We start from the raw sequence: 56,473 nt of genomic DNA on the forward strand, positions 1-56,473 counted from the left end.
CTTTGTATGATGTTTTTTGAAGATGTTACATGCCTCAATTCAAATTTAATAATGTACTGAAAGACATTTTTACGTATAAAGTGTTTGATAAATGAAAAATTACCAACCTAATAGTTTTATTTACCAATAGGTATGTGACCACTATTATTATGAACAATTACTTCTAGAGCTACCATGATAAGGTATATATAAGTGTAGCGTAAAATGTATCATTTAGGCTTTTTCCAATTGCCAAAGCGACATTTAAATTATTTAATTTCTCTGCAATGCTTTCTCCTCATTGTATATTAATATGAGACTTTCTGGAGTTATCTCCCCATTTTACAGTAACAGATTTATTTACAGGCTATCCTCCTTAAGTGCACTGCTAATGAATGTACTAGATATCTAATTAGAGAACACTTTAGGCACTGCTGCATGTCATGAAATGTTTTAGGGAATAACAATTATAAGGCAACATTTGAGGACATGATAACATTGGTTGAAAGTCCTTCTTTGAAAAAGCTCCACCTGAAAGAACTTACTTGCATCTTCTGACTTCCCTACTTAAAAGTATAAATTTAGTCACGGAAATAGAAATAGTTGATAAAAACAAATCCTTAAAAATTGTATATTTTCTAATTGACTGCGCATTACTTTGTTCACTGAAACTTTTTTTTTTTTCAGGATCCCAAATCTTCGTGAGGAATTGGTCACTCTTAAATCAAAGTTGCATGTAGCAGATGATGGCAACAAAATTACCAAATTCAACATTAACAGACATGACGTAATGGATGGAGCCAGGAGGGCCATAAACAGAAAATCTTTCTGTCCATGGAGAAAGATGTCAGTGAAGTTCACAGACGACATAGGAAGTCCTGAGGGGGCAGTCGATGAAGGAGGTCCAAAACGTGAACTTTTGAGATTACTGCTGAAAAATATTCAGTTTTCAAATATATTTGAAGGTCAAGAAACACATAGACTTTTAAGTCTTAATCCAAACGGTATGAAACATAATGATAACTTGCAGTAGTATGACCCAAGTGGTCGATCTTGAAGTATAACCTAGTGGTGTACAAGAAAGAAAATGTCTCGTGTGGGTGTCCTTTTGTAATTGTCCTGTCAGTCTGTCTGTCTATCTGTATGTTCACAATTGGTTTCCGCCAATTATGTCACAAACTGTTTTAAAAGCCGAATTTAAAAAAAAAGTACATACATTGCTGATGGTATTTATTTTAAAGCTAGTGCATTATCCATTTAAATTTGTTCTCCAAAATCTAGGATGGCCGTCAGAGCCACACTTCCAGTTCACCGTCCAAAGGGCCCTTTCTTAAGGACATTATTTTTAGTTACAAGCAATTATGTATAGTCTTGTTATCAAATTTAGTAGTATATAGTTGTTCTTGGGACTTAGTTATGTATGATCCTACTGGAGATCTCTTGTTCTACTTTTAGCACTAAGCTCGGGAGCATATAAAGATGCTGGAACAATTATATCCATGTCAATAGTCCACGGAGGACCAGCTCCAAAATTCTTCAACCAGTTGCTGTTTGACATGATGGTTGGACGAAAAGTGCATCTCACGCTGGAGGATGTTCAAGACATAGATATGAAGGGAAAGATAAAAAAGGTGATTTTGAAAATATGAATACATTATGTAGCGAAGCTTTAAATATATTTAACCTAGGCATTCTGTCCGTCCGTCCTTCCGTCTGTTAACAATTCTTGTTATTGCTATTTCTCAGAAAGTGCTGAAGAGATCTTTCTCAAATTTCATATGTAGGTTTCCCTAGGGCCCTAGTTGTGCATATTGCATTTTGGGACCAATCGGTTAACAAGATAGCCGCCAGGCAGCCATCTTGGATTTTGATATTAAACGTTTGTTATCGATATTTTTTAGAAAGTGCTGAAGGGATCATTCTCAAATTTAATATGTAGGTTCCCCTGGGACCCTATGTTATGCATATTGCATTTTGGGACCAATCGGGTACAAGATGGCCACCATTTCAGCCATTTTTGGATTTTGATAGTTAAAGTTTGTTTTACACATTTATATATCTTAGAAAGTACTGAAAGTGATCGTTCTCAAATTTCATATGTAGTAATTTATGTTTCAGTGTAAATAGTTTGAACCGAGCAGAGAAAAGATCCCTCTGACAGGTATATCTTGGATTTTGATTATGGTGCCAAGATTTCTTAGATTTTATATATCTTTCATAGAAAGTAACAGAGGATTCCGCTTATTTGCATAGTCATTTTGAAAAAATATGCAACATCCACCGGAGTATATTCGCCAATGAGGTGGAGATGACATTTTGCACCTCCGTTTGACCCACACACATATGTATGTGAATAGGCAAATAGATATCGTTTCGTTTACTTGATAAATACGTAAATTATTTACACTTAAAACGAACCACAAGTAATTATTTTCGAAGTTGTAAATCGATTTTAATTGTTTAATAACAAAAAACAATATTCCAATATTAGATTCTTGTTTACCCGTTAGATGTCGACACGTGAATATTTGAGAAACAAGCTAAACGATCGATATCAAATGCAATTAGATTCTACTAAACAGGATTGGATTTGTGTCTACAATTCTAAACCTAAAATAATAAACAAATTTACGTACATTTGCCTGGCAAAATGAACTAACGATCGTGATTAAACTTCAAAGTGCCGATCAACTAGTAGTGTTGCTTTTACACATGTGCATATGAATTCGAAAATGGCGGCAGGTGATGGAGCCATGCGTTCACTCGACCTAAATGTATTTTGAGAATTCTCCCTGTATTGTTGATCTATACGGCGAATAGCTTGATAACATTTCAGAAATTAATGCATATTCAAGTAGCAATGAAACCAATTAAACGTAGTAGCAAGTATCTTTTGTATCCTAAGCTTACATACTGTACGAAAACTTGCGGTAGTCAATTGCACGCCGACTTTGCATGCTTTTTATGTCTCGTTCAACGAGGAACGCTTGATACGCACACATGTCTGTCGTAGTCATAACAAGAAGGTTGAACGAGGGATACTCATGAATGGCGATTGTTGTAAGGAAGCATGGTTTCTCCAACCGATCGCGATAATAAGGTACGTTACGTTAATAAATAAACATATTTCAAAGTGCAAATGCTTTAATTAGATGTTTGAGTCAGTGATTGATACTAAAGTTATATGATCAACCGCTGCCTGATGTTAATCGTAAAACAGCGTCGAATACCTTTGCAGATTCATGCATAAAATAACAAGCCATGCTGTTATAACGTTACTCTGTTACCAGGATGATTCCTTAGTAAAAGCGAAGTATTTTTTGAAACATATATATCGGCTTTCGCTAAAAATATATTGCAAAATTGAAAAATATTCCATTATATTTTTAGAATTTCCCAAATATTTTATTCAAATAACCGGAGGTCATGTAAAAGTCTATGCAAATACACAGATTTTGTATTTGAAAAACAAAGATAAAGAAGGAAAAAATCGGGACCGCAGAATTTTATGCAAATAACCGAAATATTCAAATAACCGTTATTCGATTATGTGGAGTCCTCTGTACTGAAAAGATCATTCTCATATTTCATATGTAGTAATATGTTGTACACAGAAGTAAAAGTTTGAAAAGCAGAGAAAAGATCCTCTTTCCATTGTCAGAAGTAGATCATTCTTTGGTGGGCGCCAAGATCCCTCTGGGATCTCTTGTTGCTACTTTTCTTGTCATTCAATGCTATTTCCATCTAACCAGCTGAAGGATTGTACCAACCTGGAGGATATTGACTTGAATCTGTCCAGTGCTGGATTATCCACGATAATGAACATCAGTGGGTCTGGGCGGCCAGTGAGGAATTTAGAGGACAGGGACTTTCTTGTTCAGGACCTGCTACATTTTGTGGTTGTGGGGAGAGTCACAGAAGCCCTTTCACAGTATGTTGTCCTAAATCTAATATATTGCATGTATGTTGCAACCTTAAATTTACTATGGTTATCTACCTTGAGGGCCCTTGCTGACGAGTCATTATTCTAGGTTTATGCAGATCATATGCCTTTTTAAGCCTCTGTTGTATAGTAAACTGGAAATAATAATTATTTTCTTCTCATATCATTAGGGTTTTTGTATGACTGATTTTATCCATGGAAGATGGCCTTGAATAATGGAGTTTAACTCCCTTACTTGAAATAGATTAATACTGAAAGTCTCATCAATTTATTTTAAAACTTTTTGTTTCACTTTGGATCAGCGTTTTACATTTTTGGAAAATCTAAAGGACGCAGATTTTGGTATTTGTTCACTCAGTTTTAATGTAGAGCAGCACAAAATGCTTGGATGACTGTACAGGATTTAGATAGTGAAGAAATAAAAGTTTTTCTATAAAGGCAAAAAATAAATAATAAACTTGATTTTCCAGGGACTGTTCTCTCAACTGTGGTTAGAGCCCACTCATTTTTTCTATCCCCTCTCACTTGGGGAATTATAGGCAACGCAAATGAGGGCTCCGTGTGTTCGTGTTTCCAAATAAAAATGGGTTTTTGTGGTCACAACTATTAATCCAGATGAGAAACTGTTTTCCATGGATCTATCGTGCAAACTCTTAATATTATGATTGAAGGTCGTTCCCAAGGTCATCTGTCAAGGTCAAACTTCAGTCCAATAATCATCTCTTTAATATCAGCTAATTAAATATTCATACTGTACTGTTGTGGCCAATATAATATGCATGAGCAATGGCATCAGCTGCTCTGTCTACATTAGCCGGCTCATAATAAGTCTCTTCTCACGGACCCGAAACCGTTGTACATTCTTTATGTATGGATAGGCTCTGTTTCTATTTAAAACCATATTACAAACGTGTTAGAGTGTCTTAAAAGTGGTCTTACTGGCACTTCCTGGTCTGGGTCGCCAAATTGGGATTATATATATTTAAATCATCGTGACTATAATTCTCCAGATCCCTGGTGGTCATAAACTATACTAAAGTATTTTTCGTAGTGAAATTAGTATAGTTTTGATTAGAAAATGCAGATTTATAAATGTTTAATTGAGAAGAGCATAGACTATCGGTTAATCCTGTTTTTCAAGGAGTAATAACATTTCAACAATTTACTCGGAGTAGATTTGACTTTGGCTGTGAGTGAAAAATTCAAAATCAAAATGTCAATTCTGATTGGTTGACAAATAGAATAAAGAATTTAATTAAAAAACACCCTCCCTTATCCTTTTGTATGAATAACCCTGGGCCTGAGAACATAGTAATTTCAAGTTTTATGACCGAGAAGAGTGTATTTTTATTTCTGTTTATAATTGAAATCTTTTAATTTCAGGATTGACTTTGGGGTTAAATGACTATTGGGCTCTATGACAGAAATATGAAGGAATGAGTTTCCAGCTGTTTTCGATGAGGGGTATTCCTCAATAACTCAAATGCGGAAAATCGCAAGCTAGCTACGATGGAGGCCATTTTTGGTTGACATCACTCCTTTTCTTTCTGGCCGGTCAGATAACCGGAGAAGATAAAACGAGATGATAAAAAAGTGATAGTTGGGTTGCGATGTGGCGGGGGACTTCCTACTTGATATAGAAGGTTTATCAGTAGGAATTTTATTCTGAGATCCTGAGAGAAATCAACTAGCTATATTAAAAGGTCAGTGTATACCCTCTTTGCAACAATTTTGCGAACTGGTGATACTTACCACTACAGAAATTTTTCAATCTTTCTGTGTGGTTGGAATTAACACTCCGTCAACTGTTTTCTCTCTGTGCCGATAAAGTATCAATCTGTCACTCATTTCATATGAAAGGTATTTATTTCCATTTATATTCCATTACTAATAACTTATAAAAAAAGATCATATTACATGAATTAAAATAATGTACTTTTGCGGAGGAAACAACATTCATGATGTTAATGAAACACGAGTTTGACAGGTTATTGGTTTAATACAGTGTTTTTGTTTTATTTTTCTGTTGTGGAATAGTATAGTTATTCCTTTTCTGAAAATATGTTACTGAAACATTGAACTAAATCTAAGTGAGGTGCTTGCTTTTGCTGACTTCTGGCAGATAGTGTTTCCTTTTGTTGGGGTTGGAATCCATCGCACGATCGATTATCAATTACGGTAAGTGGAGCGTTTTCCCACGGGTCCCAACAAACTTGTGCTGTTTGGGGAAATTGACTCTACTGTTAAATGTGACCCACCCTTTGTTGGTATACAAAGGGATCGAGTGAACTTTGGAATAATAAAAAAGAACTCACCAAGGATTTGGAAAAGCTTGAGGAGTGGATTTATCCTTGGCCTTTTCATGTAAAATCGAACCAGTAACCCACAAAATATGCAACACAGGGAGTATTTATAAAACTTCCTCCATTGACTCTTTGCCCCGGTGTGTCCTTGTGTGATATTGTTGTTAAAGCATAGGAACAACCAACATTTGGGTGATGATATAAAGTAAATATATTTTCTTGTGAAACTATTTATATATTTTATTTAGATTTAATTATTTTCGAATTTATAATTGCTGATTGCAATAGTTTTTTTGTGTTTCACTTTGGACTTTGATTCTGAAACAAACACTATGTCTTTTTTGAATAACCTCCTCCACTAGTTAGACTAGAATTTCCACTGTTTATATTTGTCCATGAGCCGATTATGATTTAGAATTATGCACGATAGATAGCTTACTGTATTTAGATGTGCAATTGGGGTTATAATGAAATGTATTTTTTGTGTAGAATACATTTACATTATGTCTTTGTAGACTATGTCATTGTTCAATATGCAGAAAAACACAGAATCTTATTACTTACAAAAGCAAATAGGTATACCAATTTGATTTGGTTATGGGTTTAAATTTGTAACTGTTGTATACCAAATCGTTCAATACATGTTTTTATATCATAGTACAGGTTCTTGCTTTATACCGTGCCATCCACATTGTGTACGGTACTTTCCTATGGAACCATAACTGTTTTTCGCGTGTACGCTTTTCAACCAGGAGGGAGGTCTAGTTTTACCTTGGCAGCCCATCTTATTAATCGTTTAGGATTTGTTATGCATACATTTTATGTTTTGATAGAGGACACTAGTTTTCTAAGTTTTGGAATACATATGAATGTAATATAATATGAACGTTAAAATTCATACCTTTTAGTTTACTTTCATGTACCTACTTTTTCATGATTTTAAAAGGTTTCAGTAGAATCAACATTAAGATTCAGTTAATATGGTAAGGGAAATTAAAAAATGGGTCATCCGACAAAACCTTAAAAATAAGGTTTTCTTATTTCTTGACATATTTGCTATTTAATTACCTGGGTATTATGTAGAATAGAAAGCCTGTGCTTTCAGTATGAAACCCTGTATTTTACAACACAGAAAAAAATTCTTTCAATTTCCTGCAATTATAATGTTATTATGGGTCAATAGGGAAAATCTAGGGATGGTATCAGGTTACCGTTAAAACGAGATTCTAATTTTTGTTTGGCCTAGAATTCCAAGCAGTAGCCACCTAAGCGCTTGCTCATGAGAGTTTGGATCCAATTGAAATGTATCTTTTTTGATGGCAGTACGTATTAGATTTTAATAACCAAAATATTTCTCATGTTCCTGTTTGTTCATTGTTATTGTCTGTGAATGGACGTTATCGGGTCCGAAGGTCACCTATCACATTTCAAAAATTGTCCTGTGGGTTGATGGACCCATGGTCACGAGGTATGAGGCCTACTGATAGGTCGCATGGTTCACAAGGTGAATCTTTAAGCTTATAAAATTACAGCTTTTGACATGGACCTTTCAATAGGCATCATCACCTTGACTCTTGGTCCCAGCAACCCCACCTACGGTTATTGGAATTCCATTTGACTCGTTGCTGCTTTATGGATTATACTGACCATTTGGCATTGCGACTTCGATTTTATTTTCCACCTTTTGAATGAAGCGGTATTAATAATATCTAAAAGTGCCATTTTTCTTTCAGTATTTTGTGTTCTGGTTGGGTTGCTTGGGTAGGATGTGCAAAAACATGGCGCTCGTTGATGTTATGTTTCTTTTTAAACACAAAAATTTTGAATTTCCTATTGTCCGAAAAGACACATACAAGATCGTTTATATATAATGAAGACCTGACTGCATTTATTATACACCTCTACTAACAACACGATTTATTGTCAATTGGTATGGATCGTGACAGCCCCTAAAAGAGTCCCCTGGCTTTGATTTTTACTGTCTGCTGATATAATAGTAATATGGTTATTCGGGACAATATTTCAGATTGGATATGAAACAATTTTATATTCTGACAGGCACAACTCTCGAGGTTCCATAGAATCTCATTCACAACAAAGTAATGGAAACTGTAAATACCATTCTTTATTTTTTATTGCACACATGAACAACATTTCGTTGGTAAAATAGCTTCTGTCATCTATTTTTATTAGAATCAGGAACTTTAATATATAATTAAATGCGATGGTTTTCAGCTTTATGCAGCTCCTAAAATTGGTATGTGGATATGGGCTACATTGGTGATCAACACATACACTTTGCAGTAATAAGTCGTTTCTTTCAAGCAGATTAAGTACTTAGGTCATTTATTTTCAGACAATTCCAGTGTTGGTTAGTGACCACATTACCTTTGGCAGGCCATACTAGATTTAAAACTTTTCGTAAGCAATCAAGAATGAACACATTTTCTTACTCAATCAGTTCTGTGATGGCAAAAATAATCTCTTCTTAAACAACACATTTGCAATCAAAGCTTTGTAGAATATGTGTTCTTGGTTAAGTAGAACTTTTCTGATAAACCTGCTCGTGATCTCATGTACTGGTCATAAGCGAGAGACCGACTAAGCCTAAACAAAAATAGGTTATACTGATATGTGTCTGGGTAACCCGGTTCCTACCCTCTATCTTGATTTCTATTGGCAAGTTGCAATACTGAATTCTTCAAATAATTATGCCCTCAATAGTACTTGTAATCACCCTACTGGAGCACCAGATTTTCCAAAGGCAGCAAAAACTAATTTGAACCAGATTGGATATAATATTCTCGTTCTTTGAAGTTCAGAAGGTAATAACTGGATGGGGAAATTACGGAAACAATTATTTAAAAAAATAAATAGTCACACTACCTACCTACTTATCCACACCACCCTATCCTTTCCCTGCAGGTGTGACCTGAAACATACATATTTTTTTGCCTAACTACTGATCATTAATCTTTTTAGAGGACCATGGTACATCATTTTACCAGATATGAGGAAGATTCTGTAGGACAGTACTAGTTTTGTTGTTATTTGTGTATACACAATTTTGTTACATTATACTATTACATTTTTTTTACGTACAAACATTACAGCTACTTTGACCTTGACCTTTTCAGCTATGAACTTGACCTTCACGAGGCGTCATCCACAGACCAAGCTGCATTAGCCAACCAAGTATGAAGATCAATATTGGAGGGTTCTTCTTTTATCGTGAAGAATCTTGGTAACATTTCAGCTTCTGTGACCTCGACCTGCGTCTCAAGTCTAATGAAATATACATCATGTATTCTTCACACAGTTAAGAGAAAGTCCTGAACAATATTCCTTGCTAACAAATAAATATTAATTCCAAAATCTTCACAGTTTGACAAGGGGTCATCACAGTGTTCCCTTAACATTGCAATAAGATGCTCCTTCTGCTCATCGGACTGAACCTGCAGGTCAATTTCAGGGATGTTAATCTCATTTGCATCATCTCCAGCAACATAAATTTCATCTGGATCTATTCCAAATGTCTGGATACTTTGAGAATTCAACACATCACTTACAGCTAAGCTGTTTTGTCTCTCGATGTCAATCATTCCATTCACCCATATTCTTTTAGGAGTCCATCCTCGTTCTGTTCTTAGTCCGTGGTGGTTATATGCTTCTGTAAATTCACATAGTCCAGCATTGATGCGCGGTAAATAAACAAATTGGAGGCAAAACAAATCTACCTCGTTGTTTACATCTAAAACAGAAATGCTCTCCATGTAATAGAAAAGGCTATAATAGGTTTGTACAATTCCATAATATACATCCCTCCATAACCTCTCTATTCTACTGTTGTGTACTGACCTGCCACCAATAAAACTACCCCTGTTGTTTCCTCTACTATTTTCCATGAACTGCTTAACAAGCACATTTTCGCTTCCATGATCTCCTCGAACCCTTGATGGGAGTCCATACTTGTCAGTAGCTTCTATAAACAAATTAAGCACATTATCCGCCCGATTATTTCCTGAACAGCACAAGAAAACTATTAATCTACTGAATCCATCGATTCCTCCATGGGTAACCATTCGCCAACGGATCAAGGCATGGTGGCCATCTATGTGCCAGAGGCTGTTTGGACCTGGTACACTATACTTCCTTCTCCGAGCCATCAATCCCCACCTCAGAACAGAGCTGGCAGGGTCCATCTCGCGCAGTATTTTCTGAACAAGCCTTTTCGGAACTGAAATTCCTTTTGCACGTAAATGTCCCTGCATCATTGATAAACCGCAATGTGGGTGATTTTGATAAAATACTACACATTTCATTTGACAGGTCTTCTTCATCACTAATATCTGTAAATCTTAACAAACCAATGTTCATTTCTTTTAGTTTCCTCCAAAGTATTTGTTCTGTCTATCATAAAGCATATTGCTATATTTTTTTTTTTGAATCCAATTGAAAATAAAAAATGAATCTTTTCCATGTCAATTTATAACAGATGGTCGACCGATTCCAGTGTTGGAAAGTTTGTACACATGTAGCAATGGCTGTTGGTTCACTGGGTGTACCATGAACTACTCTTGAAGTATTCCATACCTGAGAAATTGTTTTGAATGAAGAAGAAAGTAGTATTTTAATGTTTTCCGATAATTCTTGATTAGCGTTTCTTTCCCTCAAATGGAAATTGATGTATTCCAAGGACTGCAGAGCTGAATCCAGGTGTTCCTGACAATACTCCACATCCCCATGAGTAGGATTGTCTTTTTGTCCTCACAATAATTCAAAAGATCAGACAAAGACGAAAAAAAAATTCTCAAAATCAGATTGTTGTAGATTCTGATCTGAAGCCATGACATATTGAAACTATACTCCTTTCTAGTAAATTGGTATTGGAGTTTTCCAAGTGATGTTACCAAGGGCGATAAATTGAGAGAGATACAGACTCAGAGTATGATGTAAACATGCCATCCGTGAGACAAACGGGGTGCGCCATCGCCGGGTAACAAGGCAGTGTAATAACCACAGGCAACTGAAAAACAAAATTAAAAAAATTAAGGCAGTGTAACGGTTGTAATCATGGGCAACTGAAAAAAAATCAAAACGAGATCCATACAGATCTACATACCCACTATCAATCCTTACAGTATTCACAAGTTGAAATCAAACTTCCAAGATGACCATAGGCAGCTGTATTGAATATCTAATTTAACCTAAAATGTTTCATCTGCGACAGCGTACTGTTGGTATATGATTATAAATTTTAAATAAATTAAAAGCTAATTATTGATTATAAGAGTGGAGATAATTAACTCATATTTGATCATGTGTTCTGAACTGAAACATATTACAAGTGAATCTAGTCTAAATTACATTTCAAGACACTTATATTGTTATAATGTACAACAAAATAATAAGCATTGTATTAAATTATAAATTAAATGCAGCATAATGAATTGGGCCAAAATTAAAATATTGTTTGTGTGTGATTTACGAACAACCCACTCAAAAGCTCCTACTCAAAGAATTTTTTTGGCTCCTCTCAAATTACAATTTTTATTTTATTCAATTTTTCAAAAACCTTTGGGTTACCAATTACAATTGTAAATGATAAATAATAGTTCTTGTGAAAATAAAGTAAGTTCACTTATGTTTTATATAATTAAGGACTCTTCAACGAGGATAGAAGCCAAAAAGTGTAGCTCAGAAGCGCTGTTGTGCAAACGATTACATAATTGATAATTTGTACATTGTAAGTTGGTCTCAACCAATGATCCATGATTTTCCAACTGATTCCGAATACTAAGCCAGAGGTTACATACAATTTGGAGTGTGATGTTTGCGTCCCTAGGAGTAAGCCATAAAACAGAGGTCTACCAAGCTTGATGATTAAAGGTACAGTAGTGGAGGTCTTGAAAATCAGTAAAAATCACAAACAGGGAAACTTTGTGCTGAGATCTAATGAACACGATGGGTAATATTAACATGTCATAGGCGGTAAGTCCTATATCAAAATGATCTTGATGAACTGCAGTTTCATTCTACCAGCATTGTTCTTTACGAAAAAATGTTTCGGATCGGAGTTATTATATGATAAACACTAATTATACTATACAGTTTCAGTGTAAGCTAACTTTTACACCTAGTGCACAGTCAGGGCAAGAAATATCCCATGTCCGATGGGCCCGAGAACCAGTAAAATATGCTCCTGGGCAAGTGAAAATTGGTGTAAACTTGCCCGGTTTTAATGTTATTTTCCCTGTTTTGGGTAAAATTAGACTGAAATCTTAAATTCGGGCAAGTGGTTTTTCAAAATAAGTTTCTTGCACTACTTTTGAACTAGGATTTTAAGGAGTGCACTACATTTAAAATTACAGGTAAACTAGTAGTGCACTACATCCAGATAGGTGATTGACACCAAAATCTCCAAACAGGTATTGGGCAGTACCAATTGCTACCTGTGATTCTCACCTGTGGATGTCTGGTAGCTACAATGTACACACTTGTATATGTAGTAATCTATAACTACTATTGCCCGAGACAAAACCAGCATTTATTTTTTTTGACAAAACCTATTAAAACTTTTAAATATTTGATGATTACCTACAAAACAAATACTAACTTAACATTTTACCACACTTAGATGACATTTTATTTAAGTATGGATTTGGGTCATTTCTCCTCTGACAAGCCTATTTCCTGTGGTTGACCTAGTTTTTGCAGATTCCTATGTCTCGCTACAATATTCAATGGTACTAGTGAGTATGGACAATGGACGACATCAAATTCATTTAACAGTTTATTAATATTTAACATGTGTGTAAAAGGTGACAACAAGAAAATACCCGCGTGGCTCAGTGGGAAGTACTGTGAAATGGACAATTTTGCTGCTAATATTCTAACGTTTTCGCTATCAGAATTAACTCCTACCCATCAATGAAAGACCGAGCACGTGGCGCTACACACCAGGCCGATTATCGATAGTTTAACCTCCAATTTCACAAACACCGTTCTCCAGCGAAGATTCTCAAAATATCTCCTTAACGGTTAACCCCGAAACACAACACAGGAGGCTCCCACTCTTTTCCAGCCTACCAACGGCTCTCAACACAAGAGTGAAGACTTTTACTTACTATCGAAACCCGTCTAAAAGCGAGACATGCCAAGTCCGACATTGCACAATTTCACAAGTATTTCAACCTCAAAAATATAGCAAAAATATCGACTGACAGCGAAAAATACACACACAGTAATGTTGATGCATTTCCATACTATACGATAACAGCAAATTAGGGAAAGGATGGGCGACAAATATATAAAAAATTACATAGGACTCAAAAACACAACCCTCACCTCTCAAGGCCCGGTAGAAAACTGAAAGCCTCGGCGCAGTCCCGAGATCTCGTGCACAGCAAATTCCCGCCAAAGTCCCGGTTAATATAATTTCCGGAAAATATAGCAACGAAGCGCACCGCAGCTTTGTTATAAATACCCGTAGGTAAAATTTCAGGTATAGATATCTGCCTATTAGGGTTTTAGTGGTTACACCTGACTGGACGTATACGTAGTGCACTACTAGTTTACGGTGAAATTACCTGTAATTTACTGTACAGTATAGTGCAAAAAGTGGGGCTTCCTTCAGGCCATTACATTGTATAGGGTGGCGGTTTCAGGACAGATGTTACCACCCTTTCATTTCCAAAACCACTAGGCCTACCTACCACCCTTTAATTTCAGATTACCAATTTACCACGCTTTACGCCGGGTCAGAAACAAGCAGGCCCCTAGGCGCGTGGTTTAATTTCGAAATTAAATCATCATATTTACATGTAGGCTATTTTGAGCTGTAAACAAACATATGTATAAAACATATCCGGCTGAACGATGCCGATTTAGACTTTGTAGCTTCCACAATATACTCACCATTTACAAACAAGTTCTTATAATTTCACCGCCAGTGAAGAGAAGCGGCCATTAACACCTTAGCCAATCAGACGAGCCGTTACAAAAGCGACATTAGCATATATCCCATGATGCTAATTATTACACAAATAAAAAAAAATCACATAGGCCTACCATTTTTTTCACACACTAATATAAAACAAAATCACACACAAATATATATTTTATACACAAACCATTTTTCACACACAAATATTGAAAAATTACACAAAAATATTTTTTTACACACAAATATATTTTTCACACACACAAAGAAAATATTGAACATAAATTTTATTTTTACATATAATATATAAAAAAAATTACACAAACATTTATTGTTTTTACACACAAATTTAAAATATTGAACACATATAACGATATATTACAAACAATTTTTTTAATACACAAATGTTTTTACTTGTTGAATTTTGCAACGATCGGCACGCCATACAATGTGAGGTCCTAAAAATTTGTGATTCTATGGTGGCCTACATCTTCCCATGACTGCCTTACAGTAACTGCAGTAATGGAAAGGCCGTCTTCTGATTGGTCCAAAGGAACATTATTCAATGAATAGGGAAGTTATCATTATACATTGTATGGTGGCAAGTTCCCTGAATGAAGACGAGAAAATGCTCAACACGGTATAAATATGGAGTTAAAGTTATGGGATAAATATGTTCCCCAACAGGTGACTGTTGTTTATCATGTTTATCTAAAATCTCGTTAGTCAATTTTCAAATTTGTAAAAGACACTCGCTAAAGCTTCTGTCTTTTCAAAATTTTAAAATTAACTTACTCGAGTTTGATAAACAACAGTCACGTGTTGGGGAACCTCTATATTGCAATTTTTTTTTTATTCTGAAATAATATAAAGCTCAAACATTTCAATGATGGTAAAAGTGTAAAGTAAGTAACTTGTGTTACTGAAAGATAATATATACTAATGAATCTGATCCTGTTTTTGAGAAATTAAAATTACCATGCGTTGGAGGTGAAGAATCTTTAATTCTCCTTTTGTATATATTAGTATGTTTGCTTGTTGTTTTTGTATCTTTAACAGCTTCCAGGTACTTAAGGATTATTCTCAGTGTACATATCTTTTGGGCTTATGAAGTCATAGACAAACAAGAGGCCCAAAGTGTCTGTATCACTCACCTGGTTTAATTTCTAAGGCCAAGTAATGTTCTGAATACAGGATCATTGTTTCTTTTCTGAAGGAATTCAAAGATTTACCTCTAATTTCCCAAAGGGCCCCACTCTTTCTCCTCAAAACAACATTGGTAAAGTACAATTTACCGTCGATTAATCCCAACATCAGGTGATTATTACGATATCATTTGATGTGAGTTTCGTGACGTCATAATCACCAGAAGGTAGGACTAATCGATGGTAAATTGTACTTTACCCACCTCATTTTGGGATCTTGAAACCCCTGTATTGGAAGAACTCTAGGTACTAAGAGAATCAATATATGAAATTTCTGCGAGAAACTTTCAGTATTTTTTCCAGAAATATTAACAACAAACTTCAATTGTCAAAATCCATGATACCTACTGTTGTAGACCTTGTAGACCGATCAGTCCAAAACGCAAAATGCACATCTAGGATACTACATATGAAATTTGAAACTTTAGTACTTTCAGACGAATAGCGGAAACCTTCTTAAAATATTGTAATCCAAAATGACTCCTTATCGGCCATCTTATTGACTAATCTGTGCCAAAATGCAATATACACAAATAGGGCCCAAAGGAAACCTACATATGAAATTTGAGACAGATCCTTTCAATACTTTCTGAGAAGTAGCAATAACAAATTTCTAAGTTGGCTGCCTCTTGTTGACTGACTGGTTCCAAAATGCAATATACAGAACTTGGGTGATGCGGGAAGTTACTTATCCCAAATGTGAGAATAATGATTAGACTTTATTACCTGATCACATAATTTCTTAAAAGCTGTTCTTCAGATCCCTCAAAGAGTCTGGTTTGTCATTTCTGGAGATCCAAGCAAAAAGTTTAGAAATATCAGCAGTGCTGACATGTGATATAATATGGGTATCTGGGAGACTTCCTTGTTGTCTTCAAAGAGGCTGACTGAAATAACAAGGAAAAAATACACATTGAGCAATAAGGTTTTTGAATTTCATTGTCAAACTCAAAATTATAAATAACCCTTTTCATATTAGTCACAAAATAAAAAGAGAACCATGGGCCTTAACATACAAATCAGGTTTGATACAGAAAGTCACATAGATATGCTTAGACTATTTGGCTCCATGCACCAATCAGCCCCATTTGATGTCATTGAGGACTAATATGAGCACAATAACGTTTTGTAAAATAATAAAGAGAAAAATGAAAAATTTTATTATCTAGAGAACCACTATAACTGGTTGCATTGACTTGACTTCTCACACTATGAAGAGTACTTTCCATCACATCTGTGAGCTGAGGTGATTCTTGTTATTTAAGTCATTTTGTCATTTTTTGTTCGCCCATTAATCCCCTGGGGTTATTTTGGTCCAGTTTGACTATATGTTAAATTTCATTTTACCATGTTCGACATATTTCCTATGGAAATTGAACAAATCATGCATATTGATATGCTTTCCCTATTATAATAAATATCCACAGAGAATAAAATATGAGAGATCCCAGGACCATAAAATCCACATTTTTTGTAAAGGACCTTAGCTTATAGACCAGTCAATTTTTAAACAGTATTGAATTTCATCACATCTGTGAGTTCCTAAGAAGAGTTTTGAAAGTTTAGTCAATTTTATCCCCTTTGGCCCATCTCACAGCTCCATGGGGGTTTGAACCAACTACAGTAATTCAAAATATTGATTGGCTTTTTCTTTATAGAAGGTTTTAGTGAAGTTTAGTGATTTTGCCTCAGTACCTTTGGAGGAGAAGTCGAAACTGTAAATTGTTTACAGACACACAACGGACAACGGATGACCACAAACAAAAGTGATTGTCGACTCAGGCCTACCAATAGGCGATTTGCCGGTTCTAAATGACGTAAGCGATTTTCTTTGCAAACACCTAAGCGGCAACCAGAACAACCGGACAAGTTACCAAAGCGGCTATATTATAAGAAGTGCTTACTAATAATGAGATAAGACATTTCATTTCTTGAATTATTAACGTCACAAATACAACACAAATCAGTAATTATTTGAAAATTAAAGGGATGGGGTGATTTATTTAAAACTTAGCTAACGTTAGTCTCCATTACATGAGCATTACGAGCAAAAACTATTGAATAGCAGACAAAACCACGGCGGCTATGTGCATATTTGGAAGTTAAAGTGTATATGAACTACATACAGGAAATATGAAAACAAAGATTGTTGAATACAAAGAGGCATTGTTCGACTCGCGATGTCGGCCCGTCTCGTCTTAGTATAGAGGTAACCATTTTCAAAGTAACGTTAGACTGAAAATAAATGTCAAATATGAGGTTTCTAAATACATGTGTTTATATACTTTACATCTAATACATAAATGATCTACAATGTATTTGTGAAAAGCAGTTTGTAAAATCCAATAAATAATCTATTACATGACAGCAAAGTTGATACCGTATTTTTGCGCGTGTAGTGCGCACCCGCGTATAGTGCGCAGGTACGTTTTTGAGTTTCATTTTGGAAAAAAAAAAATTACAAAAAAAATCTCAGTTTTTGTATCTTCGTTCACAACATTTTGCATTGCCTCCAAACACTTTTGAAGAACAAAATCAAACGGTTCTTATTGTTTATCAGTGCTTAAAACAACCTTCTGTTCATTAAAATTAACTGGCGAGAGGAGTTTGACACGATGATTGACACTTTGTTTACACAACGGCAGGCCTAGTTAGCTTCTGAATTGCCGGTGACACTATAATGATGATATCAACAACGATGTATTTACAATCAAATAATTAACCATACTTTGTGTAATTCCAAGTGGTATCAATCAAGTCTATTGTGTATCTGTTCGGCATTTAGATTTAATCATTGTCCTAACGTCACCGTACCACATTTGGTACAAATTTGACATATTTTTTGCGATATTTTTAATATGCATTCCTTGTGATTCAATGTTTGTCAGTTTCTGACAAGGACTGCCTCTGGGGTGTACGTCCACAATAAAAAAAATTATCGTCGTAACTGCAAGCTAAAAATAGACCGGTTTTATTCCTCACTACGTCACTTCCGGTTTTGATACAGCGAGCGGACCCCTTTTGGTACACGGGACGTTTTGCTTTGAGATTCTCGATTTATATGCTGAAATTTTAATTTATGCACTTTGATGGAAAGGTATGGTATTCATTCATCATTCTGTGTGACTGTCTTTGATATTTACCGACGATTATTTAAAAAGTACCGCCATTCAAAACACTACCTAATCTGGCGAGTCATTTCCCGTATTTTTCAGTGAAATTGAAAGACGGTTTGGTGTTACAATTGAAATATGAGGAATATCCACTACACTTCTTCATATAAACTGATTTAAAATAGAACATACCTGTTTCAGAATATTCTGCAATCTATAATCCCGGTAAATACCAATTTTCAAAACTTTTTAAAATATGTTATCAAAACGAAACAAGCACCTGCTCATTTGCATATAAAATTTGAAATAACATGCCTAAACAGTCCATATTATAACTAGGCCTATACTATAGATCTATCCAGTATCCATTCTCCAAATGAAGCATTAGAAATAAAGCAAATAGAACATAATTATAAGATATGGTATCTGGTTTTATAAGATTTTATTAATTGTACCATGTAGTGTACATTACATATTGTGAAAAAAGAGCTTGTTCAGAACTGTTTGTATGTAAAATGTATATAACCTTATAATGTGCATGTATTTAATTTGATAAGACTTCATTTAGCCCTCAATACACAGCTAATGCATAATAGTACATACTTGCTGAAAATCTTGTTATGCAACTGTATCATGAGGTTGAGAACTTGTTAATAAATGTTATTTATATGAAAAATTAAACAAAATCATAGATAGATACATGTAGGTATATTGGGTAATTAAAAATGTTTTTATGTATTATGTATGTATGATATTTAGAAATAATTTTATAAATTACAATACAAAATGAATTTATACACTCTTCTGTTTTAATTTTTTACAACTCAATTTTGTTATAATCTTCCATTTTTTATTTTAAAAGGTTTGCATTACAAAACATTACATATTTAAATTTTCCCATATTAATTTATTAAGAGGATTCAAATACATGTGATTCATGTATAATTATTTTATAGCATATATAGATATTTTTATGGTAAAACAAATACCATTCTATTCAATTACTGGGTATATAAATCACCAATGACTAGATATCCTTCCTTCTGTTAACTTATTATATGTAATTAATTATCTACATGTAAATCATTTTTACCTGGGAGTTTATCTGTAAAATGGTAAAATTATACAGGGAATGATATATATAAATATATCCTGTCCATTTTTACTGGAAGACCACAAATAAGAGGTTAAGAAAAGTCCTCATAATGGTCATGTCAATGCAATAATATTGTATTTTTACCTGTACATGGTGCATTTTGTTCCCTATAGAACAAAGATACCCTATAATCAATAGCTCTGTACCTGGTATAATTTTTCATGTCTAATTTTCTATTTTGTTTATGTTGCAGGTATGGAAACCCCCATAATATAAGAAGAATTTCTTGAGGCTACACATACCTTTTCTATATGTAAAAACCAGACAGTATTAAATGCATGGAAACCATAATATTTTTTTTTATTTCCTGAGTTTATCATCTGTTACAAAATTTCTTTTGTTCATTGGAAAACTGCAGCATTCAGCATTTAGCACAATAATTTTGGAACATATTGCCATATGCAAACCTATATGAAGACGTGAATGTCTCAGAAAATGGTTTTACTGTGAAATTAAGTATGATTTTTAAGAAAAAAGATCTAGTTTATAACTGGAATTGCCCTAATTATGCTTGTTAATTTTCAGTAAATACATTACAGCACTCATTAATATATCAATTTGTTCTTTCTTTAAAGTTATAATACTGGGAATCACAATATAGAGTATGCATGGTAATAGTATAGGTACAGGCAATATATACCTGGTACATGTACATTTATACTTGTAGGTACTAGGTAATACATGCAGGTACACTGTATAATTGCATATTAAGTTCATTAGTGGATAAAAATGGATGCAATAGGGCCTAAGGAGGTAGTACAGTTTCATTTAAACACAACAATACTGAACACACAATTACAATTCTTACAATATCTTCTTACAAGTTACAGATGAAAATAAATGATCCACGTTTGTTCAATTCAGGATCACTTGCAATTGGAATATGAATTATCTATACATGTATGTGTATACATGGCCTCACATTGATATTAGTTTTGATGCTATGCACTGACCATATTTTGGTTGGTATATCAATATTGATTCCTAAACACAGTTTTCAGAAATGCAGAATTTGTCATACCTGTTTAAGAATTTTTATATCTATATATTATATTTTATAACATTGCAACTTTAAATCAAGAATACAACTACCTTTTTAATGTAAATAGAAAAGATGGAGAGAGAGAATAAATGAAATATTTGTGAGCAATGTCTTCTATATAATGAAAGATCTAGGATGTACATGTAAGTTCAATGTTATATTTTTTCCATGACTGCATGTGACATTAAATCCCCATGGTGATTCTCAACACTGATCCAGTTTATTGCTTTTTTTGTGTAATGAACTCTATTAACAATGAAATAGTATTTGCCTGCAAATCTGGATTAAGTCATTTTATAATTTTGAGGAACCACTTTAAAACAAGAGGCCCAAAGGGCCTTAACGGTCATCTGACTACCTTGGCAATAGTAAAATTAATTATATATGGTGTCACTTTGTCAGGACCATGTCAGGATCATTTTCAATTTCTTTCAACAAATTTTATTTCAAACAAGAGGCCCAAGGGCCTTAACATATAGGAAATTAATTAGATATAGTGTCATTGTAGCCATCTTCGATTTTGGATCGACCCAAAAAATAACAAGACTTTGTCACGAATATGTCGGGATCATTTCATGCAAGTTTCAGCCAAATCGCATCAGTAGAACTTGAGAAGTTCAAAATGTGTTTTCAAGATGGCGGCTGCAGCGGCCATCTTGGATTTCGGATCGACCTAAAAAATAACAACACTTTGTCGGGACCATGTCAGGATCATTTCATGCAAGTTTCAGCCAAATCGCACTGGTAGAACTTGAGAAGAAGTTCAAAATGTGTTTTCAAGATGGCGGCTGTGGCGGCCATCTTGGATTTCAGATCGACCTGAAAAATAACAACACTTTGTCGGGACCATGTCAGAATCATTTCATGCAAGTTTCAGCCAAATCGCACTGGTAAAACTTGAGAAGAAGTTCAAAATGTGTTTTCAAGATGGCGGCTGTTGCGGCCATCTTGGATTTCGGATCGACCCGAAAAATAACAACACTTTGTCGGGACCAGCCCATGTCAGGATCATTTCATGCAAGTTTCAGCCAAATCGCACCGGTAGAACTTGAGAAGAAGTTCAAAATGTGTTTTCAAGATGGCGGCTGTGGCAGCCATCTTGGATTTCGGATCGACCCAAAAAATAACAACACTTTGTCGGGACCATGTCAGAATCATTTCATGCAAGTTTCAGCCAAATTGCACTGGTAGAACTTGAGAAGAAGTTCAAAATGTGTTTTCAAGATGGCGGCTGTGGTGGCCATCTTGGATTTCGGATCAACCCGAAAAAATAACAAAACTTTGTCGGGACCATGTCAGGATCATTTCATGCAAGTTTCAGCCAAATCGCACCCGTAGAACTTGAGAAGAAGTTCAAAATGTGTTTTCAAGATGGCGGCTGTGGCGGCCATCTTGGATTTCGAATCGACCTGAAAAATAACAACACTTTGTCGGGACCATGTCAGGATCATTTCATGCAAGTTTCAGCCAAATCGCACAGGTAGAACTTGAGAAGAAGTTCAAAATGTGTTTTCAAGATGGCGGCCATCTTGGATTTCGGATTGACCCGAAAAATAACAACACTTTGTCGGGACCATGTCAGAATCATTTCATGCAAGTTTCAGCCAAATCGCACCGGTAGAACTTGAGAAGAAGTTCAAAATGTGTTTTCAAGATGGCGGCTGTGGCGGCCATCTTGGATTTCGGATCGACCCGAAAAATAACAACACTTTGTCGGGACCATGTCAGGATCATTTCATGCAAGTTTCAGCCAAATCGCACCCGTAGAACTTGAGAAGAAGTTCAAAATGTGTTTTCAAGATGGCGGCTGTGGCGGCCATCTTGGATTTCGAATCGACCTGAAAAATAACAACACTTTGTCGGGACCATGTCAGGATCATTTCATGCAAGTTTCAGCCAAATCGCACAGGTAGAACTTGAGAAGAAGTTCAAAATGTGTTTTCAAGATGGCGGCCATCTTGGATTTCGGATTGACCCGAAAAATAACAACACTTTGTCGGGACCATGTCAGGATCATTTCATGCAAGTTTCAGCCAAATCGCACCGGTAGAACTTGAGAAGAAGTTCAAAATGTGTTTTCAAGATGGCGGCTGTGGCGGCCATCTTGGATTTCGGATCGACCCAAAAAATAACAACACTTTGTCGGGACCATGTCAGGATCATTTCATGCAAGTTTCAGCCAAATCGCACAGGTAGAACTTGAGAAGAAGTTCAAAATGTGTTTTCAAGATGGCGGCCATCTTGGATTTCGGATTGACCCGAAAAATAACAACACTTTGTCGGGACCATGTCAGGATCATTTCATGCAAGTTTCAGCCAAATCGCATTGGTAGAACTTACGAAGAAGTTCAAAATGTGTTTTCAAGATGGCGGCTGTGGCGGCCATCTTGGATTTCGGATCGACCCGAAAAATAACAACACTTTGTCGGGACCATGTCAGGATCATTTCATGCAAGTTTCAGCCAAATCGCACTGGTAGAACTTGAGAAGAAGTTCAAAATGTGTTTTCAAGATGGCGGCTGTGGCGGCCATCTTGGATTTCGAATCGACCCGAAAAATAACAACACTTTGACGGGACCATGTCAGGATGATTTCATGCAAGTTTCAGCCAAATCGCACTGGTAGAACTTGAGAAGAAGTTCAAAATGTGTTTTCAAGATGGCGGCTGTGGCGGCCATCTTGGATTTCGAATCGACCTGAAAAATAACAACACTTTGTCGGGACCATGTCAGGATCATTTCATGCAAGTTTCAGCCAAATCGCACTGGTAGAACTTGAGAAGTTCAAAATGTGTTTTCAAGATGGCGGCTGTGGCGGCCATCTTGGATTTCGGATCGACCCGAAAAATAACAACACTTTGTCGGGACCATGTCAGGATCATTTCATGCAAGTTTCAGCCAAATCGCACAGGTAGAACTTGAGAAGAAGTTCAAAATGTGTTTTCAAGATGGCGGCTGTGGCGGCCATCTTGGATTTCGGATCGACCCAAAAAATAACAACACTTTGTCCGGACCATGTCAGGATCATTTCATGCAAGTTTCAGCCAAATCGCATTGGTAGAACTTACGAAGAAGTTCAAAATGTGTTTTCAAGATGGCGGCTGTGGCGGCCATCTTGGATTTCGAATCGACCCGAAAAATAACAACACTTTGTCGGGACCATGTCAGGATCATTTCATGCAAGTTTCAGCCAAATCGCACTGGTAGAACTTGAGAAGAAGTTCAAAATGTGTTTTCAAGATGGCGGCTGTGGCGGCCATCTTGGATTTCGGATCAACCCAAAAAATAACAACACTTTGTCAGGACCATGTCAGGATCATTTCATGTAAGTTTCAGCTAAATGGCACTGGTAGAACTTGAGAAGAAGCTCAAAATGTGAAAAGTTACGCACGCACGGCGCACGGCGGACGGCGGACGGCGGACGGCGGACGACGACGGACGAAACATGATGACTATAGGTCATCCTGACCCTTCGGGTCAGATGACCTAAAAATCTACTGAGATACTGCTTACATTAAGTTACATGTATCTGTACTGAGTACATTTGTATGTCATTGTCTTGGGGAAATGTCAATGGTCTGTTGTTTGATTATCTCATTTTATTTAAGACAAAAAATCATATGGTGTACATGTAGGTTATCTTACAATCTTAATGATTAATAGACAGAAAGTAATAATTGACACCAACACATAATACATATCCTTGCTATAAATCCGGATCTCATTAAACCCCCAACTGAGCACCTGGCCTTGTAGATCGTTTTAGTCAGCAACGTTGAGGCATGCGCATTGGTAGTAAAAACAAAAATGGCGAAGCGGGATTTTTGAATTGCGGTGTTACACTAAGAAAAGTGGCGTATCTGCGCTAATAAAAGAGGTATCGTTATGAAAATGATATCCGAAGAATTTTAGTGATATAGAGATTTATTTAATGCGTTTACTTTAGATGAAAACGGATAACAATGTAGCATAAAATAACCGTCGAATGGCTCAACGGCACCCACTGCTAACATTTACGGCCATTTCGCCCATTTCGATGTAGGCTTATAGGAATATAATCTAGACGATCGAAGTCAAATTTGAGCTTAAATTGTCATTTTATACTTGTATTTTCATATCACAATAGTATAAATAACAAAACACAGTAACTAGGATTTTAAAGGGGAAAACCCTAATTTTGTACCAAAAGGGGTCGTGTACCAAATGGGGTACGGTGACGTTAACTTAGATATTAGCTGGAAAGCCGACTGAGTAGGCCAATCAACCACAGGTGGCCGCCATATTTGATTACTGACTGCACGCTTCCGTATTTTCAATTATTTCAATTAGTATTGAAATCAGGATGATATCTTACAGAACCATTTCAAAAGATAGTAATAAGAGTAAATTTTACAGTCATACCATCATTTATAGTGCCGATTGGTCAGTGTTAATGTAGGAAGGTTTTAGTTTCGTATTTAATTTGCTGGCTCTGCATGTGGGATTACTCTCACTTCCGCAAGGATTTATAAGTGAGAAGGATTCGTGTCTGTCTCTTTACACTACTAAACACCACGCGAGACGCTTATGAACCGGGAATAAAAACCGTTTTTCTCAACAAATACTTGTCTTATCGAGTCAAACGAAACGCCAATGTAAAGTAAATTAAATTTCACAACGTTTATAACTTGCTTTAAAGACGGAAGATTTAGAAGAAATGTCTTAAACTATCGTTTAAAAAATACGACCGCTCATGAAATGGCAGCACGCTTCAGAAAGTAAGACGGTAACCCTCGCACCCCCATGCTACATCAAAGGCTGCGGCGGCGGATATCAAAGGAAATCAGTCGTCGCCCAACGTCACGGTCAGTGCACAAACACAAAAGCGCCTGCGCTGTCTTTGCCCAAAACTCAGTGTGACTTATCCTTCTCATATACGTCCTTGCACTTCCGTAAACATTTGCAAGTTCAAAAGTTTTCACATGCTGGAGAAACTTATTTATAAGGTAATCTGTCTAATGTGACGAATTAATTACACACTTATACATCGTTTCAAGCGCCAGGCTCTATTCATTTAGCCATTTAAATTTGGAGATACCTTACCGAAGATTCACGATCGCAACATGAATCCGGTCATGAACACACGTGCTCTCAAAACGGACTTTCAAGGAATTAAAGATAAAAATTTCAAGAGATGTTTTCCTTTTATATTGAACATATGCATTGACTATTGACTTAAAGATCCAAGTATTTAATCATAATTATTTCACGACAACGTGTACAAAATGTTACTGCATAGCTCGGACCTGCCGGTCGGTGATCATAATTTACCCAGGACTTGTCCGTGCATTATACCTGCGTATAGTGCGCACCCCCAACTTTTCACTTGATAAATTATGAAGAAAAGTGCGCACTATACGCGCAAAAATACGGTAGTCATGCAAATTTTAATAGGAATTTTCTGATTTTTATAGAGCGCATATTGGAGGATAAACTTCTACCGTGGAACATCTTTTTTCAATGAAATAAAATACACATTACTTATCCTATTACAGATTGATAACTGTACATGCATGCATGTATAAAGTAATGCAACTGTATGTACAATAATGTATATTGTAATTACTATTGGAACAACGGGAGAATGCACAAATAAAAAAAATCACAAATAAGGAAGAAAATGTTTATGTATAAATAAGGAATCCCTTTGCTTTGTACGTTGACATAACGTTCGTGTACATTTATTTTGCTAGTTTACTTAGCACTTTAAATCAACTTAGAATTTTTTTATTATCTTCAGATCATCAGCTTATCAATCGAAGTTCTTATTGAGATTTTACTTAAAACGTATACTGATGCCCAGACACAAACAGTGACAATCTAAGGGGCCGAACACATCTACATCTCCCCAGCAAATTATGAATGTTACGCATTTAATCCTTTCTCTAGCAACTTCCTGGTATTTTGAGATCAAAGTTACTTACTTCGTATTGAAAATGTAATCTGCATTAAGTTTAATAATTACAGGTGAAACATCATTTCTCGGCAATATAATTGACACTCTAGATACTTGTACCACGGTTATCGTCAGTAGCAACGAGGGGAAAATGTTGCAAAAACAATTGCACATATACTTGTACAGTAGATTATTACTACATGTATTTTGAAGCATGTCTTGATTGATTACTAATTTAAAAGTTTAATCAAAATGAATCAGTAGGGAATTATACACTGTACCAGATTAGAGACATTTTGGTGATCGAAGTACATGTAAAAGTTTCCCGTATGTATCACTTAATTATCATTGGCACTATTTGCGATTCAGGTAAAACAATTAGAACTTATGGATTCCATGTATAAATGTAATCAATAGACGTTCTATTAATTCTAAAATGAACATAAAAATTCTTTTATACGCTTCTGAATCTACATCGTTAAATACTTAAAGTTGAACTTTTATTATCAATTCAGATAACTTATATGTTTAAAAATATGCCTGCGTCAATTTGATTTTATGTGCCGGGCATAGCCCTTTTTAGTTCGCTATACCTGCCGATATCAAAAGTGTTTTAAATTTTTTTAGACTATATATTAGACAAAAAAAAAAGAGTTAAAAAGCCTAATAATATAGGCAAGTTTAGCGAACTAAGCGCCCCTTATAACATTCAATATGTTTAGCATACAATAGGCTTATAAACGGTGACATAAAACTGATGAAAATATATATAAGCACTGTAAAGATTACGCTGAATCCAATAGGCCTAAATAAAACGTTTCGCTATGCCCGGCACAGGCTGCATGTGCGCGCGATAAATTCAGATTTATCGCTAAATGAATATGTTGACAGCCTTTGCACATATCTCTCAGCTTGATTTTAAGCACTCAACAACTAAATACAAGCAAATACATTTGATTTTAGCGAACACAGCAATTCAACTGAGCTCACTTTCTTATCTGAGTAATAGTAAAGGCCAACTTTTTGTCCGGTGGAACTCTTTTGTGTTTCAAGGGAGATCACTCTAATCGCTAACCTATTGGAAACCGGCAAATGGTCTATTGCAAGGGTTGCAATATCTTTGACCACTTGACAGATCCATGTTTGATTCTTTTTCTCCCATACTAAGTAGATAAAATATGAAATTTTCATGGCTTTCTAGCTTTTTCATTACGCTATTTTAACAGGAATGTCGTTTAGGCATCAAAATATATGACATCATCGACAATGCACATTGCATGCATTGATGACGTCACGTAATTGTCTAGTTATCTTCTTTCAATCAACCATGGGATATCCTTGTGATTTATGCATGGGAGAAATATTTATTCATTATAGATGCAAAATCTCTTGACATTCATACTCCCATAATAGCCAACTGAATACAGTCCGATACTCATTCAATCCTGAAAGTTCACGAACTGTTTCAGATTTTGAATTCAAAGCATTCAAATGTGTCTTCAGTAATGAATGAGCTGAAAGTCACTTAAGCATTGAACATCTAGCGCTTCATGTTGAATTTGCCTTTGGCCAGTTTCCATTTATATTGGCTATGAACGCCACCTGAAAGACGTTAAATGCTTATATTACATTTGGTTACAATTTTATGATGAAATCCCAAGGAATTTTGCATCTTTAATGAAATAATCATTGGTTATTGTCATGGATGGAACAGCCATTTGAACTGCCGTCTTCCATGATCGCTGGCACGGCAATTGTGACGTCACAATGATAATGACGTCATGATTAGCGCTTGAAGTTCATTGTCTATACATGACTGCCAACTGCGTTTGGTAAGGTTACATAGTGGGACTGCAGTGAAAATGTAAATATATGGTAATGAACTTCACTTATCTGACTAAACACTGTACTGTATATTTGTAAATGCTGTACACAGTGATGGACATATCCTAACTTTAGTTTGCATTAAGAAGATCCTCCCCTCAGAGTCAGTATCTTCAGACCAGTAACTACAGTCAAACCTCGATGATTCGAACTTCGATGAATCAAATTTCTCGCTGTATCGAACTTTTTGTCTGGTCCCGAATTTCTTCACTATATAACATTACTAACTAACCCATGTATGAATCAAAGTTTTATGAATCGAAGTTCTCGATGTATCGAACTTTTTTCATGGACCATTTGTTATAGAATCATAGGTAACTGACACTCGATGATTCGAATAAAAATTTACCTGTACAGATCAGGTGTTCGCCGATACCCTGCGGCACGCTGTCACACCTAGCTGTCTCGCGACGGCCCTTCGCTGGACAATAGGGATTATGACAGCTTGTGTTGCTAGCTTGATATCATCAAGATAATTTATATCATAAATCAGGCCGATACCCGATGCTTTGTTTTTACAAGCTGCGTTATTAAATCATTAGTACGGCAAAGATACAGTTAGTCGTTTTTTATGTTCGCCGCCGCCATTGGAAGCGGTTTGTAGAATTTACGGAAAGGTAAATAGCGAGCCACATTATTAGTAACTCATACTCAAAACTGTTACATTGCACAACTTTGGCATAAATACTGGAGCAAATCGATCATTCTAAATCGAAGTATTTTGTAGGTGTTGTAGTGCTTTCGGTTCCTCCTTTTTAGTTTCGTTTTTACAACGTACGTGTTTTCGTTTTTATATTCATTTCATGGGTTAGGCCTTAGTACACGTAAGTCTTGTTTATAATATTACCGTATGTATTGCTAACGATAGCAATACATGTGATTAATTGCATACTTCGTTTTTATTTTGTTTTGCTTGTGGTACAATGATTATAAAGTTTACGGAACGGAGACGACATGTACACAACTACCACAGTTGGTCATGGTAAAAAAACATCGGTCTAATTTCAACCACGAATAATTCGAAGTCTTGATGTTTCGAAGTTTTTCTGACGCTCCCTTGAACTTCGATACATCGAGGTTTGACTGTAGCTTAGGCCTATAGAGCATAGTGTGCCTCAGAAGGAATCAAACCTGTGACCTCCGCCAGGCGTACTGGTTGTTTCTCTACTGACTGAGCTAAAGGAAATTTCCTCCTAGTGAAAAGCTAAAAAGCAACTCTAACCTGTATCTCTACATGCCTATTTACATTTAAAACGTGTTACACTACTTAACAATTTCCCCTTTGAAATGTGTTCACCCTAAAACACACACCAATCCAGGTTATCTCTCTCTTCTTACATCCAATTGGAGTGTTCTACAGCACCCCATGTAACAATGCCAGTTGGGATCAAACCCTGAGCTTAACGGTGGTCTGCTACACTACTAGAACAAAATAGTAACCGGCCTAATATACCTTTTGGTCAGGTACAAAATGGTGCCTATGTGCCCTATGGAGCACTGTCTGACAATCAATTGGGCAATTTCCTATACATTTTGTATAGATTTCCAATTATTTTATGTGTACATATATATATGCACATGTATTAGTTTTGTACAAAACAAGCATATTGATCATGATTTAATAATTACTTACATAATATATACTAATAATAATAAAAATACTGTTAGAGGTATCTTCATGATTCCAACTGTTCCGAAATCAGAATGATTTTTTTAGTGTTCCAGCAAAATTAATGTATTATATTTTTCTTACTTTTTGAGAAAATCAACTTTTTATGTCGATGCAAAAATTCACTTGGAAGGTCTTTATCACTACGGTGTTGATTCCGGTTGAAAACAAGCGTTCTGACGCCCTTCGAATTTGCGAATTCAAACTCAACAAAAGTAGCGGAATAATATCAATAAACCAGATATTTTCAGCACTAAATATCGAGATTAATCAGGCATAGAACTCGATACCAGGTAAAAAGAATTTCCTGTATCAGTTGTGTTATGAAAATATTGCGATGTGAGTAAATAAAGGATTAATTTCTTTATTCTGATTACCATTTCTAAATTTGACGATTTGATCCCGAACATTCCAATGACGTCACTTTTTAGTCCTCTAGGAGCCCGAGTGATTCGACCTTGCAAGCTGACGTTTTGGAGGATTGAATAAGCACTCATTTGCGGTATTATGGTGGCAATTTGCACTCATATACAGCTTAACATAGTTTAAAATAATAGTGTTTCTCTATCTTGGAACATTTCATTATTTAAACGTCACTTTGACAAAAAGAAACAGTAGGCCTACGTAGGCTACAATGTAAATCTTACAGCGTTTGTGGATACAAGGCTTCGTTTAGTAGATGAATTTCATGAAATATTGCACAAAAAAACATCATTAACATGCTTCTGACACATATAATTAATGAGTTGAATTGAATATGTTTGACATTGTGTGTAAAAAATCTATTTTGGTCTTTCGCTGTCGAAAACCGATGAAACCGCGGTACCACTGGGTTGCGAGCAGCTATCGTGATTTTTTCGTGTTTATTTTTTCTTATTCATTAAAATAGTGCACAACTTTGGCATAAATACTGGAGCAAATCGATCATTCTAAATCGATCGATCTTTGAAGACTTAAGACTATCTCTGGTTTTTATTTTGTTTTGCTTGTGGTACAATGATTATAAAGTTTACGGAACGGAGACGACATGTACACAACTACCACAGTTGGTCATGGTAAAAAAAACATCGGTCTAATTTCAACCACGAATAATTCGAAGTCTCGATGTTTCGAAGTTTTTCTGACGCTCCCTTTAACTTCGATACATCGAGGTTTGACTGTAGCTTAGGCCTATAGAGCATAGTGTGCCTCAGAAGGAATCAAACCTGTGACCTCCGGCATGCGTACTGGTTTGTTTCTCTACTGACTGAGCTAAAGGAAATTTCCTCCTAGTGAAAAGCTAAAAAGCAACTCTAACCTGTATCTCTACATGCCTATTTACATTTAAAACGTGTTACACTACTTAACAATTTCCCCTTTGAAATGTGTTCACCCTAAAAACACACACCAATACAGGTTATCTCTCTCTTCTTATATCCAATTTGAGTGTTCTACACCATCACATGTAACAATGCCAGTTGGGATCAAACCCTGAGCTTAACGGTGGTCTGCTACACTACTAGAACGAAATAGTAACCGGCTTAATATACCTTTTTGTCAGATACAAAATGGTGCCTATGTGCCCTAGTGGAGCACTGTCTGACAATCAATTGGGCAATTTCCAATACATTTTGTATAGATTTCCAATTATTTTATGTGTATATATATATATGCACATATATTAATTTTGTACTAAACAAGCATATTGATCATGATTTAATGATATCTACATAACTGATTACAAGATGTCATGTTCACAATTTGTAGACTTGCTGTATGATTTTCCTTTATAACATGTGAACCAAATGATGTCTGGCTGTGAACTTGATATATGTACACTATAACTAAATCTACTACTAGCCTTGGGTACTTAAGAAAGAACCTGTATTGGTATGTGTACATAGATGAACAATGAAATAACTGATGTGCCCTTCAGTCATGTTAAAATAAATTAATATAATAAATTAACATACCCTGCCTTCACTTTAATTTGTTCATGTGACGAAGATAGGCCAGAAACTATCCATCCATCGTCCAGAACTCCATGTGCATACATTGTTGTCTAAAATATATTATTGCAGACAGTGGGTAAGTCCTGTAAGTAAAGAATTAAAAACAAGTGCTCATGTTCAATCCATATATAAAGGAGAATTTGAAGAAATAGAACTGCCTCCAACACATAGATTTTAAGTTTGATTAAATAAAAATAAATGGACAATTTAGTAAGGCTAACTCTGTTATAATAATTACAAGGTTCTACAAAGCAAAATTCAGTAAATCACGGATATAAGGAACTTCTATGGACCAATTAAATATTTCTGTTGCAATTATAAGCATAGTTCGCTATTCTATTACAGACAACAATGAATTTGCTATAAGTGTGTTCATTACATGTTTTACTGTGTGACCAAACCTAATGTTGTACATTTTTTATTGACCTAATTTCAATTAATACTGTGAATATTCCAAAATGTATATCTATAGGTTTATTAATTAACCACTTTCATATTGGTAACAATACAAATATGCACAGATCCCTTCAGTACTTTTAAGAAAATAGCGGTCACATACTTCAATTATCAAAATTCAAGATGACGGCCTATCGGCCATCTTGTTCATCATCGATCAGTCCCAAAATGCAATATGCACAACTAGGGCCTTAGGGGAACCTGTACATGAAATTTTAGACAGATCCCTTCAGTGCTTTCTGAGAAATAGTGGTAGGAAACTTAAACTACCGAAATTCAAGATGGCGGTCTGTCGGACATCTTGTTCACATATAGGTCCAAAAATGCAATATTCACAATGCAACTAGGGCCCTTGGAGAACCAACATATGAAATTTGAGACAGATTCCTTCAGTACTTTCTGAGAAATAGCAGTAACAAAACTTTAACTACCAAAATCCAAGATGGCGGCCAGTTGGCCATCTTGGTAACTGATCGTTCCCAAAATGTAATATGCACATCTAGGGCCATAGGGGAACCTACATGTAAATTTAGAGACATATCCCTTCAGTACTTTCTGAGAAATAGCGGTAACAAACTTTCACAATCAAAATCCAAGATGGTTGCCTGGCAGCCATCATGTTGACCGATCATTTCCAAAATGCATTATGCACAACGAGGGCCCTAGAGAAACATACATATGAAATTTGAGACAGATCCCTTCAGTACTTTCTGAGAAATAGCAGTAACAAGAATTGTTAACGGACGGACAAAAGGACGACGGACCACAGATCCCCGGACGAAAGGCAATTTGAACAAGAGGCCCAGAGGGCCTGTATCGCTCACCTGTGGTTTGTAATGCCAAATAATTTTCTGAATACAGGTTCATTGTTTCTTTTCTGAAGGAATTTTAATATTTACCTCTATTTCCCCTATTGGGCCCCACCTCTCCTACCCCCGGGGGATCAGAGCCAAAATTTATACAAGTTCTGTTCCCCTTCCCCCAAGGATATTTCTGGCCAAATTTGGTTACAATCCATGCAGAACTCTATGAGAAGAAGTGATTTAAAGGATTTACCTCTATTTCCCATATTGGGCCCCGCCCCTCCTGCCCCCGGGGGGTCAGAGCCAAAATGTATACAAGTTCTGTTCCCCTTCCCCCAAGGATGTTTGTGGCAAAATTTAGTTACAATCGATGTAGAACTCTATGACTAATAGCGAATTAAAGGATTTACCTCTATTTCCCCTATTGGGCCCCACCCCTCCAGCCCCCGGGGGGGCAAGAGCCAAAATTTATACAAGTTCTGTTCCCCTTCCCCCAAGGATGTTTGTGGCCAAATTTTGTTACATTCCATTCAGAACTCTATGACAAGTAGCGATTTAAAGGATTTACCTATATTTCCCCTATTGGGCCCCGCCCCTCCAGCCCCCGGGGGGTCAGAGCCAAAATTTATACAAGTTCTATTCCCCTTCCCCAACGGATGTTTGTGGCCAAATTTGGTTACAATCCATGTAGAACTCTATGACAAGTAGCGATTTAAAGGATTTACCTCTATTTCCCCTATTGGGCCCCGCCCCTCCTGCCCCCGGGGGGTCAGAGCCAAAATTTATACAAGTTCTGTTCCCCTTCCCCCAAGGATGTTTGTGGCAAAATTTAGTTACAATCCATGTAGAACTCTATGACTAGTAGCGATTTAAAGGATTTACCTCTATTTCCCCTATTGGGCTCCGCCCCTCCTTCCCCCTGGGGGTCAGAGCCAAAATTTATACAAGTTCTGTTCCCCTTCCCCCAAGGATGTTTGTGGCCAAATTTTGTTACATTCCATTCAGAACTCTATGACAAGTAGCGATTTAAAGGATTTACCTATATTTCCCCTATTGGGCCCCGCCCCTCCTGCCCCCGGGGTGTCAGAGCCAAAATTTATACAAGTTCTGTTCCCCCTCCCCCAAGGATGTTTGTGGCCAAATTTGGTTAACAATCCATGCAGAACTCTATGACTAGTAGCGATTTAAAGGAAATGTTGACGGACAGACGGACGACGGACGGACGGACGGACGGACGGACGGACGGACGGACGACGGACGACGGACGACGGACGCCGCGCCATGACATAAGCTCACTGGCCCTTTGGGCCAGGTGAGCTAATGATGATGGTGGGCTAAAAATGTAACAAATGGGACGCTAGGTTTAAAAGGAAACCAAAATGTAAGTTGTGGACGAAATTAATCTCACAAAAGGTCATCCATACATTTATTCTTTCTGTACTCATGGCACATGAATCTGTCACTGTAAACTTGCAAATGCTTTTCATCCCTTGAGATGCATTGGTGAATATGACAAATACCCTGATACAGATGCAGTGATCTTTTTAGCATTTATTCTTTCAGCAAGTGTTTATTTATATACTGTGTGTGTATGTGTATATATCCAGAGGCTTACACAATTAATAGTTGAGTGGCCATCGCTCTACTTGTCGCAGCGGAATTGCCAGGAAAAGTACTAAGCATCCTGTGCCAGAGTTACTTTGCCTGTGCACTGTAATAATGCTCCAGCGTACTCCACACTGTGCCAGCTTCTTCCTCGTTCCTTCACTCTTAGTTTCTATGACGGCGGCAATTCTGTCACCACAAGTGAAATGTGGACCTTTGACACTGAAAATATAAATATGAAACAGTTACCTATGTAATATAAGCTTTCGTTCTTGCTCTTCGATCAATTCCATTGGCTTTAACTGGAAATAAGAGAAAACTAGCAACTACAGGCCTAAGCCTTTATGTAATAAACATTACCCTAAATAATCCAGTCTTATATATATGGATGATACAGACTTGATGTGAAATGTATAAGATACGCATAATTTGATATGCATAATTACATGATAAGAATTATTGGTGTAATCTAATCGATCATATTAAAGCCTTGAAATGACTGAGATTTATGCACATGTAAACTATACACACATAATATAGATTACAATATGATATATATCATAGCTAAATAAAGATAATATATGTTTGTTTGTTTGTTTGAGTTTTACGGCCCATGATCCAGACTGAATATAAACAATGATTAGGTACTCTACAGGCCCTTACTGGTCAGCGACCATTTCTCGACAAGTACCAATTCTCTCCATCGCATCTGTATCTGTACGATTAGCCTGTCATGCAAATTTACATTGATAAATTAATACGAGTGTAACAAAATATTGGACTATCGATATATTGTGATTGTCTATTTGATTAATCAATGGAAAATTCAACAAGTCGATAACAATAGCTGAAAGTGTGCTAATAAGCTTTCAATAGTTTTAATAGTCAGATATTTTCATGTAGCTAGATGAACTCAGAGATTTGGTAGTCTAGCTAGCTTCCAGTAACAGGTTAACAGTGTAACAATCACGATAAAATGCATACAATCAAACAGGAAACACGGTTACCGATACTGCTCTCAATCATGATCTATCGCAATAGTGCTTTCCCCAATAGCATTATATTGCAATGGTTAAAATTATAGGCGATAGTAGTCACTCCCATAAATTAACAGGTTCCATCTGAGTAACAGTTTTGCAATTGAGTAACCCTGTGAATACTATCTGCAATATACCGCTCGACTAGAGAGTACTTCTCTTTAGCTCAATCTGTTGAGCATCAGACTAGTAACCCTGAGGTCCCGAGTTCAAATCGTGGCAGAGGCATTGGCCGTCAGCTGGCCTTGGCATATGGTTACATACAGAGATGGGGAAAGAGTGTATTGTAACGGGTTGTACAAATGTGTTTTCATATCTGGGTAACTGTTACTCAAATGCAGGATTATATCCATATGCATATGCAGGATTGTGCCCAACCTGAGAAAAGTAATCTTCTAATAGAAGACACTCTAGATCTTCTTCTGTGGCTTTCACGACGCCGTCAATATAATGACGATTAAGTCGAGGTTGATATCAAGGCGTGCAATACTGTGAATGAAATTAATTGGCGATTTTTTTATTAATAAAGATAAAAGATCTGTGCAAAACCAAGGATGCAAGAGAACTTCAATGGTTACTTGAGAAATGATGTGCCTTGAAGTCCTCGAGTGTGGTGCAGTGTACCATGCTATTTCCACTAAAAAAATCTGCAAATTTGTGTGCACGTATTGACAAGAAGGTCTACACATGCGATGACGAGAATGGAAATACAGTTGCTAGTAGACTAAAGGTTACACCCTTTTGCACACGGAGTGCACAAGGTTTAGACTACAGGTAGACACGGAGTGGACAAGATTTAGACTACAGGTAGACACAGAGTGCACAAGATTTAGACTACAGGTAGACACGGAGTGCACTACATGTGATCACAGTGTCCACGACGAGTGGACATGGTGTCCAGGTACATTCAGACCTAGACAGACATGGTGATACGCTACAGCTAGGGATCGGGGGAAGAATACATTCTTAAAAATATTTCGTTTTCAAAAGGCAATGTCTTATGGGTAGATTGCATTAAATATATATACCATTTACATCAAATAAACGCATTTCCACAAGTCAAAACAACTTTGAATTGCATCAAAAACCAGTCTTATTGTGCTTTTTATTTCATAATAAGCTATCAGTAATACATTCATATACCGGGTAAGACATCAGCTCTTAAATAAAAAGATTTGATGCATATCAATCAGTTATCTAGCGCTTGCAGATCGTCTTTCGATCATTACAATATATACACTTGTATATTATTTTTCTTTGCTAGTTTAAGTTCTAAAAGTAGTGTACGTAAATAGCTTAATTACGTATCCTTCATTAAAAACTGAACGTCTATAAAAGATCATGCAAAATTAAATCCACTTCAAACTATGTGACGTCTTCCACTTATTGTAGGCTATTTGTTTTGATTCTTAATCACTGGTAAACACAATATATTTATGATCCCAACCCTGCAAGTGCAAGTTATCTTGACCGTATATTACGTCATGGTCCAGGGGCGTAGGAAGCGGGGGGCCAATTGCCCCCCCCCCCCGTTCCCCAGAATGGCTGAGCAAACATGTCTTTTTGCCCCCCCCCCCTTCCCCCATTTTCGCAGAGTGAAATTTTCTAAAAATGCACATTTGAAAGAAAAAAGGGTCCTCCTGCACATTTTTGTACTTCATTTTAGAAAATTTTCCACTGCACGGCGCTTGTTCAAACCTTTAATAATGAAAATTCAATTCACACGAACTAGACTAAAAATGTCCATTAAGGGATTATACTATTTAAAAACAAGAGGCCCATGGGCCTTAACGGTCATCTGACTCATTGCACAAAACAACAAAGTCACAGTATAAAGTATTGGTTAACGATTCATATAAACAATTCAAGGAACTCCTTAGTTGAATATGTAAGTTTCTGAAATAGGTAAATGTCATTTGTTAACAAACTTGGTAGCCCTTCATCCATACATGGTTGTAACCCATTCACGGATTAATATAAGGAGGAGTCAGATTTTAAAGCCAAATTTCAGCAAAGCTTCCATTTTGGACATCTGCCATACTATCTCCATGGGTCTTAGCTTGGTCCTTTATATAAAATGAAGAGATAGAACGAAAACTCTGTTATAACAGAGTTTTTGTTCTAGAACGAAATGTTAACACGGCTAAATAAACCTATCAACCCGCTTATTTTCGCGATTTGGGTAATAAGGAAACTAACCGATATATTTTGCTGAAATTTTGAATGTAATTTAATCTCAGCGTGATATATCTATTGAATTAATCGTGTCAGCTACGAAAATTCATTAAAGGTGATATTTTTAGGTCAAACAGGCAAAAATCGGCATTTTGACCACTGGTTTCTGTTTAATTCGTCCTAGTGAAATAATTAATAAACTTAACAATCTGAGACTCTACATAGAAATAGTCCTTGTAATTCTTAACAAAACGGTATTTCTGATTTTTGGAAATGTTACATACAACGACCACAATACAGCCTTGAATAATGGTGGTATTTCGCAGCTTCTCGGTAAATTTCCACATCAGACGCAATATTTCGGGGTCCCATTCGCCTTCCTTCGGAGCTATTCTGAACGATTGGACCGGCAAATGTACCATTTAACAAGAGATCCCAGAGGGATCTTGGCGCCCACCAAAGAATGATATATGTCTGACAATGGAAAGAGGGATCTTTTCCCTGCTTTTCAAACTTTTTCAAACACGACTACACATAAAATTTGAGACAGATCGCTGCAGTACTTTCTAGGAAATAGTGGTAACAAACTTCAACAATGAAATCCAAGATGGCGGCCGTGCAGCCATCTTGTTGACCTATCAGTTACAAAATGCAATATGTATAACTAAGGCCCTAAGGGAACCTACATATAAAATTTGAGAGACATCCTTTCAGTACTTTTTTTAGAAATAGCAATAACAAACTTTAACTATCAAAATCCAAGATGGCTGCCAGACGGCCATCTTGTTGACTGATTGGTCCCAAAACGCAATATGCATAACTAGGGCCCTAGGGGAACCTATGTATGGAATTTTGCTTGAGATCCCTTCAATACTTTCTGAGAAATAGTGGTAACAAACTTCCACTACCAAAATCCAAGATGGCCGTCTGTCTTGTTGACAAATCAGTATCAAAACACAATTTGCACAACTAGGTCCCTAGGGGAACCTCCATATGAAATTTGAGAAAGATCCCTTTTGTACTTTCTCAGAAATTGCGGTAACAAACTTTAACTATCAAAATACAAGATGGCCGCCTGGCAGCCATCTTGTTCCCCAATCGGTCCCAAAATGCAATATGCACAACTAGGGCCCTAGGGAAACCTATATATGACATTTGAGATAGATCCCTTTAGTACTTTCTGAGAAATAGCAGTAACAAACTTTAACTATCAAAATCCAAGATGGTCGCCTGGCAGCCATCTTGTTGACCGATCAGTCCCAAAATGCAATATGCACAACTAGGGCCCTAGGGGAACCTACATATGAAATTTGAGAAAGATCCCTTCAGTACTTTCTGAGAAATAGCGGTAACAAACTTTAATTATCAAAATCCAAGATGGCCGCGTGTCCGCCATCTTGTTGACCGATCGGTCCCAAAAATGCAATATTCACAATTAGGGCCCTAGGGGAACCTGCATATGAAATTTGAGAAAGATCCCTTTAGTACTTTCTGAGAAATAGCGGTAACAAACTTTAACTATTAAAATCCAAGATGGCCGCCTGTCGGCCATCTTGTTGACCGATCGGTCCCAAAACGCAATATGCACAACTATGGTCAGAGGGGAACCTACATATGAAATGTGAGAAAGATCCCTTCAGTACTTTCTGAGAAATAGCGGAAACAAACTTTAACTATCAAAATCCAAGATGGCCGCCTGTCGGCCATCTTGTTACCGATCGGTCCCAAAAAGCAATATGCACAACTAGGGTCCTAGGGGAACCTACATATGAAATTTGAGAAAGATCCCTTCAGTACTTTCTGAGAAATAGCGGTAACAAACTTTAACTATCAAAATCCAAGATGGGCGCCTGTCGGCCATCTTGTTCACCGATCGGTCCCAAAATGCAATATGCACAACTAGGGTCCTAGGAGAACCTGCATATGAAATTTAAGAAAGATCCCTTCAGTCCTTTTTGAGAAATAGCGGTAACAAACTTTAACTACCAAAATCCAAGATGGCCGCCTGTCGGCCATCTTGTTGACCGATCGGTCCCAAAATGCAATATGCACAACTAGGGCCATAGGGGAACCTACATATGAAATTTGAAAAAGATCCCTTTAGTACTTTCTGAGAAATAGCGGTAACAAGAATTGTTAACGGACGGAAGGACGGAAGGACGGACGGACGGACGGACCACGGACGAAAGGCGATTTGAATAGCCCACCATCTGATGATGGTGGGCTAAAAATGAGTGATATTTATGAAATGTTCTGTAGAACTAACTAAAAATCATAAAATGCGTAAATAATTTATGCACTGATCATCACATTTTTTTTTACAAAATGCGTCCAAAATGTGCAACAGTGAAATGGATCTGGCTGCAGTGTCTCGATCACACAAAATCATACCGCACCCTAGTGCGCCCCCTATGAGGAATGTGTAATGTTTGTATCCGGTTGAGTAAAAACGTTGAAGCCGCCTTGGTGTTCAAGTTATAACCGGCAATATCAGGTAAGTAGATGCGTATTACTTGTTATAGACACCAATATCATTATCGGTGGATATTCATATTATCCGATATTTTTTTTATTGTTTTCGTAGGCCTAAATCTACTTAGTCTGGCTTTTCATTATCATCATCGCGAGTGCCTGACAACAGAACCATGCATGCGTTCTAAATCATGGATTAACAACATATAAACTGACAATTATGCTGCCTTTGAGTCAGATGCCGTTTGAATATATGTATCTCGTAATATATCTGTATTGTTTGATAAATATGATTAAATTGCTAGTAGTTAAACCATAAATTAATCGTTTCGGTACTTTGTACAATGTAACGTACCGTAACGTTGTTTACATGTCATTTCGCTACAAAGTCGTTTCGGTACTTGCTGAAGTCGTTTCGGTACCCTAAAGTGCAAATGCTGAAACGACTTTCTGAAGGTACCGACTTTATTTTGAAGTACCGAAACTACTCGGTGCCGAAACCTCTGCACATGGATGCTATATATATCATGATACGATGACACCTGTTTGGTCATTACCAGTTTACGTCTGCTGTCTGAAAATAGCACCAAGCATGGTGTTTAGGCCTAAACCATGATTAGATCAGAAGGAAAGTGACACAATGTGACAGTGGCAAGGGATAGCACTAAACAGTAAACCGAATATTTTACAACTTAAGAAAACAAGCCAGACAAATCTTGAAAAAATGTACCAGTTAGTTTGACAATGGATATGATCAACATCAATATTATCAGAAGCATTTGTATGCACTGCAGTTTTACATGACACATAATAATTGCTTAAGTTATTGTACAGACTGGTGGGGGGAGGGGGGGTCAATAATGTTAACAATGAAGATTAATTTTACAATTTTGCTGTGTTGTGTATAGTCAACTACTGCGCAGTAATTATATATATATAATTAGGATGCCGGCAGAAATCATCAGCTTGACCAGCGTTATGAAAATTTGCATTCATGTAAATATCACACTGATCGTCAACCTCTTCAGCCATGTTATATGTTTTGTACATCGCAGATAATAATGACGTCTGTGTGAGGTCGTATGATTATCTCGGTTGACACGTTGAATCCATGCCTGATTTCGCCATTCTTACATATAAACAAAATTAAGAGTAATCCAAATTTTTACCCAGGGCTTAGGCCCTGACTATTCTCTTAAGGATTTGAGTTGGGTTAGTGCTGAGATTTATAATTTGAAGACTGCATTCATAAATCTAATAGAATTGAATTAAAATGAATTAATGTTATTGACAGTGTTAGGACATTTGATTTCCTTGACAACATTTTTGTAAATATTGACAAAAAACAATTATGTAACTGATGTGGAAAACAACAGACATGGCTTTGACAATTAGGCCGTAACGTATGTATGTGTGTTAATAGAGCATAGAAACATAGAACAGGTCTGCCAACCCCCTTCCTTGCCCCGTTCCCCAGGTGGGGGGGCAAACCTGTCTTTTTGCCCGCCCATTTTCGCCGACTGAAATGTTCTAAAAATGCACATTTGAAAGAAAAAAGGGGTCGTCCTGCAAATTTTTTGTTCTTCATTTTACATTTTAGAAAATTTTCTGCTGTGCTTTGCATTTCCTAAAACGTTAAAGCATGTAATCTTCAAACCTTTAATAATAAAAATTCAATACACATGAACTAGACTCAAAATGTCCATCAATGAATTCTTCTATTTAAAAAAATGTCTTTTAAAAGATTAATTTGTTTATACGTCTTAGCAGAGATAAATTATCTATGTAAGACAAGACAATTAATTCATTATTATTTTGAGTTACACAACAATGAACCGATGGTTTGAAGTGAGTATGTTCAGATTGAGCAGGGTTGCATGATGATATGACAACATTCACAATTATCATTTCTAGATGCAGGTAACTTTAAATAGAAAAATGACCATGTAAGAACGCTTTAAAATCATCAAAATATATCGTAAAACTCATCTCAGCCATTCTAAATCGTATTTTTTTTTTCCAGGAAGACCCCCAAACACCAAAATATTGTGCCTTCAGCGCTCACAAAATCATTAAAATACATTGTAAAACTCATCTCGGCCATTCTATATATATATTTTTCCCTGGGGAAACCCCCGAACCTTCAAAATATTCAGAAATACTCGCCTTCGGCGCGTACTCCTTAATTTCCTGTTTGCGACGCCACTGTCTACAGATGTGTACAAGGATTATATGTAATGATGTATTAAAAAACGTAAATGTGAAAAAAGTATATATCTCTGGGTCGGATAGTGAGTTTGAATCCCATGTGGGGGCAGTTACTAGGTACTAATTTTTTATTTTTTTTTGTGGTTTTTCTCCTGGTACTCTGGGTTTTCTCCGCGATCTGAACCTGGCACATACAAAATGTACCGGTATGCATCATAATTTTTAAAATGGAAAACATACATGTACAGTACTGGGGAGAAAAAAGTTCGTTTACAGTACTTGACATTTTGTAAACTTAGAATAAAACCTCAACAAAGATAAGATATTATTGTAGATCTACATTTACATCTACATATATATATATACACATGTATTTCGGTACATGTACAATGTACACATGTTATATGTTTGAATTTTAATACATGGCAAACAGTTATAATACTAAGTTAAACAAAATTTTTCAAGCTATAAGTGATGTATACAGACACAGTACCCCCCCTCCCCAAACACATGAAAAACCCCAACACTAAAAACACAAATTCAATTTATTTATGATCAAATGATCAATAAACACAATTAACTAGCGAAGGACATTTTATTTTCTTTGAGAGTGTTTATTACATAGATATGTTTTTTTTTACACCTTTTTCATTTAGGCTTTCTCCATTTCTCCATTATTATGTCTGACACATCCCTAAATGACACTGCATGGTTCAAATATAAGTCAAAACCTTATTTTCAAAAATTGATCATGATTTGCCATTTAAAATGTTGAAAACTGGCTTTGAAAGGGCATGCACAAATTCACCGCTTTGTTATTCTTTATTTAGCTGTACTATAGCTTCATACCATTAATTATTGAACTACATGTCATTGAAAAGTTTTCACTTGGATTTGGTAAAGGGAGGTAATTTGCTGTTTTGTTAATTTTCAAAATTACTTAGCACCATAATGCTAAATAATTAAGAGATATTATCTAAGGAAACAGTTTATTTTTGATAAAATGGTATTAGGGAATGAGCAAGTCCATGTGTACACTTGCATCATGTACATATATATACTGGCACACATGTATATGTACATACAATATACATAAATGTGCACCCTATCATAAATAGTGTGTGTAAGGTAGGGGGGGGGGGCTGTATTTTTCATAATTAAAATCAACATGTCTCTTCTCTTGTTATACCATTTTTATAGCGCCTCACTAAATGGTATGATAACATAATTAACTTACATTATATATAATAATAATAATAAAAATACTGTAAGAGATATCTTCATAATTGCAATTGTTCTGAAATCAGAACTATTTTTTAAGTGTTCCAGCAAAATTATTGTAGTGTAACTTACTTACTTTTGAAGAAAATCATCTTTTTTGTGTCCCTATTTCCCTGATGCAAATATTCACTTGGAAGGTCTTTATCACTACGGTGTTTTTTCACGTTGAAAACAAGCGTTCGTACGCCCTTCGCGGGTTAAGTTCATTTTACGAATTTAAAGTAAGCAAAAGAAGCGGAACAATATCAAGACACAGTGCATTTTCAGCACTAATATCGACATTAGTCGGGCACAGAGTTCGATACCGTATAATAAGAATTTCCTGTAATAGTTTCGGTAGGAAAATTGTACGATGTCAGTAAATAAATGTTTATTTTCTTTCGTTTGATTCAATTTCTAAATTTGATGACCTGATCACGAACATTCCTGTAACGTCACTTTTAGTAGGAGGGAATGAAACGGCAGTCAGTCCAGCCAAACAGTGACGTCACAATCACCGGAATGACGTCGCTTACATGTATCCCACGGTAGTAAAAAGGAGTACACACTCATTCGGCTTAGTGAATGGATCTTCTCTTGATCATCAAAGAAGCGAAATCGTGTAAATAACAGGCAATTTGCTTTCAATTTGAATACCATCTTCTGTATGTGTAATGAAAAAGTTGCAGGATAAACAGAATACACGGTCACTATCTTACAATACAAGTTTTATTTTGGTGTCGACAGGGAAAACCGAGATGAATCGGCAAAACCTCCTCATCTCATCTAATCTCATCGCACAAACGATAGCAGCATCGATATTAATTATAGCAAAATAAAAATGTCCAACGTTGAAAATATTGCAAGTACATTCATTATTAACATAAACCAGTAATTGGAATAATCATTTATTTCATCTAGACTAAATAATTTGCAAATCCCATACACTGCATGCAAGGAGACATCCTTGGCTTATCGCTACCCACGATGCTCTCGATTGTGGTCTTATATTATGTAACTTTTCATGGTATATTAAATCTAGATATACCTGTTTTCGACAGTTAAATTTCTATGAACATGTGTAAAACAAACAGTCTCAACTGCTATTCCGAGACCGTAAAATGCAATCTTGGTCACCTAAGCCAAAACATAGGGGCACGTAAATCATGACAGAAAAGTTTACTCGTAATTTGATACGTATGTCATTTAAAAGTATTGGAGACGTTTTGATATGCACGTGTATATCATGACGTTTCAAGTGGCTGCCCGTATTGTTTTTTGTGAAAAATGAATTATATATTTTTATTGTCATTATTGTTATATACACTTTATGTGATATTTAAACGATAATACATATTTTACCTTAGAAGCCAGTGATATATATAATGTAAGTATCGGTTAGCTTGTAAATAAATAATGTTATTAATATTCATGTAATACTGATCTTAGATGTATGACTTTTAAATTATAATAAAACCGCATTCATATTTTTTATCCGAGGGTGGTGGTGGTGGTGGGGGGGGGGGAGGGGGGGGGGCGGGTTGCTTCATTAAAAGACCAATGGTGTGGACATACCCATTACCCGATGCTCTATACATCCATCCTTTTCTGTTCATTGTGTTTTTTATCTAATTTAAAGAAACAGTATGTATTTAATGCACAACAACTTACATAACAAAACACATAACACCAGGTACACCAGGTTTGTAAGTTTATGGGATGGCTGGTGCTCAAAATTTCCTGCAATATGGAGTTATCTCCCCATGCTGACAAATTCCATAGAAAATACAAACAGATACATATTACTTCACAGACTGAATATTTTTGAAGGATTCTTTGAAATGTATTATGTACAATTTTCTGCAATTTTGGGTCAAAAGTCATGATATTTGGCAGAGCACAGGAAATGGAGGGATACTATCTGAATATCATAATGCAATTGCATATGTTGTTCAGATGAATTATATATACTTTTGTACAGCTATGTTTAACAGTTGAATGAATATGTTTAGATTTCTAAGTCTGACATGTGCCTTTGATATTCTATAAATTGACCAAATCTTGTCCGAACCCAACCGGAGCAACCGATGGGAGATAAATCACATGTATTACATTGTATGTGTAATGCCCGATGTCGTTCAGGTTGTATGTGTAATGCCCGATGTTGTTCAGGTTGGTCAAAACCAAGATTTTAACCAGGGATGGGTAAGGGGAGGTAATTGGCTTATTTTCACATTTTCATGGTATGTAATCAAGGTTAATGTTAAATGATTCAGCTATTATTGTTGTTTTTGTTTGAATACTATAGTGTTATTTTGATATTCTTGTAAAAACATTATTTAACTTTTCTTGTTTACTAAAATGTATGTATTTGTAAGAGATTGAGTGTTGGGCCAGGATGATATTGTCGACTGTTACCAATTTCTTTTTTTTTTCTTTTTTTTTTGAAGAAAAACTCTATTTGATAAAATGGGGTTAGCGGCAACTTTTACATAATTATTCATAAAAATACATATTTCCAGTAATTATACAAAATTTGTGATGTCATATACATGACATTTCCAAATCTTTCATATCATGTGATTATTATTAGATTGAGAATCATTTTATCTATTGCAGAACAACAGTGTCAGTAGGATTTGTGCTGATATTGGTGATGTCATTGAGTATTTATGGTTTTAGTTTTATGAGTTTAATGTCATATTAACAGCCATGCAGGGCCATGTAAGAAAATGTCAGGTTTGTTGGTGGAGGAAAGCCGGAGTACTCTGAGAAAAGCCACCAACCAGTGGTCAGTACCTAGCAACTGCCCCACATGGGATTTTAAACTCGCATCCCAGAGGTGGAGGGCTTGTGGTAATATGTCGGCCACTTTGGCCTTATACTTACAGTGCTGTAACACTGCAAAAAAAAACATTCTTCATGGATCAGTATTGTAAAAGCAATCTTAAGTTGGCCCTAATAGGAAAAGATGGTATAAGTAGATTGATTCAATTATGAAATTAAAAACAATGAATTTCTCTATTACTACTGAAAACTGACTTTGAAAGGGTGTGCTTTCAATTACCAAATTCTGAAATGAACAATTCAGTGAGGCTAATTTTGTTACATAACCACTATGACATAAATGTGTTGTTCTACATTCCTTATTAAACATATAACAAGAATATCGACAAATTCCACGACATTGTTAAGTATTTTGATTGCAATTCCAAATTGTTGATCAATACGATTAAGCAGGTACAACATGTACGCTGTACCCATACCCATGCCAAAGTCATGCACGTTATGTGTTGATGAAAATATTTTTAAACAAGAACATGCATCTAATAAAGTAAATACACTACTGAAAATCGAGCGATTTGGGTAGTTCTGGACCAAAAATATTTTACTGCACTGGCAAGGCCGGGCCAGTGCTCGGCATACAAGACATCGGACCACTATATGTGTAATGGCAGGCAGTAAGCGAGTTTGATCATTTCACATACATTTCACTACATTGGGCTTTTCTGGCATATCACAGTAAAACCAACAAATCTAATATCTTTATATTAGAACTGGTTTGCTTCTGATATATGTGCAAATTTTAATGTACTCTTAGGCTGAATTTTTACCTTTATTAAAGTATTACCTGGTAAGCTGTTCCATATTTATTATTACAGAAACTTCAGTGGGACTGAATACAGGGAGGTAATTTTCTATTTTAGTCATTTTTGAGCTATAGAAGAGTGTCTCCAAGTATAATGCTAAATATCAGTGTCTGTGATTAGTTGAAATATATCACATGGCTAAGAAATAAGACATGAGGTGCATGTCCCAATAGTTACCGTTCATCTTTCACACAAAGTTATCTCCCCTTCCAATTGCACAACGATGACAGACAAAGCTTATATACTTAACACAGAAATATTTACTCGATCATCACAGATTTAAGTAATATTATTGATTAAATAGATTAGCGGATTTTCGGTATAATAAACAATGCATGTCGGATTGTCCCCAGGGGCCATAAATGAATAGAAATAATGAAAAAATAATTTTGCATACCAAGGCAGATTTTTCACAAGGGATACATAAAATCATTTGATAGCCATTTTGGTGCTACTTTTATTTGGGAAAGCTACTTTTAAGACAAAATAATGCATCTTAAAAGGTAAAAGTGATTTGAGTAGTTCTGAACATTTCTCCACTGATGTGGCGAGCTTGTTTGTTTGATTAATTAATGTCCAGCCTATATTCTTTATTTCTTTACACTACAAACACGGAACACTCCACAGTACATGCCTGTAGGCAGATCACAGTGATACCAATTACAACTTCACCTTTCAGAAGAACTGGTTTATTCCAATATAAATTAACATTTAATGCATATTCAGAATTGTCACTTTCAGGTGTCTGTGATTATGAATTAAAATCATATGTCAGGGTTAAATACTATGTAATCATTGTTATTTTGCTTTATTTCATTGGAGAAGCTTAATTACTCTACATTTTTATTAGGTCATCTGTAGGTTATGGTGACCTATTGCGATAGTCTTTTGTCCGTCGTCGTGCGTCCTCCGTCGTGCGACTGTTATTTACTGAGTAATTGCCCTTCGCACTAATAATTATTATTGGACCTTGTGAACACAGTAACTTGAGTAAATATAAACCGATCTTAATGAAACATTGTATGTAGTCTAACATTGGAAAGATCTCGGACAAGTTCGACAGCAGCGTGATTTGATTGTAATTTACGGAGTTATTGCCCTTTGCTCTAATAATTATTATTGGACATTGTGAACGCGGTAACTTGAGTAAATATGAACGGAGCTTAATGAAACTTTGTATGTAGACTAACATTAGAAAGATCTCAGACGAGTTCGAAAATCAGCATGATTTGACTGTAATTTACGGAGTTATCGCCCTTTGCACTAATAATTATTATTGGACTTTGTGAATGTGATAACTTCAGTAAATATTAACCGATCTTAATGAAACTTTGTATGTAGACTAACATTGGAAAGATCTGTAGTTATGGTATTACGTTTGTAGTCTGAGATGACGGACTACCAAGTTTGATCAAATGAAGGACCTTGACTTTCATTCAAGGTCACAGTCACAAGGGTCAAATAGACTTAAATCGTAAAATGATTTTAAACTGTGGGATATTATTTCCTGAGCTACTTGAAATCGCTCTCTAAGCTAGAGTTAAATCCCGTTCGCAATTCTCTTCATTTCATCTGCGACATTCCTTCAGGTGTCGCCCACTAGTAAAATATGATTGTCCTCACCTAAAGTTCCCCCTTCTGAATCAATTAAAACCCCTATAGACCAATTTTCCTTGAGATCAGAGACTGAAACCTGAAAACAGGAAGTAGGCTAGCGGCCATCTTGGAATACCAAAATCTTGATGAAAATGTTTGCATGTTGTTCGGAATCAATTTAAACCCCTATAGACAAATTTTCATTGAGATAGGAGACCGAAATCTGAAAACAGGAAGTGGGCCAACTAAAATTAAGAAAATTTGCCCTTTTGGGGTCAGACCAGACTCATTTATATAAAATACGATTGTCCTTTCCCAATGATATTTCACACCGAATATGGATGAAATTCATCTAAGGATGAAGGAGGTGTAGGATTTAAAAGCTTAAATTAAGAAAATTTCCCCTTTTTGGGCCCCGTCCCTTTGCCCCTAGGAGTCGGACCTATCTCATTTATATAAAATATGATTGTCCTTCCCCAATGATATTTTACACTAAATATAGATGAAATCTATTCAAGGATGAAGGAGAAGTAGTATTTTAAAGCTAAAATTAGGAAAATTTGCCCATTTGGGGCCACACCCCTCAGCCCCTAGGGGTCGGACCAGGCTCATTTATATAAAATATGAGTGTCCTTCCCCAATGATATTTTACACTAAATATAGATGAAATCCATTCAAGGATGAAGGAGGTGTAGGATTTTAAAGCTGAAATTAAGAAAAATTTGCCCTTTTTTGGGCCCCATCCCTCAGCCCCTAGGGGTCGGACCAGACTCATTTACCAGGTATATAAAATATGATTGTCCTTCCCCAATGATGTTTCACCCCATAAATGGATGAATGGGGAGACCCCCGTACCCCAAAAAAAAAAAATCTCGCACCTATGGCGCTCGCAAATTCAACAAAATGCAATGTAAAACTCATCTCAGCCATTCTAAATTGTAAAAAAATTTCCCAGGGGAGACCCCCGGACCCGCGATACACCAAACTCTAGCGCCTTCGGCGCTCAAAAAAAACATCAAAATACATTGTAAAACTCATCTCAGTCATTCTAAATCGTAATGTTTTTCCAGGGGATACCCCAGACCCCCTAAACTCGCACGCTAATTTGCGTATTCATTAATTTCCAGTTAGCGAAGCCACTGTCTATAGATGTGTACAAGGATTATATGTAATGATATATGAAAAAGTATATCTCCTGTGGGTGTGGGGCGCGCGAGAGAGGGGGGGGTTGTTACGAAATATTGAGGACCTTTGCCCCCCCCCCACCCCATTACGTTTCATCTTCCTAGCCACTGTAGTCCAATAATCACTATTTGTCAAACATATAGGTAAGCCACAGTATCCAGCTATATTCAGGGACCTCAAGGTGACCATCGATAAATGGCCAGAGGGCAGAATCGTTGCCTTCTGTGTTTGTACGGCTTTATCTGAATGGGGCCAGTATCTTTGTACATGTTTTCAATGGAAGTTTGTTAAGACAAACAAAGATACTTTACCGTTTAAAAATCATATACATAAGGCCAAAAAAATGTTTGTTTAGGGTTACCTGACCGAACCTAAATTTTTTACCCTCGACCCTAATTTTTTTTCCACTTTTCTACAAAAAAAAGTCAGGATTTCGATCTCAGACTCCGGTTCCATCCATCACTTTAGAGTGAAAGACACTAAAACAAATAGAAGAAAAAGTTCTCCCGACCGACCGACCCACTTTTTTTGCCAATGTAACCCTAAACAGACATTTTTTTCGTTATGAATTTGAAAATACATAAATACCAGAATATTTTATTAGATACCACGACCAAATTACATGCATGATTGAGAGCCTCGGTAGCTCATGGTAGGCATCGTATCCTTGGGGATAAGAATGTAGGTGTGGAGGTAAAAAACCTAGCTTGGAGATAAAAACATAAAAGGTGTCATGCATGAATACACCTACAAGTATATTAATGGGTCATAGACGAATATCAGCCGTGAAGTTGAGCTTGCCTGGAGCTCTACTATGCGTAAATCCAAAGCGTCCCACCGCCATTAAGGCCCCCCCATCAAATCTGAGGCATCAACTCAAATAATATCACAGGTAACTACTTCACCCCAACACCACATAAATAACACAAATTAAAATAATATTTAATCTACAATTAATATACACCTCAAAAGATATTATTACATTCATACATCGAACTAACCCTACAATAAACCCAATAACATGCAAATTGAACACCCATCCACACCCTCAGCCATCACCTAGTACATACAACTTATTATTACAGATTAATGGTAGGTAACGATACAAATAAAAACAAAAACAAAAAATTTGAAGACCAGAGAGTCAGAGACAGGTAAACAAACAAGAGTATACAACACATGTATGGACACCATCACAATGAGATGAACAGGAAGAGTAAACAAAACAGAAAACCCATGGACGAACAAACAGGCAGACATTAAAACAGGATTGACAGACTTATATTGTACGTGTAGTATCAGAATGACAACTAGTAAACATGGATGGACATAATGACAAAACATGGACTGACAAAAGAAAAGGGGGAGACTACATACTGTGATCATATAAACACTCCATTTCACAACGATCAGCCAAAGCGAAGCTATCCAAATTTTAAGAAAAGAGAGATCTCACACGTAATGGGAAAACATACATTAATAAATAACATGTGATCAGGGACCTCCCAAAATATTTGGTGCTTTGCCAGGGTGTGGACGGACATATAAAAAACCTTGTATGATATAATAATATGGATATGAGAGCCATATAAAAAAAAAAAAAAAAAAAGATGCAAAAAACAAAAAAAAAAAAAAAAACAAACAAAAAACCTTAAATGTCATATTCCTAACAATGGCAACCATTTTTTTCCAATCATTTTCAAATTTCATTTGAAAGGAATCGCTTTTATTAAAAAATATATATTTCTGGATACTGTAGTGATCTTTTAGAACATTTACAAGTGCATTGATGTTAAGTGTTTTATAGAGACATTTTGTTTTATAAATATAATGCTTAATAATAAGATTTCATTAACAGCCACATTAGCATGTGGGTGAAATTACTCCAAAGTAGTAGAGTGTCCTTTATTCATTAAGAAGGGGGATAAACAGGATTTCAAGAAAAAATAATCAAAACTCTCAAAAAGTGCTTGGACTTCGGTACATTCCCAAAGCCAATGTACTATTGATTTCTCTTTCCCTGTTACAAAATGTACAAATTGGACTAGGGGGTGCAAATTAATCTTATGTAGAAAGGTATTTGTCACTAGAATATTTATGTATAATTCTTATGTACTTGCAACCACTGAAGTTTTGAACTTTTTGTCACGGTGAAAGGGAGTTTATATATTTTTCCCCTTTTCTTTTTATCATAGTCAAATTCAAAGGTTCCACTTCCATGTACCTGTTGGTGTAACAGCAGGAGTAATCAAACAGTTTATAAAAATCTTTAGACCCCTTTTGACTCTTAAAGAAAATCTGAAATTCAAGTGGTATAATGGGTAGAGGGAGTATCTCCAAATGCGATTGTACATCAATTTTATTTTTCGAAGGAAATTCTTGGCTGCAGAAACAAGACCTTGAAACTGTAGAAAATTAGTATGAATGTTAAAAATATTTGAAAACTTGTTGAAAGTGAAAAAGGTTAAGCTGTCAGGATTCTTAATAAGGTCATTGATGGTAATTACAACCAGCATTGAACCAGTTTTGATAAAATATGCATTTATTTCCAACTTGAATATCTGCATTATATACCATAATTTTGTTTTTCAATATGGTTTCTTGTTTATATCTAGATCTAGATTGGATTGATATTGGGGAATTAATCAACTTAAATACACATTGGAGAACATCTTTCCAAAACATGTTTTGGCAGTTGATTAGGTATTGTTTAATATATTCATTCCCACATTTCTACATTTTATCACTATTTATACAATAATGTAATAGTGATTTCCACTTTCCTGTAGAATACAAAGTTTTCCTTATCCACCCTAATTTTAAAGAGTCTATAAAGGTTTGCACATCTATCATTTTCAGTCCCCCATCCTTATAGTTCTGGGAATAATGACATCTTTTTTAAATTTTATGAGATTTACTACCCCATAGAAATTCAAATAAGAGAGAATTTAAATTTGAAAGAATTAAGCTTGTCTGATGGGTTTGGTAAGGTGATAAATAATTAATTAAGCTGAGAAATAAGTAAAGATTTAATTATGTTGATTCTTCCTATTGGAGTTAGTTTGTGTATTAACGTCCACATGTTAAGTATTGACTTTAATTTTACAATTTTTTTATCAAAATTCATTTCTGGAATCTCGCTTAAATTGACCCGAAAAATCAATTCCCAAAAAAGTGAATTTGTTTCTACCCCGTAAAAGATTATAATTCTGGAAAAAAACTTTTCCTCACTGTACTTTTTGCTTCCTATCCATACTACCTGTGTTTTACTGTGCGTAGGAAGATGAAACGTCATGGGGGGGCAAGGTCCTCAATATTTTGTAACCCCCCCCCCCCCCCCCCCGCCACACCTACAGGAGGAGATTATTTCAACTCCCAACCATATAATATATGCTTTATGTTCATTTTTCATATATCACTAAATTTAATCCCTGTACACATTTATAGACAGTGAGGAAATTAATGAATACGCAAATTGGCCGAATTAGCGTGTGAGCGTCGAAGGCGCGAGATTTTGGTGTTTTATTAGGGTCTGACAGTGACCCCCGGGATTAGTTTTATGTATTTTGATGATTTTGCGATCGCCCGACAGCGCCGAGATTTTGGCGTTTGGGGGGTCCCGGGGGTCTCCCCCGGGAAAAAATTACGATTTAGAATGGCTTAGATGATTTTTACGATGCATTTTGATGAATTTGTGAGCGCCCAAAGGCGTGAGAATTTGGTGTTAGAGGGGTCCGGGGGTCTCCCCCGGGAAAAAAATTACGATTTAAGAATGGCTGAGATGAGTTTTACGATGCATTTCGATGAATTTGTGAGCGCCCAAAGGCGTGAGAATTTGGTGTTAGGGGGGTCCGGGGGTCTCCCCCGGGGAAAAAAAATTACGATTTAGAATGGCTGAGATGAGTTTTACGATAAAGTTTAATGATTATAAAGCGTTCTTAACATAGTAATTTTTCGATTTAAAGCTACCTGCATTAGAAATGATAATTGTGTCGTCATAACATTATGCAACCCTACTCGATCTGAATATACCGGCTTCACACCATCGGCACATTGTTGTGTTAACATAAAAAAAAATGAATTAATTGTCTCTCTAAGACATATAAACAAATTTGAATCTTTTAAGAGACATTTTTTTACATAGCACATAGCTATATAGAATCCCTTAGATGGACATTTTTTAGTCTAGTTTGTGTGTATTGAATTTTCACTATTTAAGGTTTGACATTATGTGCTTGAACGTTTTTAGGAAATGCGGACCCGCGCATCGGAAAATTTTCTAGAATATGTTACGAAAAAATGTGTAGGACCCTTTTTTTTTCTTTCAAAAAAGCATTTTTAGAAAATTTCACGTCGGCGAAAAATGTGGGGCGGGCAAAAAGACATGTTTTGCCCCCCCGCTTCCTATCAGCCACCGTGACTGAAAAAAAACGTGGTGACCGGTATCGAAATACAACGTGAGACAACGCAGAAGACTGTGTGATAGACAAACATGAGCGGTCGTATGTTACCGTGGATGCCGTTTGCCAGATTTTCAAACTGTCAAAAATTTGCACAGGCAGTCAGTCAAGTCGGTGCAGATGGTAAACGCCACAGGACGTAATGAAACGGGATTGGACGTAAAGTAAAACGTAACAGTGCGTGCGAGGCCGTAACAAAACTTTCCAGACGGTCCGTGTGGAACGGGCAGCAAGCCCGTTCCCCGGAATCTCACGGTGGTTTCAAGTTTTGTGACGTTCTGTTACGTTTTTTTTTTCACGTTTTATCACGGTTGATGCAGATTGGCTGCACGTTTTGTTCCGTTTTTTCCAGGTTTATCAAGGTTTTCACGGTAGGCCAAGGGATGCGATGCGTTCTGTCAAGGCACATCACGGCCTGTAGCGATTGAAAGCCCGACGTGATACAGCGTGTAACGTCTTATTTCGGTCTTACGTTGCAAGCAGTAAATGATAGAGTATCATTGCCTGACCTGGTACATATTTGCTACTTCATAGAATTATTTGTATTAATAAATATTATTGCAAAAGGCAGATTAAGTGAGAACCATCAAAGAAAAAAAAATTGCGTAAAAAACACTTGGCTATAATAATTATGTATCTATTCCAAATAAAATTAAGATGTTTTTTTTTCAGAAGAAGAGAAGATATGTTTAGAATAGATATATGTAGAAAGAAGAAAGAGGTAAGATGATATGTAAATAAAACTGCACATTTCGTAATTAAAACGTGTTTAAAATGACATTTTCGGCAATAAATATTGTTTCATTTGCTTCAAAAAGCCCGGCATCAGACTTTCATCCCTAATAAGCCTTGGCGGACCGTGAAAAACGTATCGGAGCTTGATCAAAACGTAGCAAAACCTCATCAGATTCGTAACCACCGCTTAGCGAGAACGTAGTGGTATCCTTGATAGACCGTGCTAAAACAGTAGTGTACCTTTAACCTCCTTGAACAGCACTTTCTCCTTTATCCACGGTGTACCACGTAATCCGTAAAAAGAACGTGGCAAAACTTCATTAAGACCTAGCTCAACTTGAAATATAGAGACAAAAATAGCCAAAATTCCACGGCGCACCACGTTTCGGACAAACGGGGCTAACCGTGGTCGCCGGGAACATAGTTGTAAAACCTAGCATTACAATGACAAGGGCATCGTGGAAATATTAAGAATTATTCAATGGTAAAAAACTTTATGAATTAAAACATTTGTTTGGTAAATAAAAACCAAATTCTCCGATTAGCTACACATTACCTTTGGTTACATCCCAAGTTCTATACTCTGTCATTGCTAAACCTGTTAAGGGACAAAAATATTTGATAATTAATTTATGATAACCGATTACTACTTACTGACATGGTAATGAAG

At 36.1% G+C, this 56,473-nt stretch overlaps 2 protein-coding genes and 2 long non-coding RNA genes across 4 annotated transcripts; 2 read left to right on the forward strand and 2 right to left on the reverse strand.

The window, feature by feature from the left end:
- Positions 1–646: 646 nt before the first annotated feature.
- Positions 647–9,426, forward strand: LOC138312741 (G2/M phase-specific E3 ubiquitin-protein ligase-like). Its single transcript, XM_069253509.1, has 4 exons — positions 647–983; positions 1,435–1,610; positions 3,732–3,940; positions 9,339–9,426. The coding sequence occupies exons 1-4, from the start codon at positions 770–772 to the stop codon at positions 9,424–9,426; spliced, it is 687 nt and encodes a 228-aa protein (XP_069109610.1). The 5' UTR covers positions 647–769.
- On the reverse strand, positions 9,420–10,565 carry LOC138312738 (uncharacterized). The gene has a single exon (XM_069253508.1). It carries the CDS (start codon positions 10,563–10,565, stop codon positions 9,537–9,539), a length of 1,029 nt encoding a protein of 342 aa, XP_069109609.1. The 3' UTR covers positions 9,420–9,536.
- Positions 10,566–10,870: 305 nt separating this feature from the next.
- LOC138312742 (uncharacterized) lies at positions 10,871–35,532 on the reverse strand. Its single transcript, XR_011207043.1, has 4 exons — positions 35,036–35,532; positions 32,123–32,244; positions 16,099–16,259; positions 10,871–11,251 (listed from the first exon to the last, which is right to left on the reverse strand). It is a non-coding gene; the product is annotated as an uncharacterized lncRNA (long non-coding RNA).
- LOC138312740 (uncharacterized) lies at positions 18,171–19,944 on the forward strand. Its single transcript, XR_011207042.1, has 2 exons — positions 18,171–18,710; positions 19,835–19,944. It is a non-coding gene; the product is annotated as an uncharacterized lncRNA (long non-coding RNA).
- Positions 35,533–56,473: the final 20,941 nt, after the last annotated feature.

The sequence above is a fragment of the Argopecten irradians genome, unplaced genomic scaffold (assembly GCF_041381155.1).
Source record: "Argopecten irradians isolate NY unplaced genomic scaffold, Ai_NY scaffold_0452, whole genome shotgun sequence".
Classification (NCBI taxonomy): domain Eukaryota; kingdom Metazoa; phylum Mollusca; class Bivalvia; order Pectinida; family Pectinidae; genus Argopecten; species Argopecten irradians.

Bases quoted from the DNA above. Each gene is read 5' to 3' on its own strand.
- LOC138312741 (XM_069253509.1), top strand. From the start codon at position 770: ATGGATGGAGCCAGGAGGGCCATAAACAGAAAATCTTTCTGTCCATGG. The intron at 1,611-3,731 runs GTGATTTTGAAA...CCATCTAACCAG, and splicing joins TGAAGGGAAAGATAAAAAAG to CTGAAGGATTGTACCAACCT. The intron at 3,941-9,338 runs GTATGTTGCAAC...CAAACATTACAG, and splicing joins CTAAATCTAATATATTGCAT to CTACTTTGACCTTGACCTTT.
- LOC138312738 (XM_069253508.1), bottom strand. From the start codon at position 10,565: ATGAAGAAGACCTGTCAAATGAAATGTGTAGTATTTTATCAAAATCAC.